The sequence below is a fragment of the Salvelinus fontinalis genome, chromosome 30 (assembly GCF_029448725.1).
Source record: "Salvelinus fontinalis isolate EN_2023a chromosome 30, ASM2944872v1, whole genome shotgun sequence".
NCBI lineage: Eukaryota > Metazoa > Chordata > Actinopteri > Salmoniformes > Salmonidae > Salvelinus > Salvelinus fontinalis.
In genome coordinates, this window is record NC_074694.1 from 41,344,551 (window position 1) to 41,416,054 (window position 71,504).

A 71,504-nucleotide genomic window follows, 5' to 3' on the forward strand; every position below is an offset into this window, starting at 1 on the left:
AGCCATGTGTGAATTCTTGAATCAGGACTTTCCAAAATTGATTGGAGGCCAATCCATAAAGTATGCTTGTAAATACTTGTTAAGTCATGCCATAAAGACAACCTTTATTTCAAATACTGTGCCAAGAATGCGTGGAAAGTGTCTCTTATTTAATGTCAACGAATTGTATGGATCGTCTGTCACAGTTGTCTGTTTGCAACTGCAGGGCCGGCATTGCCCAGCCATGGTTGGAGCTCGATTACTGAGGGAGAAACCAACCCGGCATTGATTACCATCTAATTATAAACTAAGGAAGTGGCAACTTGTTTGTTTCTAGGGTTGCAGTGAAATACATTTTCACTTCTCCAAGAGTTCATGTGATATTGGGTGTGAATGCCGCCGAGAACTAAGTGCTATCTTCTCCTCTCTCACTTTTTCTCGCTCTTTCTCCCTATCCTTCTACTCCCTTCACCACTTAATTTGGCCTCCCTCTGTTTTCACAGCCTCGGTAGGTGGTGCCTCCTGAAGCCTCCTTTCACACTCCGCATGGAGATTTAAATAAACATATGTTGCTTTAATTAGGGCACCGTTGCCACGGCGCACCCAGAATGGAAGGTGGTTCTCCAGGAGCCGGTTGAGAAGCATGTGTTGCCGCTAAGTCCTTCTAATCAGAACCATTTGCAGAGCGATTACGAGAAGCTTCCCGCTTCTGCTTTCACACCTGCACTGCACCGCCTCAGCAGAATCAACACACCCAAACACAAACTGAGACTTCATCACATTCTCACAGCTGCCATGAAACACGCACCAATGTATCGGTTTATAACACAGTCATACGACGATGTGACACCTGTCGTAACGTTATCGACAGATTACAACAACATTCGTAAGATTTATGTCAATTGACATAACCCTGGGATTATTATCCATTTAATGTTGAACAAAGATTCTAATTCGTCATCCTTCGTAGGGATGGTGTGCCAGGTGTAATAACTACAGGGTTTTTATTTGCTCCATTCAAGGCTTTTGCAGGAGCTTCGAAACCAACTGCAAGTGTGGTGCACCACAAGTCAACATTATGATTCACACAGGCTACAACTGATTCATTGATTTGAGATCCATGTGGGTCACACTTGGGAGGCCCACCCACATTGGTGAAATGCCAAGGCACTAGCATTTATGACTGGAGGTTATGCACTCCGTGGAAAAAAGTTGACACCGAACACATGGATAACAACTATATTATAGAGTTTGACAGAATTCTGGAAAGCAGCGGTCGAAGCAAGTTTCTGTTTAACGCACATAAACTAGATTGTAAGCAAGTGTTGTCAACTGAGAAGCATGAATTATGGAGTACAGTTTGACATAGTGTACCATGTTGTAGTCCTCCGTCTAGGCACCATACTGCCCATTCAGGTTCAGTGGGGGGTTGTGGGCACTTGTTCCCTTCCTCTCCGCACTGAGCCAATGGGGGCATGATACAGACGGAATCAATGTATCCGCCTGAAGGCATAAGGACCGTACTGTTGTCAACAGTTTTGTAAATGTAATTGCTGTGTCTTGTAACCTCGCTTTAATTCAGTCTTTAGTAACACGGTAGGCTTATACTACTATAAATGTAATGGGTAACAACCAAGCGTAGTGTTCATTGATCATTTGAGGTGTCGACTAATCTATCAGTAACTTTTACGATCATGTAACCCTTTGGGTAGATATCTTCAGAGGCCACTCGCTAATGTCCGATGTGAGATATGTAATACTTTTCACAAAAATGTGTCACTGTTATGTCAAGGCGCAAGATGACAATCTTGATAAAGATCTGGATTAACCAGCTGACTCCACACCGGAGAGTAAATCATTCAGAGGTCTAGCACTTCTAATGTTAAATCTGTCAGCCCACGGAAGTCTTTAAAAGGCTTAAGGTCCATTCTAGCTTCTTCGATTGCCAGGTCAAAGACAGCTTTTAACTGCATTTTGACCAATATATAGTAAGTACATTTCTGGGAAATAGGGCCAAACAAATATCTGAAATAATTTGTCCACACATAAAATGTGAGGTTAGTGCCTTATAATTCTGTTGGTCTGTTTGCTCAGATTCAAAACCGATGAATATGTTGAGAACTAGCACGTGGCCTGTTTGTAATTGTTAGAGGATCAAATGAAAGCTGATTGTGCACACCAAGGTAATGTCCTGGGGCAACCTGCAGTAGGATGACATGAGAGCAATGCAGGAGAAATGGTGGCTCTGCCCCGGAGGCTCATGGGTACGCCTGGCTGGCCTGGCCGCTGTGTTGCTCAGACTGTGGCCCTCTCGCCATTCGTGTCAACAACGATGACTTCAGTGGCGTGCCCTTGTGAGCTCACCTTGCTAGGAGAGACACATGAAGTTAAGATTAGAGCAATGACAGTGTGGAGTGGGAGAACTGTGTCATACCTGGACTTGGGGGATTTCGGTGTATTTGTGTGTGTGTGTGTGTGTGTGTGTGTGGAGGGGGGGGGGGGGGGTGTCAATACCCATGGAGTTATCTGTTTTATCTGTGTTTAACATAAAGATCTTCTCTTCGAGCAGATTTAACAGAAGTTGTGTCTGTGTTCTTGGAACGCACAGGGACAGTTGCTGGATTCAGTCATAGACAATATTTCAGTCATCTCAGTCTCTATTTCATCTTGTACACTATTCTCTAGTATTCTTCACTCTGCTACTGAGCTAATACATTTATTGTAGCGGTCAGATCCCATTATTTTCACTGAATTACTAGAAATAACTCCCTTCTTAGTGAAATCAATGCGTTTATGTGGTTCATTTGACAGCAAATGTCAGAGATTTGACCAATTTAAGTCCAAAAACAAAACTGTTAAACATTTTAAAAGTCAGAGTATGAAGAACCTCTGGAGTATTATGGAGTATTATGTATTCAAATTTTTATGCTTTTCAAGCAATCAATAACTGATCATGATCAGGCTAATTTAAATACATCACGGTGACAACGACTGGTATTAGATTACTGCAAATGTATTCCTCTACAAACAATATTTGTAAAATGTTCTAAAACATGATTGAGTCAATATATGAAATACATGTGATATGCATTCATTTACAAAACAAAAACATTTTAGAAATGTCTTTTTATTCAACATTACAAAACTCTGAAACTTTTGTTCAATTGAATCGTTCACACTCGTTCTGTTACCCGATTAGACTATTTTTCTAAATTAAATCCAAACCTTGTGGGTGTGCGGATGCTTTTATCAACCATCCCTCTGATGATGACTAAAACATTGAAGGAAAAAAATTGCGTTTAATTAAAATGTTGCATGTAGGCTAAGGTAAGAAAGTTGGTTTAAAGTCAGAGACGGAGTTGAGAATGTATTAATCAGTCTGGTGTCAGTGCGGTACAGAACGTGTTGCGCACGCCAGTGCACGCTGTCTCAGTTAACCAATGCGTTGTAAATGGTTGATATTTCAACATTTGAATTATGACAACATGAAGGCCAGAAATGTGCATTTGTTTATATCTAAAGGTTATTATTAAACGAAAGACTAACCATGAACTTGTTTTTGTTTGTTTATTTGTTTGTTCGTTTTTAAAACAAAAGGGCAAAAATATTGTGGGCCAAAATCAGAGAAGAGTAGGCTATCGAATAATAGGCTCACAACAGTTAGGGTATGACTATCTTATCAAGTTATAGGAATAATTTACATCTGATTAACAATATGCCTATATATGTTAATTATCTGTTTAATTTCTCTGTATGCTGTATTCAAAATGACTAATTTATCATTAGGCTATTAGACCTAGTACAGTAGCATTATAGTAGGTTACTACTAAGTAATCATAATAATATTGTTGATGTTGTTATTATTATAATAATTTTCATTATAGTATTATCATTGCCTACCTGCATCTGCCACTACAATAACATATTGAGTTTATTTTGATCACATGCAATTCCAGTAATCAATGGACTGATGCACCTTAATATTTATATTTCCTAAAATGTGTTTATGACCTTAAGTAGCCTAAAGTGAGAAAACGTTGCACTCACAACCATTTCAGATAGTTTGACAATTGTTTATCGTGTTGTCCGCTTAGTTAGAATATAAGAGCGCGCGAGCAAGTCCTTGGGAAATGGGGAGGGTCTTTGCGAAATTCAAGCCTATCACGTCCAGCTTCGGCATCAGACCCACCTCCAACCAATTACCAATCGCAAAATGTATATATCATAGGTTAGGAAGCAGGGCATGTGTTTGAGACACTGGTAGGGACTCTTGGAAAAAAAGACAAGACAATTATTTTCGAAGGATAAAGATAAAATTATTAACCCGTGACTTTTACTAAAGTATTACCTATTTCTTGATATATTGAAATTGAGGGTGCGTTTTCCAGAAGTCGATAGACCTATTGTTCTAGGAACTTTAGAACATGGTATTTAGTTATTAGGTGAACAAAAAACGGTAGGTGGACGAAATGTTGAATTTTGTGCCTTAATCTCAAAATCGTTAAACGCGCTTTCATTCCACTCGACTTGAAACAAAGGGGCACGGTGAACCTATGACATTGCGCATACACTGAGACTGGGGCTGCACATGGGCGGCATAGGTCCCGATCTTTATCTCAGTATGTTGAATGGGACTGATACGCAAACCTTCGGAAAAGACACCGATATCAACAATCACCTTCAACGCAGCAAGGATTTAGCGGAGTTCAAAATGGGAATTCAGGACACCAGGTTATATTACCAAGACGCAATTCAAAACGGACAAGACGGGTTGGTACTGCCATACCACACAGACCAAACTGTGGCAGGTTTCGGAGCACAACCCGGGAGGTTTTACTCACCAACTCCCCTCAATAGCTGCCACTTCAGCAGTGTCAGGTCGCCAACTAGAAACGGGATGGGACAGACTTATTTACCGACGGGAGGCGAAGGTTTCTCGACAACTAGCAAAGAAGTTTACCCTGCCTCTCCAGAGAGTTTTTCCGCACCCTTTCAACACGGGTACGCTCGCACTCCACTCTACCCATTACCTGGGCTACAGGTGTGCGGGAAGACGCAGGCTCTCCTCAACAACTATCCTCTGTGGGCAAAGTTCCACAAATACCAAACGGAAATGATCATAACGAAACAGGGACGGTGAGTAAAAATGCAAATTCCCTCAGAGGGAAACGTAATTGCCTGTTTATTATAAGCCTATAACATCTTATGTAGACACCAAATGACAATAAACTGGGCACAGACGTCAGTTCAAAATGTATTTTTTTTGGTTGAGTTTTCAACTAACGTGAATTCAACATGACACCATGACAATGGATATAAGCTAAACGTTTATAAAGTAAAAAAATCCCATTGATGAAAAAATCCACCCCCAAAAAAATCAATTTGATGATTTTTTGCAAATCCAATCAGTTTTCCATGTTGATACAACATCATCACACGTATTGTTTTCGGTTGAAATGAGGTGGTAACGATATTAATTCAACCAGCAAAATGTGTTAGTTCCATAGGTACTGTAGGCCTAGGTCAGTTCGGGGCTAAAAGTTTTTGACAGGTTTCAAGGCATGAGCACATGTGAGCTAATCATTGGTGAGAAGTTCAGGGAAAGTTGTTCCTTAGTGCATTGCTCATGTTTTTTTCAAACTCATTCCTAAACATTGTATGTGTAGGCTACATAATGTTGGCCATATCAGTGTGTGCCAAACTGCCAAAGCCGAGTATGTCACACGAAAATTCCTTGGGCCTATAAGAATGAATCCAGACACGGCATGAGGGTATTGACCCGCTACAGACTAACAAAGTGCTCAAAAATATTCAGGCTTGTTTATTAGATATTAATTAATATGATGCACAAAACATAATCATTTACATGTTAAACTCGCTGGCTATTTTAGTTGTTGCTGTTTGCCCATAATGAAATCTGCATGCTATTTAAGCTTAACTTTAAATAAACTCCAACATTGTGAGCTTCTCACATATTTTTCTAGTTTTCCTTTGCATATTTTTTTAATTGTATGTTCTAATTGATTTAACTTGTGCGACTTATCATGAACATTTTAGGCAAAGCAATCCAAGTTCTCATGCGCTGGTTTGAGTCCAATGTGCTATGATGAGGAGCTTAAATACTAGCCACAATATCATGGAAATATTGTTGCTGGAAAACATTATGATACTTCAGCCTGACTCCCTGAAGTGCATGCCGAGTGTATCACCACGCTGGCATAACCCCACCGTCTCTAATTTAACCATTTTCCTATTTGTTTCAAGTGCAATTTTGTACTGCTACAATGGTAAATATGAAAATAAAACCTTATTCCAAATTAAAAGAACACCACCACTTCTCTGTCATGGTTTAAATCAGTGACAGTTGGTTCAGGTTCTTTCAATCGCATTCATCTCCCTACTCGAAACATTACTATCATGATTGTGTAGGCCTACAGTATGTTGGTGCTTGCCTCTGTGTTTGTCTGTGTGTGTGTGTTTGTCAGTTTTTGATATAACCTCTCCTGGCAGATAACCCTGTGGAAAACGACAGTCTGGTCATGGTCATCTCGGGCTCATATAATTAAAGTAATTAATGCATATCTTAAAATACACATATTGTCGTGACCCCCCCCCCCCCCACACACACACACACACACAAACACAGAGGCACAGGCAACATACACGCCTACATAATCGTGATATTAATGATTACATGCGCATTGAATTGAAATACTGTATGTGTAAACAGACTTACCACCAAATATCTACTCTCATGATATAATTTTCCACTGATAGTGAAAAAAAAGTATTGGAGCCATTGGGTTCTGCAATGCTACTCACTTCCAATGGAACTTAAATGGAGCCAAGTGAAAGGGTGAGAGAGAGCGAGACATAGAGAGAAAGACATAGAGCCACAGAGAGAGAACTCATAGAGAGACCCAGAGAGACATAGAGACTCAGAGAGAGAGACTCATAAAGAGACAGAGAGACTCAGAGAGAGACTCATAGAGAGACTCATTATAGAGAGTGAGACATAGAGAGAGCGACATAGAGAGACTCAGAGAGACATACTGTGGAGAGAGAGACAGAGACTCAGAGAGACATAGAGAGACATACTGTAGAGAAAGAGACATATAGAGAGCACGCAAGTGCACCAAGAAAGAGAGAGAGAGAGGGGTGTGGGGTGAAGGGCAGAGCAGGCACCAGCGAGGCTTCAGATGGCCATACACAGAACAGTGGTGCTAGGCACCTTTTGAAGTCCAGGAAGGAAGGCAAGCTGGTTTTTTTTCTCTTTCTTCACTCACACCTCTTCTCTGGTACAGTTAAGAGTATAGCGAGTGAGGATCCCATTCCCTCAGAAGAACAAGTCTGGCCTTTTGAAATGTGCAGCAATCCCTAGGCATGCAGCAGGGGCAAGGGTTCTCCTGCTCTTTTCAAGTGTTCCTGTAAGACAAGACCAATTAATTTAACATTGGCTTGGCCCAGCCATCTCCACCACCACTGACTCTGTTTGACTCATGGCAGTGGCAATGGAACCGTATCTGTTGGTGAGATGTTTCTATTGATTGTGATAGTGGTCCACCATGCACTAAGATTGCTGATAGAAACATAACCGAGGAGATGATGTTAGGTGTTGGTTCTACATGATTGGAATTTAACCAAGACATGCATTTTTAGCAAAAACTGCATTCAGCCATTGTTAGGTTTCGGTAACGTCTCTTGTGAAAGAAGCCATGAGCATTATGTTGTTGTGTGCTTTTTGGACTGTTGTAGTGTTCAATTTTTGAATACTCTCTAATTTGATGACGTCTCTAGTTATTATTGATCTATAGCAAGTTGTGTTCTTGGACGGAGATATGATTGAGTAAGTTCTTACAGTGTAGGCAGCCCATTTCAGAGGAAGAGTTCTGCCCTAACCTGAGACTCACAGGAACCATGGAAACCTGCTCAGAGAGAAAATACATCTCTGTCTCTCTGGTTCAATGAATCTCGGTAATGTTGAGAGAAACACATCAAGTGTATATTTCTCACTTAATATGTTCCCAAAAAAACATTTAAACATACAAAATTGTAACTATGATCAATCAATCACAATGTAATTAAACCATTGTGTTTTGATTGTTTATAACCCATTTATAAATAAACAAGTAATGAACACGCCTCGAATAGAGTACGACGACGAAGGATAAAGTAGAGTTTTTGTTGATTGGTTTTAAGTGTCTTTGGTCCCATAAAAGTACTATATAAATCCAATGTTTAATATTTTTTTTTTTTTTTACAATTCAAGTTCATGGAGTAATACTATGTTGGCCGTTGACACTGTAGCAGAAAGGGTTGGATGTTTTAGGCTTTTCGGTTTATTTACTGTAGCTGTCGAGGTGTTTCTGAAAACTGGGGTTAAATAAAAATGCACATAAGCGTTTGTCGAGATATAGCAATCAGTGTCTGTCAACATCAAGTGCAACCTAGTCTGTGTCTGGGTAATGCATATATGCTCCACCTCTCTCTCTCTCTCTCCAGTGAAGCAGAAGTAGGACTGTTTCAAGGTTTTGGTGTCATAGGCTTTTTAAACAACTTGTCACATCCTGTACAGATGTTGGTGTGTGCATACATAAAATATGCAGTGTCTTGCAGAAACCTCTAATACCAACTTTTCAGAAGGAACTAACCCAAGTACTACCTATATGCTCTGATGTTTAGGTTCTCATCGCCTCTTGACAGATGTCGAGAATGGGGAGCATGTCAGGCCTCTACATTGTGACCATTTTACTCACACTGTAGTAAAATAGTTTAGGAGCACTAGTGCGCCAATACATTTTTTATATCCAAAATAATTTTCATTGTGCTCCTAAATTTCTTCCTAAATTTCTTTTCGGCGCACACATGCTACTTGTAAAAAAAATTATTTTAAAAAGTCAGCGTAGCCGTATAGCCCTGCATGTATGGTGGCATCCACTCATAGAAACCTTTGATTTGAAGATCAAAATAAAGTATGACATCATTTACTATTCGTATTCATTGGCATCACTGTCAATGACATACTTTTATTTTGAAGGCAAACCGCAAATTCCACTATAGTGCCTAATCCTTATTGTGGCTAGCTTCACAACACATAAGCTAGCTGGCTGCTTATAACGTTTGCTTTGGGCCACAGGGTTAAGTAGCTGGCTAGCTATTCATTTTAATGAACTGAAGTTCAGTGTTAATAGGCAAACAACAAGTGTCAACTTAGCTAATACTTACTCACAAGGATTCCGAAATCATTGCTAAGAATAATGAAAATGACTGCAGTTTCTACTGGTCGTTGTTTGCGGGCTGGTTGTATTGGTGCTAGCTTGGTACCAAACTAAAGCTAGCTACCCCGGAAGTTGCGGTCGAACAAATTATGCTTTATTACCAACGCGGTATTGTAAACACATCGTTCGTGGCCGGTGTTTGCTTGTTTGCTGACTTTTCTTTACAGCTTTGACAGTGCTACTGTATCTTTTTTGACACGCAAAGACCCAAACGGCGTTCCATAGTATGTATGTCGTGAAGCTGATAGCAGTGAGGCTATTACTGTGTAACTTTGGTAGGGCAACATCTGAAAAATAGAGCACTTGGTAGTGTTAACCGGTGCTCGACCAGTCGGCGAAAGCCAACATCAACCACGACAGAGAACGGTTGATTGTCAAGGGCAATGAATTCCATTATCTTGGCTTTAATGGATTTCGCCTTTGAGTTGTCTCGCTGAAATGTTGTTACTCTTTCAAATAACTGCTTGACTTGTTGATTGCTCGATCCCCACAGCAAACATTGTGGGCTAGGTTAGGAATGCTGTGTGTTGCAAGTATAGCGGCAAATTTTACGTGGCGTCTTTACGTCATGTACCTTCGTTATGTAGGTTTGCACGTCAGCTTTGACATCGGTTTTGCACATTGGGCGTTAAACTAGACATCGATTCCAACAACACATGTTGTTGGAATATATTCTGTGTATTTTAATTACTGTCCAGCCAGTATCTAAAGTCCAATGCAAACAGTATATTATCAATCATATCTTCATAGTGTATCAAATAACATCATCTGACTATATTCCTGAGCTGCTGTTCGGTTTTCTGTCTACACAAAGGTTCTCTATACTGTACCTTGATCCGTTGGATAGAAAATAGGTGCCTATAAATAGTGTGATACTCTCCTTGTGTCCAGCAGCAGCTGTAGACTGGCATGTTTTCATCACCGATGATCAAGTGTACATGTGTGGTGACATAAACTGGACCTGAACTCCTGTCCTGTTGAATCAGTGGGTGCACTCAAGCAGAAAAGTCTTCTCCCCTGTGAATATGCAGTCACTCACTGGCTTCTGCTTCACATCCCCAGGACAACCCCCTTTCTCTTTCTCTCTCACCCAGCCGATGTTTGTCATTGAGCTTTGTTTTTCCAAACTACACCCATATGTTGAATGATTGGCTGTCTGGCAAGTATTTGACTTAAATATGCTGATTTAGTTAGAGCAGGTACTACCTGTGCCACCACAGTCCCTATCCTACCAGACAGGTTTCGGCTAAAGACAGTAGTGTAGGAGTCAATAGACATGGAATCACGGCATGGCTAGACCAGTCTGTGGCTGTCCACTCTCAGGCTCTCTGCCTTTCAGACTCAGCCAGAGAAGTTTCCAGATCTCATCCTGCATAATCAATAATGAAAACCCCTGAACCTCCCCCACATCTCTGTGGCTCGCCCTTTGGTTTCCTCTCGACAAGTACTGATTTCCTATAAAAGGCCTCAGTTTAAATAAGTCTGACAATATCAGTGAAGGAAAATGTCAGCTATCAGTGTTCTTGTTTTCTGTTTTCTCTCATGGGTTTAGTGGGGTTCCACTCATGACTCAAACAGTGCCCGTGTCTGTTTTCACTTATATTAAACACAGACACGGAAGGAGAAACCGATCACCTGTTATGTCCTAGTGAGGCTAATTTGTAGCTGCCACAACACTTGGGTTTCACAGAGAATTGGGATTGATTGTTACTCTGGACTGCCCATGATTCAGGTAGACATACTGCGTGGAGATTTACTGTAAAAGTCCAAAAATATCATCACCCAATTTTATTTTGTCTTACCAAAGGGTATGATGTGTGTAAGGTCTCGTGTGGGTTTTGTCAATGGCACATTTCCTCGTGCAGATATGACAGCCTCTTCCATCTTGTCACATAAAAGCATGCAGAACAAACACAAACAAAACAGATTTTATAACAATGTCACAACCTAAGGTGGTTTGTTTTCTGAATACATTTTAATATATTATATAGTATTCTGGCACAGATCCTTTGGGTTCCCTAATGTCTGTCATTGAAGAGGAGAGGTTAACGCTGTCTCAGCAGAGTACAGTTTGCCTTGACTAATTGACTGTGGTATTGAAATCTGTGAGATACACACATATGCCATGCACACACACCCCACTGGAGTATGAGTTACCCTCCAGAGTGGATGCCCTCTGCACCCCCCCCCCCCCAACACACACATACACACACACCAACAAACAGTTGCCCCCAAAAGAAATGTCTCTTTATACACCTCACTTGTTTTACACTGCTAAATGCTGAAAGAGCTTGAGGGTCGAGCAGACTGAATTTAAATGAGCTGACTTTATAGGCTCACACCAAGTGGAAAAGGTAATGCCCCTTCTGTCATACCGAGGTAGACAGGGCTGTCAGTGTAAGAGGCAGAGAGTAGCTCTCTCTCGATCTCTGCTATAGTATTGTATAGCATACTTTACCATGGTTTCATTTAAAGCAACCTACATAAAACCCTATAAAAAGTAAATCGAAAAAAGTATCGATTCTGAATATTATAGCAGAAATTGCCTTGATATTCTCGCCATAGTAGTCAACCAACAAATAACCCTCTAAAACGTAAGCGCCTTCAGTATTAATGATGAATATTCTAGCAGAAATTGCATTCATGTTCTCACCATAATAGTAATTTCCTGAGTTGGCTAGTTGGCGGTGGAAGTGAGAGTATCTGGAAAGGAAGTGTGTTTTTAGCATACGCTTTTTGAACCATTAAAGAGTGGGCACAGCCTTATCTGATCAAGTATCTACCTTCACTAGAAGCACACTATCTCGGTCTATGTATTGCGTTGGAAGTGCTATACAGCTATAGCCTCAGGTACAATGAAGTATGAAAACAGTGGGCCAAAAGCATGCCGCAAATATTTAGCAACACCTATTACCCCGTGCTTATCTCAAACAGCAGCAACCTGCAGTATCATAATGAAGACATATACAGCCTAGTGTAAACTGATATGTATAGTGTATATGCCAGGGCGACAAAGGGTAAGGGGTTATAAAATGTACACAGGCTTAGAGACCGGGAATCCACTCCAACAGAAAGTAATCCTGTGGTTGTGTTGTGCCATGCTGCCCCGGTAGCCGTGTGTGTGTGTGTGTGTGTGTGTGTGTGTGTGTGTGTGTGTGTGTGTGTGTGTGTGTGTGTGTGTGTGTGTGTGTGTGTGTGTGTGTGTGTGTGTGTGTGTGTGTGTGTGTGTGTGTGTGTGTGTGTGTGTGTGTGTGTGTGTGTGTGTGTGTGTGTGTGTGTGTGTGTGTGTGTGTGTGTGTGTGTGCGTGCGTGTGTGCGTGCGTGTGTGTGTTTACAGTACATTATGTATATATGAGTGTGTTTTTCCTGTTTTTGGACAAACTTTACCCTCCATTCCCCCACTGTATTGCCTTGGGACAGGCTGACCTCCCCGTCACCTCCTCAGTGACTGCCCCGGTGATCCAATCAGTTCACCAAGTAAAGCTCCAGCAATCAGACGCTGCATTCTGGCCCATCTTTTATTAACAGCCATATTAAATATTCACCTCCACTAAAACACCCTGCCCCCCCCCCCCCCTCTCCTATCACCCCGCTCTGCCCCTCAGCCGTCTGACCAGAAGAAACACACAGAAGAAACACACACAGAGCTTCTTTCTTTTTTTTAAAATCCCCTCTCTCTCTCTATCTTGCTCGATGTTGTTTCTGACAAAGATGCCTTGGGATTGGTTCAGATTGTAGTACAATTTGAAGCTCGAAGTAGATTTCGTCATTCTGATGGTAGTGTTGTAAAGCTGTCAAGTCAAGATATGTTCATGTATTTTAATTCCAATTGTTTGTACTGTGTATATCCACATTGGCATAATAGGGGTAAAACGAGAACACCACACATTATAAGGTTATTAGAAAGAGCAATACAGTATCATGTTTGTGTTACTTCATGGAGTAATTTCACTCAAACTATATTTTGCTATTTGTTTCATTAGTCAACTGTCCCAAAGTCTTTTTGACTGTATCAACAGTGGACTAATCAAACAAATACCAAGAAATGCATTTTTGAGTGGTATTTTACTTTCAATTAAAACCTCGCCCTATAAGAATGTACTACAGTACATCTCTTTTATGGTATTTGAACCAAATAGATCTGCCTCCTCTCTCATCTGACCATAATGTATTTCTCCTCTCGTCTACTCTAGGAGGATGTTCCCCTTCCTGAGTTTCAACATCAGCGTTCTGGACCCGTCAGCCCACTACAATGTGTATGTGGACGTGGTCCTGGCTGACCAGCACCACTGGAGGTACCAGGGAGGCAAGTGGGTCCAGTGTGGCAAAGCAGAGGGCAACATGCCAGGTATGATTGTATTCTAATTAAGCAATAAGGCCAGAGGAAGTGTGGTATATGGACAATATACCACTGCTAAGGGCTGTTCTTAAGATAGACGCAACGCGGAGTGCCTGCATACAGCTCTTAGCTGTGGTATGTTGGCCATATACCACAAACCCCCGAGGTGCCTTATAGCTATTATAAACTGGTTACTAACATAATTAGAACAGTTCAAAGTAATGTTTTGTCACACCCGTGGTACACGGTCTGATATACCACGGCTTTCAGCCAATCACTGTTTCAGAGCTCGATCCACCCAGTTTATAATATTGCCACACCACACTCTCTGTCATCCATACTGCTCCAATCAATGGCATACAGTGGTACAATGAGTGAATCTCCAATACTCCTCCAGAGTAGCCTTGAGAGTTAGAGCATCAATTTGAACTAGCACACAGCACCGCAGTCATCAAAATAGGTCAACCTGTGTCATAGCAGGTATTGTGGCTGTGTGGCACCGGACTTATTACAGTGTAGTAGTGATGGATGTGGTGGCGGGTTGGAATGTTGTCGTGCCGACGTTAACTGGAACTGGGATCGTGTAGTATGGCATTTGCTTGTAAATGATTTGTGAGGCATTTATGTAGGCTTGTGTAGACTTGGCAAGGGCTCGCGATGGCTTCATTGACGTTGTGACTAACTCTTTCGCATAGGGAACAGGATGTATATGCACCCAGACTCTCCCAACACAGGGGCTCACTGGATGAGGCAGGAGGTGTCGTTTGGCAAGCTCAAGCTCACCAACAACAAGGGCAGCTCCAACAACGTTGCACAGGTAACCGATGCAGTATGCTCAGAAACTCATTTAAATATGTCCTAAAATCCTCATGTTTTACGTTGTTGCTTTTTTTGCTGTTTGTGTGTTGGTTCAGTAGTTTGAATATTTATTAGATTTTCTATTGATGGTGCTTTTGATCGTATTTCATGGTCGTCATAGTAGGGGTGCTATTTATATATATATTTGTAATAATGATAATTACAATAGTACTGAATGAACACTTTTATTTTAACTTAATATAATACATAAATAAAAATCTATTTAGTCTCAAATAAATAATGAAACATGTTCAATTTGGTTTAAATAATGCAAAAACACAGTGTTGGAGAAGAAAGTAAAAGTACAATATGTGCCATGTAAAAAAGCTAACGTTTAAGTTAGAACATGAGAACATATGAAAGCTGGTGGTTCCTTTTAACCAACAACAACCCTAAGCACACAGCCAAGACAATGCAGGAGTGGCTTCGGGACAAGTCTCTGAATTTCCTTGAGTGGCCCAGTCAGAGCTTGGACTTGAACACATTTGAACATCTCTGGAGAGACCTAAAAATATCTCTGCAGCAACGCTCCCCATCGAACCTGACAGAGCTTGAGAGGATCTGCACAGAAGAAAGGGATAAACTCCCCAAATACAGGTGTGCCAAGCTTGTAGCGTCATACCCAAGAAGATTTGAGGCTGTAATTGCTGCCAAAGGTGCTTCAACAAAAGTACTGAGTAAAGAGTCTGAATACTTATGTAAATGTGGGGGCTGGTGCCAGGTTTCCTTCAGGCATGACGCTTGGCATTCAGGCCAAAGAGTTCAATCTTCGTTTCATCAGACCAGAGAATCTTGTTTCTCATGGTCAGAGAGTCTTTAGGTGCCTTTTGGCAAACTCCAAGAGGGCTGTCATGTGCTTTTTACTGAGGAGTGACTTCCATCTGGTCACTCTACCATAAAGGCCTTATTGATGGAGTGCTGCAGAGATGGTTGTCCTTCTAAAAGTTTCTCCCATCTCAGAGGAACTCTGGAGCTCTGTCAGAGTGACCATCAGGTTCTTGGTCACCTCCCTGACCAAGGCCCGTCTCCCCCGATTGTTCAGTTTGACCGGGCGGCGAGTTCTAGGAAGAGTCTTGGTGGTTCCAAACTTCTTCCATTTAAGAATGATGGAGGCCACTGTGTTCTTGAGGACCTTCCATGCTGCAGAAATCTTTTGAAACCCTTCCCCAGATCTGTGCCTCGACACAATCCTGTCTCGGAGCTTTGTGGACAATTCCTTCTACCTCATGGCTGTTCTGATTTTCATTTTTATAAATTAGCAAACATTTATAAAAACCTGTTTTTCCTTTGTCATTATGGGGTATTGTGTGTAGATCAATGAGGGAAAATAATAATTTGAATAATTTTATTTAATAATAATTTTAGAATAAGGCTGAAAAAGTGAAGGGGTCTGAATACTTTCCGAATGCGCTGTGTTTGTGTATATATAAATATATATTTGTATTCTCACAAATGTAGTGCACTGGGCCTTTACTAGTCCTGTATTAGCAGACCAATATAGCCGTCTGTAGCACGGACGACACATTTGTTTCAGCGCCGCCCCCCTCCCTCCTTTGACCCAAAATTCTCAGCACCCCCCCTCCCCCCACAGCGAAAAATATCGCTGCACCCCCACCCCCAAACTACTTCCTAAGGCTATGATGGTCGTAATGCTCTTCTATAACTAACTCTCCAGTGCTGTTGCCTCCTAGATGATCGTTCTGCAGTCACTCCATAAGTACCAGCCGCGACTGCACATCATTGAAGTGAAAGACGATGGTTCTGAGGACCCCTTCCTCACCACCAAGGCCCAGACCTTCATCTTTCCGGAGAACCAATTCATCGCTGTCACAGCCTATCAAAATGCAGACGTGAGTCACCTCGCCTGACCTCAACAGCTCATTGGGCTTTCCCTTTTCCATAGCATATCATAGACAATTATAACTTAATTAGGAATAGAAGTATACACGCACAAAGATGCCAAAGCAGAAGACTTTCCCACGATAGGAAAATAAACTGTGTGTAACCCTCATGAATTATTTCATGCAGTCAGTGATCTCTCTCTCTCTCCCTCTCTCTCTCTCTTTTTCTAATGCGTCTACGCTCTCACACTCTCTCTCCAACGATCTGTCTGTCCTACCCTTGCCCCCTCTCCCATCCTGTCTCCTGCTATTTCTTACACAGATCACTCAGCTGAAAATAGACCATAACCCCTTTGCTAAAGGTTTCCGGGACAGTTATGACACGTGAGTATGCCAGAAAATAACTGAATTAATAAAGAGAAAACAAAACCCTGCTCTCCAGAGGGGCCTCTCGTCTTGAATGAGAATGTTTAAAGCCGCTCTATGTCTATACAAGCAGGCGCTGAGGCACAGTGCTCACACACCTACTCAGTCCTACTGTATCGATACTAGATATCTCCAACTGATATATAATGTAAAATTGCTAATGCTAGTAGGCCTATGTATTTCTATCTCACAAAGATGTGTTGATATGAGTAAGCGTTAGACGCCTTATAGTTGATTGAGAGATATTTTTGGCTTAGGTTTTGCCAGGAAGTAACACCTCCCCTGCCTAGGCTGTATGCACCGCCTGACACGGACCGCCTCACCCCATCCCCCAGCGAGGGCCAGCAGTTTTTGGCGGGGACCTGCTACACACAGGGGTACCTGACGGACCAGTACATGAACCCGCTGCCCCAGAACCGATTCTACAGCCGGGAGCACATGGCTGCCATGGGCCAGCAGTCCAAAGACCCCTCAGCCAGCCCCCACAGCCGCTGGTACCTTTCCCCCCAGCCGAGTGTCGCCTCCAACCGGCTGGACTTCAACACCTACGAGAGCGACTTCGCTAGCAACAGCTTCTACAAGCCCTTTCCCCTGCAGACGTCTGCCCACCATGCGCTGGGCTACTACGGGGACAGCCCCTTCGCCTCTGCCAGCGTATCCGTCTCGGGAGCCTCCTCAGCGGCCTGGAGCACCAGCCGGCCCTCCCCTCAGTACCTCAACCACCCCCACCCCAGTAAAGCCGGCCCCAGTCTAGGCTGGTTCAGACCCGTGTCCTCTACCAACTCCTCCTCTTCAGGTCATGCCAGGCTCCACCCCCCATCCCTGCTAGATCCGCTCCGCCCCCCACTACAGGACAAGCCCAAGGAGGCGGGGGGAGAGGACCCCTGGCTGGAACCCCCCTCGGTCAAATCAGTGGACTCGGCCGACTCCGGCCTGTTCGAGAGCGGGGTGGAGAGCAAGAAACCGCGAGTGTCGCCCTACGCCTCTAGCACGGAGAACTCGCCACCCACCCGCAGTGCGGAGGTCTGTGAAAAGGACAGCAGTAGTGATGCTGGCTACTACGGCTTTTATACCCACTGAGTCTCCCACCCACCACGTAAATACCCTCTCCTAGTGTCCTACCCGATCCTCTTTGTGCTTTAGTATCTCCCACATGGCCGTGTGTCTCTGCCTGTCCAATGAAGTCATGTAATGGCGCTGGACTGAAGCTCGATTGGCTACGGAAGTCCAACAACAAAAGGATGAAGACAAGTCAGATATCTTGTACCTCAGCTATTTTCACACACATATATATATAAACTTTACAAATAGAGTAGACCTCTCTATAGCCCAAAGGTGTGGCTACTCTACTCATAAGGCCCTCTCTTTGTGTGTTGGCTACGTGTTTCAGAACAAGGACACTAACACTTTGAAGGTGACTGTCAAAGTGTGTAAGGGCCAAAGAGCCAAGGCGATTTGACTGGGTCCACTGACACTGCCCTAGAGACACGTAGACACAACGACACGCAGACCTGTGACTTAAGTCTTTCTAACATTTGGGGATTAGAAAATAAGACGCCTGCACACCTGCTGACAGACCCCTGCAGGGACTGTCCGGTCTTCCCACGTCACACACACACACACACTTACACAATCGCCCACACACTTTCTCTCTGACACACACACATGCTCACGCACAGACATTTCTCTATCCCCCCTACTCTTTTAGTATATGATCACAATCACATGCCCCAATGTACTAAGATGCAGACAAGACTGGTTGCATGTTAATAACATCATTTAATGATTTCTGGCTTGTCCTCTACTGTCTGAGGAGATTGCAACTCCACTTGTGACAGCAGTGACAAACTACACGCTGAGGGTCGAGCACACAGGCGAGAGACCAGAGGTCAGGTGTCAGAGGTGTGGGGGACCTTAGCCATCTTGATCTGAAGTGGCAACGCTAATCAGCCTCAAGCCCGACGGGCCAGTCTTCCTCTGGTCTTCTGAAGCCTACAGCAGGTCTGTCATTTAGAAATATTGGCCATAGCAGCCAATAGGAGTCGCCACTCTGAAAGACTCACAACACAATGGAATTCAACATATCTCACAGACACTCTGGAGGCAACTACAATAGCGATTCATTTGAATTTGTAAACGCACAAAGGGAACCTAAATCGTTGGATGAATTTACTCTCAGGCTTCCACCCCAGACCATTTCAGGGAGCTGCGTTCGGTATTACAGGGTCAACGTTTTTGACGGTTTCACTGTAACAGAGGTCGCCCTCTGTGTGATTTAAATCAATCTGAAAGTGTCCCCGTCACCACACAAATAAAGACCACAATCAATAACTGCATTAAAACGGGGGCCACTCGGACAACACACACTGGAAATCCTTACTAACAGAGAGCTGATAATGACACACTCAAACACACAGACACAATCATAATGCCAAAAGCCCATTATATGACCTACACAGGGTAATGGTAATATAGGGTAATATTTGTATTTATTTATTGGATTTGATGACCTCTGTTGCTTCTCCATTTCCACCCACCCCGATACCAGGCAAATATGTATCCTAAGGCTAAGAGAGAGCCAAACAGACAGGGTACATGTAGCCTATGTATTGTCACTCCCAGGCTTGGTTAGGGTGACCTGACAGACCTTGTCCACCCCCAGACGTTAGGTTCATCATGTCGTGACAAAGGCGCAGCTTCCTGGCAAGGTGACAAGAGATCTATAGAGAGAGAGAGAGAGAGAGAGAGAGAGAGAGAGAGAGCCTCCAGTCTGAGCTGATCAGAGCCCTGGCCTTCACAAGGTGCTAATGACCACAGACAACTATTAGGTGACAGGCAGCCACTCACTCAGAGGACCCTGGGATCGTGGTGGTCTTGAACCACGTATTGCTGGGTTTGTGTGCTCCAATTGCAAGGCCATCAGAAAAGAGACAGGAATGTAATCAAGGCAAGACCTCGTTATTGATCAAACTTCTGTAGCTAAAGTATATGATTACAGTATATGATGCACAGAGGACAGACATGGTATAATTAGCACTTGGTGAGTGACAGGCCAACCATGAAAATATGACTCATAAACACAGTCAACCACACACACTGGAAGGTGACAAACACATCCACTTAAAAAAAAGAAAAAGAAGAAAGGTCTGTGTGTCTAGTCAACACTGCTGGCTGAGATTGAATATACTTAATGTAAGATATAATTGTATAAAAAAAACATACATATACAGTATACTAGATGTTAATTTTGTTGACCTCATCAAAGTGTTTTTATATTATTCATTCATGACTTGTATACAGTAGGTGCCAACTTTCAAAAGGAAATTCTGCCATTTGTGTCAGGCTAATCAGTGATTCTCTGACAGATATTGGAGCAATAGGATGGAAAAGACAATCAGGTCTGTGGTATGGCAGAACTCTATGTTAAATATGTTCGTAAACAGAAAGACATCCTTCAACGGAACTAATCTTGACTGCTGTGACACCATCACAATGCAATAATACTGCAGCACAGTAAAGGTCTCGCACATGACATTGGACTGACTTTGTGTTCTTAAACAGGGAAAGGGAATAAACTGGAACTTGAAAAGTCAAGCTAGATGTTTTCTTACATGGAATCTTATGCTGGACACTGTACAAAAATATTATATTGCTTCCTGAACATTTTTGGTTTTACCCTTAAGCAGTTTAAATTTAAAAAAATTAAAAGTACGAGGTTTCTTAATATATCTTAACTTAAAAATTAAGAGTTATTTTATAAGAGGTGGAGAGTTATTTACATTATTTAAGTGCAATTATTTATAAGGTGTTCAATATGGCAAGAGCAATTAAAAACGTTGGTTTGATCAAATGCTATGAAAATGTGCTGACATTTGACTCTGTATCTTTTTGTATGTTACACTGGCACTGAACCTGCACTAACATGACAGCTCGTGTGTCTCTGTTGGGGGAAATAGAGAATTCTATATGTGTGGTGTGGACTCCTCAGGACTGCCACCTAGTGGTCATCTCACTCCTTACAATGAGCAAAACAAACCCAACTCGTGACAATAGAAATCTTCCATAAACACTCCATAACCGATGATTATTTTCCATCCTTTAACGTTCATGTCCTCTATATCAGAATAAACCTGTGAATGGGAAATGTAGTCCCCTGGGATTGCTATTGTGTACAGAAGTAATGATGACTTTAAAAGGCTTAGAGAATAAGGGGTAGACTTGAAAGGTCAAATTCTCCATCCAACATTGGATAGTGAATCATGTTCATTTGTGTTTAATGTGCACTGTTTGTCTTGGAGTAGGGCACCTTCCATTCTGTGAGATGAAATATCCTCACGTTTTATAGAGGTGTATAAATCATCATTAACTCAATCGGTCCGAGGAGGCTGGAAAGGGATACGGACTCAGATGATTCAGGAATGCAGTAGAGAAATGCAAAATATTGTGTTTGATTTATTCTAATGTAAAAAAAAGACTTGAATGGCAGAAAACAGAGGGGGAAAAATGTTATTTATTAAAGGTGGCTTACGTGTGTATTGTACTGTTGTTTTTTTATTCATGAATTAAAGTTTAACTATCTTAAATCACAACTGTTTGGTTTGATATCTCATTGAATGTAAATACAAACTATTGAATAATAGCCATATATCCATTGTACTGTATATTACACATGTTGATATTAAGTCTAGTTTGATTATAATTTGATTATACTGATAATTCACCATTATAAAAAGTACCTTAAAGCAGATTAATTATGATGAATACAGTACATTCAGTTCCCACTCAACCAGTTTCGACTTGGTAACCCCTTTCATGAGAAATATCTTTAATCATCACAATAGCATTATTAGTGTTAACTAAAATCACAAATCAAAAGCACAACACTTACATTATAAAAAGTAATTTATGTGCAAGCTAGATGACATAGAGAGAGAGGTTACATTCCCATGTCAAATTGTTTGACTTACTAAAATTAACTCTTGTAAAAGAGAGGTATTTAATACACTAGTGCCACTGAAATAAATATGATTCAACAATAATTCATAAAGGGTCGTATCTTAACTTAAGATCCACTCACGTAACTAAGAATCATGCCTAGATTTCTTTGGGAGATTTATGTGAAAATCTTGAGTGATGAAACACAAAAATCGAGTTAGGATTCAAGATACACATTTCAAAATATACAATCTCTGAAGATTAGTCCACAGTAAATGTTCTCTTGACCTGAGCAAATGAACCGCACACTTCCACCCCTCGAGGCCGCTCAAACTCAAACTCTGGACCACGAAGTCTGCTTGTTTTCATTGATCCCCACTAATCAGGGACTGATTTAGACCTGGCACACAAAGTGGTTGCAATTAATTATCAGGTAGAACAGAAAACCAGCAAGCTCCGGACCTCGTAGGGCAAGAGTTGAATACCCCTGCTCTAGACAGAGTTTCTCAACTCGAGTCCTCCAGTACCCCCAAACAGCATACGTTTTTGTTGTTGCCCCGGACTAACTCACCTGATTCAACTCATTCAGGGCTTTGCCTGATTCAACTCATTCAGGGCTTTGATGATTAGTTGACAAGTTGAGTCAGGTGTGCTTGTCCAGGGCTACAACATAAATTTGTATTTTTGGGGCATTCGAGTACTGGAGTTGGGAAACACTGCCCTGGAGAGCAAATGCATCTTGATAGAAGAACATAAATGTACACAAACAATAGGGAATGATCGTAACTAGAATGCAGTGGACAATACAAGTACCAGTAGAAATGCATTAGGAAAATGAACAAAGTCTCTCTTTATCCTTCTCAGGTGATGGAACAGGTGATGCTATACTTTCAGGGAATTCTGGGAACTATTTTCAACTTGACTGTTCACTGTTGACTGTTCAGTGGATCCAAGTAGTTTCCAGACTTTCCTGGAAGTTTCCTTTGTCTTGGGAGTGCATATACGATGGTGATGATAGGTGGGCTTCTCAGGACAGTTCATCCATGCCTTCATCAATTCCCACCACGTATCCTTTGGGTTTCAATACAGACTTGGGTCATTTTTGTCATTTGATTCTCTCAGGCCACCAAATGGCCCTCGTGCGTTTCCTCACCATAGTTCCAGGTTGTTTGTGTTAGCAAACCCTGGGTTCTCTCTGAATTTCCAATAGGTTCCGTTGGTCAGCCACACATCCCTCCCAGAGGAATCCACCGCTTTCCTGAATATGGAAAATGAACAGAAAATGTAAATCACTGAAAGCATACCTTGAAGTTAGGGCTACAAAACTGTATTTTTTTGGTGAAGTATTATCCTCGACATAAGACGACACACTGATTGTTATTGCTTCAGTATCACTGAAGGCTAAAAGAGCAGGGACTTACTTGAAGAAGCGTGGCTTGTGCTCTTGTCCTTTCTTAGCCAGTTGTTTCCTCCGCTCCCTCTGCACGTCCTCCACTTCTTCTTTAAACTTATCACAATCATCCACCCTCCCATTCTCCAGCATCCTGAGGAATAGTAAAACCTCATAAAACAACGCTCCAGTTCATCGAACCTATCACATCGTATCTACAAGTCAGGCCCTGAATATTTCCTGGTTCAAAAATGTAAGGCCCTATCAATATAAAAAAATGATTCGTAAAATTGTTTAATAATGAATCAAGCCCTCCACGGACCATTGAGGCACCACTCACCTCTGGTCAGGGCGAAGGCGCGAGTCTGTGGGGGGCAGAAGAGGCTTCAAGCCTGGGGTGAGCTCGTTCAGCTCCAGTGCGAAGTTGGAAAAGCCGTAATACAGGTAGTAGTCCTTGGGCTGGGGATCTGCACAGTGAAAGAAGCCAATGAGGTGAGCTACAATAATGAGCTGATGTAACCACAGTCTCAAACCACAATGGCTTTAGTTAGCATACCACTAACCACCTTATCATGCTGAAACATGAGGTGATGTCGGTGGATGGATGGCACGACAATGGGCCTCAGGATCACGTCACGGTATCTCTGTGCATTCAAATTTCCATCGATAAAATGCATTGTCTGTAACTTATGCCTGCCCATACCATAACCCCACCGCCACCATGGGGCACTCAGTTCACAGCGTGAACCAGCAAACCGCTCGCCCACATGATGCCATACACGCTGTCTGCCTTCTTCCCGGTACAGTTGAAACCGGGATTCATCCCTGAAAAGCACACTTTTCCAGCGTGCCAGTGGCCATCGAAGGTGAGCGTTTGCCCACTGAGGTCGGTTACGACGCCGAACTGCAGTCAGGTCAAGACCCTGATGAGGATGGCGAGCACACAGATGAGCTTCCCTGAGACGGTTTATGACAGTTTGTGCAGAAATTCTTCGGTCGTGCAAAGTCCCAGTTTCATCAGCTGTCGTGGTTACACGTGGTAACAGCTCTGGTGGACATTCCTGCAGTCAGCATTTTAATTGCATGCTCCCTCAAAACTTGAGACATCTGTGGCATTGGGTTGTGTGACAAAACTGCACCTTTAGAATGACCTTTTACAACTTGGTCTTTCTAAATAGGCTTCCTACATACTAAATATTTTTAATCAATGGGCATCGAACATAATGAGTCCAATTTTATTTTACAGAAGAAATAAAGCCCTTATAGAAGATTTATGTTTTAAACTCTCTTTGAGTTTTTTCCTTGTGTGGGTGGGATACTCACTTGGCTTCCAGATACACTGCGGAGTGGGAAAAGTGTCACAGAAGATGCCCTCATGCCACAACCCCCCAAACCGGTGGATAACACTCCCAGTCTGGTCCAGCACAGTGCCCTGCACCTCGTTGTTGTTGGTGTCCGACCCCCAATAGCGGGACTTGACAAAGGTGATCTTACAGGTGCATGCGTTGCTGTTGAGGTTACGGATGATAACCTCCCCATAGTGCTCCAGGTAGCGCTGCTGGCTCAGGACATTATGGACACAGGTCACTACTTTGTTCCACTCATAGTGGTCCCCGAACCTGAAAGAGTGATTGAAGGTAGAGCATTTCACATTTTCATTTCTAACAGCTTGAGAGAGCAGATAGTAAAGAAATGGCCACCAGGACCAAACAATTACCTTGGGAGAGTGACGTTCACCATCCCTGTTGGCATGATCTCCAGTGACTTTCCCCAGAACTTATTCTTCCACCGCTGGTCTGTTCAGGTGACATAAATATGGTGTGTTCCATGAGGAACATTATTGATAAAAATGTACGATAGTATAGTTACAAAAAAATCTTAAAATGGTTCAGAACAAATGTTAAGACGCTTATCGCTAGCTGACTAGAATAAAGGTTTTGTTCATTTATAATCAAGAAATATAAATTATAATCAAGAAATCTCACCCTGCCACAAGGAGAAGTTATCTGAGTCTGCGTGACATGCAGAGATGGGGGGATGGTGGCAAACCTGATGAAAGACACGAATGGTTTAGTCTGAATCTGACAGAACTAGTCGGACCTGGTCACTCGTCATTTCTGCTGAGGGATGTCAGAGAAGGTTCAGTCCTCCTACCTGCTCACTGATGTAGCGGAAGCCCTTGTCCTCTCTCAGACATTCATAGGTCTCCCCCAGGAGTGGATTAAAGGGCTTGTAGCGGTTGCGGTAGTGAGCCGTAGCATAACCAGAGATGGCAAAGGCACCAATGTAGACCTGCACAAGAACAGAGAAACACCTTCAGTCTTCTAATCTAACATACTGCAGCTGTTGTTACGTGGTTTCGTTTCAATCCTGAGGCTCAATGTATACTGTATTCTAGCATATACTTTTGACAGAATGGAAAATCTTTATCATAGTTTATTGATGTGAAAAAATGCTTCTACTTTGAGCACTTTCCCATTCAGTGTCTTTAAGATGTATCTAAAAGCCGTACATCCTTTGCGTCACCAAATATTGAAGAAACATACATTAATGTATATTTTTATTTTTATTTACCATCCTCTGGTAGGGGTCCTGTGTGTTGTTGGCAGTGTCCAGCAGCTCGGAGTACTCCAGCTCCTCACACAGTCTTTGTATCAGGTTGATGGGCTCGTTGAGAGCTGCAGGCATGGAGACACGGGACAGGTCCTTGCCTATATTGTTGTAGAGGATCTGCATCAGGCCCACATGGGCATTCTCTGGGCAGTGGGCAGGCAGAGTGGTACGGCGGCCGGTGTTCTTGGGCACGACGCTGTTGGGAGCCTTAGAGATGCTGGCACGGTACCCTCGAGTGGCCGAAGCTGTGGGGAAAATGTATAAATGTTTCAGTACATTGAAAAACAACATATTTATTTATTTATTTATTTTACCCCCTTTTTCCCCCCAACTTCGTGATTTACGATCCTGTCTCATCTCTGCAACTCCCCAACGGGATCGGGTGAGGCGAAGGTCTAGTCATGCGTCCCCCGAAACATGACTCACCAAGCCACGCTTCTTTACACCCGCTCGCTTAACCCGGAAGCCAGCTGCACCAATGTGTCGGAGGAAACACCGTTCAACTGACAACCGAGGTCAGCCTGCAGGCATCCGGCCCGCCACAAGGAGTCGCTAGATCGCGATGAGCCAAGTAAAGCCCCCCCGGCCAAACCCTCCCCTAACCCGGATGACACTGGGCCAATTGTATGCCGCCCTATGGGACTCCCGGTCATGGATCGAACCCCAGGCTGTAGTGACGCCGCAACACTGAAAAACTACTTCTAATTGATAACTGGTTACAGTGTGTGTGTGTGTGTGTGTGTGTGTGTGTGTGTGTGTGTGTGTGTGTGTGTGTGTGTGTGTGTGTGTGTGTGTGTGTGTGTGTGTGTGTGTGTGTGTGTGTGTGTGTGTTCACGCTCACCATGGCCCTCCTCAGGTTCAGAGTTGCTGGTGGTCCTGTCGCTCAAACCAGACTCGTCAGACTCAGAGGAGCTCCCATTCAGGACATCGTCACTCGCATCAAAATACTCTGCTGCAGAGTCTGTCACTGAGGGCGTGCGGCGGGACTGGTTCCCAGATGCAGTCTAAAGAGAGGGGAAGAGTGACGAACAATAGACACCATGAGAAAGACCGCAAAACAGACAGAATCGGGAGGAAAAGCACTCATAGGTCTATTGTAAACCAAACCTGTCTCCATGAAGGTGTACCCTCACCTCAGCCAGTGTGGTTGATTGGTGGTAAGTGTCCTGCAGTCTCTGACGCTCCTGGGCCAAGGCCTCATGCACAGACTTGAGGGACGTGTGCACTGATGGGGACAGGAAAATCAAGATATACACATTTAGCATCAGTAGTAACAATAACACCTGAAGGCAAAGTGTGTGTGTGTGTGTGTGTATTTGGCTCTGACCTCTTTGGGACAAAGTACAGATGTCCTGCTGGATCTTCTTGCCTTCAGCGGAGGTGTTGGTGGGAGGGGACAGCTGGGAGCAGACGTAGTCTGGGATGGAGGGTACATAGTCTGGGAGGGAGGGGACAGACGCACCCAGTTGGGAAGAGCTGTTCAGGTGACTGGAGGACAGCTACAAAATTGAGGAATGGTGAAGAATGAAAAAGTAGAACAAACAGAATAACCATTTTCTACAGTAGTTGTCAGTCACTGATTCCCCACATTACAGAGATGTTAAATATGTTTAAATGTAGATGGAAAATGAAGGAGAGCTGTGTACAAGCCATGCAATATAACTACTATGGAAGACTAAAAGCTAGCGTCAAGTTCTAGGAGCATGTATGTCCTACAAGGTTTTAGCCAAAACAAATGTCTTATTTCTCAAACTTTTATCACAACTACAACTTGCAAACTTCCATCTGATAGCAGTGTTTACTGTAAATCGTTGCTTTACTCTGTCCCTAAAGTTACATCTGATTTGATGTTACTTTCCATTGTAAAATATAAATAGAAATATACCCCTTTGTCTATATTTGACTGTCTGGACAACATGGAAGAGCTAAATTAGGACTAGTTGTTCCATGCTTTGGCAGTCTGCCTAGTGTCATAGTCGGGACTCACCGATTTTGTAATCCCACGAAAAGGCTTTGGATTAAAAAGAAGCCTAAAAGTTATCAGGGGATTGGGTTGGCTAATACACAAAAGCAACATATTATATTCATAACAGATTGGTTAGTGGTACACAATCACCTTTAGGAATTTCAGGATTTTGGGGATTTAAAAATATCTGCACATTAGTACCAAATCCATTGGAAAATTCATTGGAACAATATCCATAAATCAAAACTAAAATGTGAGTCGAAAATGTTCCTAAATCCCCTTCACATTTAATCTAAGAACCACAGCTAAAACCAAATGCTTGAAATGTTACAAACCTGTCTTACCATTCCGAGGGCCTCCACTCTTGACATTGTGCGTGAGTGACCCCATATCTTGCCAGACCTGGACTTCTTGGGTTTCTCAAGGGAAAGATTCTTGGTGGAATTAAAAAACAGACTCAGCTTAAATCACTGAGCAGGCATCCCATTGTGCACAGACATGAATTCAACGTGAAATCAACCCAAAATTTCACTCTGTCATCTGTCATTGGATTTAGTAGTTGGGTGAAAAAAATATGAAATTCCCTTTTCAACGTCATCACGTTGAATGTTTTGGTTGAAATGGCGTGGAAACATTATTGATTCAACCAGTTTTTGCCCAGTGGTATAAGCCAGTTGTCTCATTACATCACTAAATTCAAGCATGTCTCACACCCTTGTCCTGCAACTCACTGGTATGCCCATGTTCCAAAGTCACCCCTAGCCCCTGGAAAAATGTGTAGACATAAAACATCTGGATAAGTGTTGATATTTGATCCTAGCCTATGAGACGTCTGGGGTGGAACCATTACCACATTGCTAAACCTATCCTAGGAAGTTGTGGTTTGGCACCGGGCCGTAGTGGTGTTGCTTCATCTCACCTGCATGCTGATGATGCGCTGCAGCTCTCCATTGGTGAAGGCTTGCTGCCCCCCCTCCAGTGACTGCAGCCTCTGGACCAGCCGGTTCAGCTCAGACAGGTCCAACTGACAACGGTTCAGCTCTGCAAAAACAATACAGATGCTGTTAGGGCAGGTCCGAGAAACAATTCCACTGGGGAGTTAAGACCTGGACAAAAACACTTGTATCTCCAAACTGTGGTCGTCTGTGAAGTACCATTCAGGAGAATTAGGAGCTAGAGATATTGTTTGCATGAGTACAAAAAAATCCTATATTTATACATTTGGCAGAATGGTGCCGAAGGAGATGGCTGCCGTTTTACGATCCCATAACCAATCGTGCTATTGTGGATGTTTTTTCGCGTTATTTGTAACTTATTTTGTACATAATGTTTCCGCCACAATGTCTTATGAGCGAAAGAAGCTTCTAGACATCAGGACAGCGATTACTCACCCCGTACTGGAGGAATACTTTTTACTTCAATAAGTCGGACGGGAAGGGTTTACTTCAGACGCCCGACAAGGCCCTCTTCCCCGTCATTCGCAGGAGAAAGAGACGGAGGTATCGGGGACGAAGGTCCGGGTGCCTTGTAAAGGATCCGTTGCAGAGAGGGTAATCTACTTTTATCATCAGTCCTAATAGCCAACGTACAATCAATTGATAATAAAATAGATGAACTACGATCACGTATATCCTACCAACGGGACATCAAAAACTGTAATATCTTAAGTTTCACCGAGTCATGGCTGAACAACGACATGAATAACATACAGCTGGCGGGTTTTAAGCTTTTTCGGCCGGATAATACAGTGGCCTCTGGTAAGACAAGGGGTGGTGGTCTATGTACATTTGTAAACAACAGCTGGTGTACGAAATCTAAGGAAGTCTCAAGGTTTTGCTTGCCTGAGGTAGAGTATCTCATGATAAGCTGTAGACCACACTATTTACCAAGAGAGTTCACATCTGTATTTATTGTAGCTGTCTATGTACCACTACAAACCGATGCTGGCACTAAGACCGCACTCAATGAGCTGTATTTGGCCATAAGCAAACAGGAAAATGCTAATCCAAAGGCTGCGCTCCTAGTGGCCGTGGATTTTAATGCAGGGAAACTCAAATCCGTTTTACCTATTTTCTACCAGCATGTTAAATGTGCAACCAGAGGGAAAAAACTCTAGACCACCTTTACTCCACACACAGAGATGCATACAAAGCTCTCCCTCGCCCTCCATCTGGTAAATCTGACCATAAATCTATCCTCCTGATTCCTGCTTACAAGCAAAAACTAAAGCAGGAAGCACCAGTGACTCGGTCAATAAGAAAGTGGTCAGAAGAAGCAGATGCTAAGCTACAGGACTGTTTTGCTAGTACAGACTGGAATATGTTCCGGGATTCTTCCGATGGCATTGAGGAGTACACCACATCAGTCACTGGCTTCATCAATAAGTGCATCGATGATGTCGTCCCCACAGTGACCGTATGGACATACCCCAACCAGAAGCCATGGATTACAGTCAACATCCACACTGAGCTAAAGGGTAGAGCTGCCGCTTTCAAGGAGCAGGACTCTAACCCGGAAGCTTATAAGAAATCCCACTATGCCCTCCGACAAACCATCAAACAGGCAAAGCGTCAATACAGGGCTAAGATTGAATCGTACTACACCGGCTCCAACGCTTGTGGGATGTGGAAGGGCTTGCAAACTATTACAGACTACAAATGGAAGGACAGCCGCGAGCTGCCCAGTGACACAAGCCTACCAGACGTGCTAAATCACTTCTATGTTCGCCTCGAGGCAAGTAACACTAAAGCATGCATGAGAGCATCAGCTGTTCTGGACGACTGTGTGATCACGTTCTCCATAGTCGATGCGAGTCAGACCTTTAAACAGGTCAACATTCACAAGGCCACAGGGCCAGACGGATTACCAGGATGTGTACTTTATGCATTTGCTGACCAACTGGCAAGTGTCTTCACTGACATTTTCAATATGTCCCTGATTGAGTCTGTAATACCAACATGTTTCAAGCAGATCACCACAGTTCCTGTGCCCAAGAACACAAAGGTAACCTGCCTTAATGACTACCGACCCGTAGCACTCACCTCTGTAGCCATGACGTGCTTTTAAAGGCTGTCATGGCTCACATCAACACTATTAGCCCAGAAACCCTAGACCCACTCCAATTTGCATACCACCCCAACAGATCCACAGATTATGCAATTTCTTTCCCACCTGGACAAAAGGAACACCTATGTGAGAATGCTATTCATTGACTACAGCTTAGCGTTCAACACCGTAGTGCACTCAAAGCTCATCATTAAGCTAAGGACCTTGGGACTAAACACCTCCCTCTGCAACTGGATCCTGTACTTCCTGACGGGCCGCCCCAGGTGGAAAGGGTAGGCAACAACACATGTGCAACACTGATCCTCAATACTGGGCCTCTTAGTGGTGCGTGCTCAGTCCCCTTCTGTACTCCCTGTTCACTCATGACTGCATGGCCAGGCACAACTCCAACACCATTATCAAGTTTGCCGATGGTAGGCCTGATCACCAACATCAATAAGACAACCTATAGGGAGGATGTCAGAGACCTGTCCGTGTGGTGCCAGGACAACATCCTCTCCCTCAACGTGATCAAGACAGAGGAGATGATTGTGTACTATAGGAAAAGGAGGACCGAGCACACCTCATTCTCATCGACGTGCTGCAGTGGTTGAGAGCTTAAAGCAGATTGAGAGCTTAAAGTTCCTTGGTGTCCACATCACCAACAAACTATCATGGTCCAAACACACTAAGACAGTTGTGAAGAGGGCACGACAAAGCCTATTTCCCCTCAGGAGCCTGAAAAGATTTGGCATGGGTCCTCAGATCCTCAAAAGGTTCTACAGCTGCGCCATCGAGAGCGTCCTGACTGGTTGCATCACTGCCTGGTATGGCAACTTCTCGGCCTCCGACCGCAAGGCACTACAAAGGGTAGTGCGTATGGCCCAGTACATCACTGGGGCCAAGTTTCCTGCCATCCAGGACCTCTATACCAGGCAGTGTCAGAGGAAGGCCCAAGCGGTACCGGAGTGCCAAGTCTATGTCCAAAAGACTTCTTAACAGCTTCTACCCCCAAGCCATAAGACTCGTGAACAGCTAATCAAAGGACTACTCAGACCCCTCTTTTACGCTGCTGCTACTCTCTGTTTATTATCTATCATGTAGATATTACCTCAATTACCTCGACTAACCGGTGCTCCCACACATTGACTCTGTACCGGTACCCTCTGTATATAGCCTCACTATTGTTATTTTACTCCTTCTGTTTAATGATTTGTTACATTTATTTTCTATTTTTCTATTTTCTTAAAACTTCTTAAAGCATTGTTGGTTAAGGGCTTGTAAATAAGCATTTCACTGTAAGGTCTACACTTGTTGTATTTGGCGCATGTGACAAATACCATTTTTTAAAATATATTTGAAAGCCCTAACAAACAATTTTAAAAATATATATTTTACCATTATTTAACTAGGCAAGTCAGTTAAAAACTCTACAGGATCGGTGTCCCCCCTGCGGGACGGTTGAGCTAACGTGCGCTAATGTGATTAGCATGAGGTTGTAAGTAACAAGAACATTTCCCAGGACAAAGACATATCTGATATGGGTAGAAAGCTTAAATTCTTGTCAAAAAAACAAATTCTTATTTACAATGACGGCCTACACCGGCAAAACCTGGACGACACTGGGCCAATTGTGCGCCGCCCTATGGGACTCCCAATCACGGCCGGTTGTGATACAGTCTAGATTTGAACCAGGGTGTCTGTAGTGACACCTCAAGCACTGAGATGCAGTGGCTTAGACCGCTGCGCTACTCGGGAGCCCTGAGTGTATATAACTATAACGTATGGGGTGTACTTTGTATACAAGATAAGTGCAGTACCTTCAGCACAGCTGTCTGGGTCATGAGTCTGTTGTAACCAGGCTGACACCTTCCCATTCACCCCAGGGTTGACCGAGGGAAACTCTGACAGTGTTGGTGCAGCTATCTCACCCATGTAAGAGCCTGTAGTGCTTTGGTAGTGTTGGTAGGAAGACTGGTATACGGACGAGAGAGAGAGACAGAGACAGAGACAGAGACAGACAGACAGACAGACAGACAGACAGACAGACAGACAGACAGACAGACAGAGAAGCAAGAGAAGCAAGAGAAGCAAGAGAAGCAAGAGAAGCAAGAGAATCAATACAAAACTATGAACCACCATCACTGCCAACAGAGACTGGATCTCTACAAAGAGAATTTACCACGTCCTGCATGCCGTTCCGCTGTGCTAGTCCAGCCACACCGGTGCCCTGGGACAAGGCCTGGAGGAAGCCATTGTGCACTTGAGCAGCCTCGTTCTTCTTGAACATGCGATGGGCACTCAGCTTGGTCACCCAGATGTAGAACAGGTCATGACTCTTGGCCTAGGAGACGAAAGAACAGGAAGAGTGGCGTCAAGTTCATTTGAATTACTACAGGCATCTAAAAGTTATACCAAAAAGATAATCCAACTCAACTGTTCTTCAAATTAACCTTGGACAATACTCAACTTAGTTTATTAAGTTATTTAATCATAATGTACACTGCCGTTCAAAAGTTGGGGGTCACTGAGAAATGTCCTTGTTTTTGAAAGAAAAGCACACTTTTTGTCCGTTAAAATAACATAGAATTGATCAGAAACACAGTGTAGACATTGTTAATGTTGTAAATGACTATTGTAGCTGAAGAAGTCAGATTTCTTTATGGAATATCTGCATAGGCGTACAGAGGCCCATTATCAACAACCATCACTCCTGTGTTCCAGACACGTCACAAGTCCTCAACTGGCAGCTTCATTAAATAGTACCAGCAAAACACCAGTCTCAACGTCAACAGTGAAGAGGCGAATCTGGGATGTTGGCCTTCTAGGCAGAGTTGCAAAGAAAAAGCCATATGTCAGACTGGCCAACAAAAAATTAAGATGGGCAAAAGAACACAGACACTGGACAGAGGAACTCTGCCTAGGCCAGCATCCCGGAGTCGCCTCTTCACTGTTGACGTTGAGACTGGTGTTTTTCTGGTACTATTTAATGAAGCTGCTAATTGAGGACTTGTGAGGCGTCTGTTTCTCAAACTTAACACTATAATGTACTTATCCTCTTGCTCAGGGCCTCCCACTCCTCTTTCTATTCTGGTTAGCGCCAGTGTGCGCTGTTCTGTGAAGGGAGTAGTGTACAGCGTTGTACGAGATCTTCAGTTTCTTGGCAATTTCTCGCATCGAATAGCCTTCATTTCTCAGAACTAGAATAAACTGATGAGTTTCAGAAGAAAGTTATTTGTTTCTGGCCATTTTGAGCCTGTAATCGAACCAACAAATGCTGATGCTCCAGATACTCAACTAGTCTAAAGAAGGACAGTTTTATTGCTTCTTTAATCAGAACAACAGTTTCAGCTGTGCTAACATAATTGCAAAAGGGTTTTCTAATGATCAATTAGCCTTTTAAAATGATAAACTTGGATTAGCAAACACAACGTGTTTGGTTGCTGATAATGGGCCTATGTACACCTATGTAGATATTCCATAAAAAAATCTCCCGTTTCCAGCTACAATAGTCATTTACAACATTAACAATGTCTACACTGTATTTCTGATCAATTTGATGTTATTTTAATGGACAACAAAAAAAAAGTGATTTTCTTTAAAAAACAAGGACATCACTAAGTGACCCCAAACTTTTGAATGGTAGTGTTTGTAGCATAGTCAACAAGCTAAAATAAGGTAAAAGGAACAGGGCATACCTTCATGTGATATAGAATGTCTCCTGCATCCAAATTGATACGACTGGATTTCTTGTTGATTGACATGACTGCAAGGCTGACATCTAATGAACCATGGAGCTTTCCCCTTGTGATCTTTAAAGTAAAAAATAAGTGCTTTCCATTATTAATGGGGAGATTTTCATAATTGAACTAAAATATATAATTAAGGGAATGTGCACTTACATCTTGTTGGGTTTTGGAATATCGCAAGATCCCTGTTTCCAACACAAAGTACCTCTGAAAGTAGGATAAACACATGAAATAAGGCCAAAATGACCTAATTTCCAAAATAGTGATGAATGGACAGTTTGCTGACCTTGTGCCAGCCTTTCAGGGGCCATTTTCTCCTCTTGAGGAGGTATCCTTCACAGATGCCTGGGATGGTAAGGTCCGGGGGGTTGTCACCTGACGTCACGTCCACCTGAAGGTCATCCATCACCTCCCAATCTTTAATGTTCTGAGGGTGAGACAAAACCATACCAGACACATCAACAACTATCTAGAGACAGTCCTGTTGTTTGTGAAATGTTAACATCCAGTTCGAAGTTTTGTTTGCATATTTGATATTTAAACAAGTGCAGGATGGGCCTAAAACTCCTAGAATTTAATTAATTCTGTCAGTGACTGTAAATGTGTTGATTGTTTATTGAATTTGTGGATGTTGTGTCATTGTGACTCTCTCTTGGTGGAAGAGACATACTCACCCGGGAGTGACGGGAGGAGGCATTGCTACTGCTCCGAGAGTGGGTGGGCTTGTTGCAGGTGGGAGGGGTCTTCTCCAGGCCACTCATCAGCGACTGGCTGCGGTTGAGCGTGGCCCCGTAAGGATTTTGAAATGATTCCATTTTTGAAATTATGTCAGGCTTCCCTCCCTTGTGTTATTGGTAGATTTTTCCAGTGAGACTGTCCTGCTACAAACTCCCTGTCATCTCAGGAGGGTATGGGTCTGAGAAAGAAAGTAAACATATGAAACGTGAGCAATAATCAAACAACCTTTACAGGGGGGGAAAAGATGACTTATGAGGACAACACAGACACTGTACGTGGAAGGTTTTGAAATAGTTGTCATTCAAGATGATCTCAATAGCATCTCAACAGAGCTGCATTCTTGGCCAGAAAAGAAAAAGAACACTAAAATCCTATGCACCCTTACCCCAGAGGTGTCCAACACTCCCGAACACTGACACGAATCTGTCAAACAAACTAGACTTCGGAGAACTTGAGGGGACTCACTCTAATCTGGTTCCCAGAGAGATGCTTCACGTGAACGCATAGCCTAGGCTTACCTGGATCGTACTGGATCTAGCTTGTTCGCCTCAGGAACGACTGAATTCTGTCAGGAAACAAATACTCTTTCACTAAAGACAAATCTAGGCAGTGCTATAATTCTGCAATAGTAGCCAGCCTCACCTCAACTTCTGGGGTAGACCAAATGGGTGTGGAAATGGACTTGCGTGTAGCTTTTGTTGAGTAAGTTGCACATTATGAATTGTTAACTGGACAATTGTTTGCTGCAATGATGTGAATAAGAGGCGGAAGAGACTCTTCGCCATGTTTGATTCACAAATTTCTTATCTGAGGTCGTTGCATGAAGATATGAGGCCTGTATTCATAACTTGTCAGCAGGTGTTATTTCTAAAATACTAAAACCACATCAAGGTCTTGGCAAATGGTTTCAATGGGGGCTTGTGACAGAACCTGAGATCCCTCTCAGCCTTGAACTACAGGTATTTGTGCCACTGAGCTATTTAAGATCAATGTCAGATTTCCCATCTAGTGTAATAACCATTTCCATTTCAAAATACAGTAAAGGAAGAGCCATGATATCAGAGGCCATTGCCTGTAAGCTGGTAAGAATTGTGCTCACTTCCTCCCAACAGGCTGGGAATCTGAGAACAGGATTAGTAACCTTCCTTCTAATTGGCTTAGCCAAGTCTTTTTTTAAGCAACACCCCACCTGCACATGCAATAATGACATCACAAGGCAGAGAACACTGAAGCTGGTGGTGACAACAAAACAAAGTTTGAGGCCTATGTATGGGAGTGCTAGGACTATGCTAAAGTTACACATCTACAGCCATCAAAAACACAACAGATGATGTGTATTAGGCTGTGAGGCTGTGTGTCCATGTGCACCCATGCAGGCTTGGCTTGGATTGGTGTTACATGTGATGGTTGAGGACAGAGGTAGGGATGGGTGCCTCTCTGATCTCAGTCAGGAAAGCATGTGGCAGGAACAGGATAATGAGATTTTCTGCTAGCCAAGCTTCAAGCTTGCTTACTCAACACAGAAAAATACACAATTACAGTGCATGCTCATGCTCTGTGTATTGCCTTGCAAGGCATTTTTAAGCGGGCAATTTATCCATTGGCTTATGAATACTATGTGGAGATGTTGAATGCTAGGTGATGTTGAATGCTAGGTGTTTATGGTTTACATTTGATCACACCAGCTATCTATACGTTCAAGGGACCACTTCCAACTAACTGAATCAATTTCTTTTATTTTGACAGGGAGTCAATGAAGGATGAAGGATATGTCAGTCAAAACAGCCAAATAGGCCTACACGATCTAAACGTGAATCGATTCACAATTGCAAATATACACATGTCCTGAAGTATGTCGCACCCATAGTAACCTTACTATAAGGTTATTATAGTAAACAAAAAAAATTACGAAAACGAATCATGAAAAAACTATTTAGCAAACTGAAATAAAATAATTAGCAAACCCGTTTTAAAAACTAAAACTATACTGAAACTATTATCTTTGACTCCAAAACTAACTAAAATAAAGTTAAAATCATGAATTATGTTCGTATACTACATGGACACACCTGGCCTGCACAGCTGTGTAAGGGAAAACTGGAATATAACATTGAGGATAAAGTTTGGAATGACAATTTCATGTGTACCACATCTAAAGAGCTGCATCACTATACTGAGAGCTTTGCCGTCTCTAAAAGGACGATTCACTGTTGGGGTAAGCTTCTCAAAAACAAGTAAAATCTCAAAAATGGTGGCTGGACCCTTCTATAACATGCCATTTACATTAAAAAAATTGAGATTTGGTTGTAAAAAAATACAACTTCTCCTTTAGGCCTCGCCTTTTAATGCTTGTTGTTGTTACGGAAATGTACCCACTAATACGATTTACTTTGTGCATCTACGTCACCTCGCTGAGTCTACCTTTATAACTAACCAAACCTATGACCTGACCCATCACCTTATGCATTACTGCCCCACAGTGGCAAGAAGTTAAATTCCTAAAAACACAAAAACGATAGGCCCATAACGGAGTGGCTGCGGTTCCGGATTTTCAGGAACCCGAATTGCTGTTGCTAAAAATACGGAGATTTCTACGCAAGCGGGAACCACTAGTCTACCTCCTTTCAGCTGCTGCTCAGTGCTGTCACTCTGAGTTCACAGATAGAACAAGGAGCCAGCTGTTTCACCGTATGTATACATCTGTATGGAGTGAGGTGGCACTGGGCCGACATGCTGATGATTTTCTCACCAAAGAAAAGTCAGATCTCAATAAAGTTTTCTATGCCCAAAACTATTATATGTTGCAAACAGAGCACGCTAAGTTTTTTAGACGTAACCCTTTGCCAAAATGTTGTTTTACAAGGAGTGCAAGGGTGAATTTAGTTATTGTATATGTGCACTTCACAGAGAAGGCGTTCCCTAACAGAAATATGCAAATACATGCTAGAACACGCCAATAGGATCTCGCTAGCTCATGCTTGGCTCTGCCCACCTCCTCGCTTATTCAGCTCACTTTGCTTAATTTACTCCCATTGAAAACGACACAGATGAACTATCTTGGGTTGGTTATAAATATCTTTGGTGACTCCGCTGCCGCTTGAACACAAATCAGTTCGAACAAACTTCCCACTGGGCACAAACTGGTGGAATCAACGTTGTTTCAACGTCATTTGCCAACGTATTGTGGCGTGGAATCTACATGGAAACACATTGTACCTTCAAAGGGGAATTAAGAACTATTCTACCGCGCTGATATACGGTGTGCATTATTTAAGCAATAAGGCCCGAGGGTTGTGGTATATGGCCAATATACCCCCTTATTGCTTAATTCTAAACTGCTTCAGCCCTGAATGCTGATTTGCTGACCGTGGTATACAGTACATTCAGAAAGTACTCAGACCCCTTCACTTTTTCCACATTTTGTTACATTACAGCCTTATTCTAAAATCAATTAAATAAAAAAATAAGCCTCAATCTATACACGATACCCCATAATGACAATGTGAAAACAGTTTTTTTTAACATTTTTGCAAATGTATAAAAATAAAAAACAGAATTACATTATTTACATAAGTATTCAGACTGTTTGCTATGAGACTCTTCCTAGAGCTGGCCGCCCGGCCGAACTGAGCAATCGGGAGAGAATGGTCTTGGTCAGAGAGGTGACAAAGAACCCGATGGTCACTCTGACAGAGCTCCAGAGTTCCTAAGTGGAGATATGAGAACCTTACAGGATAACCATATCTGCATTTTTATATATAGAAATCTGCAACATTTTGAAAAACCTGTTTTTGCTTTGTCATTATGGAGTATTTTGTGTAGATTGATGACAAGTTTTTTTTATACATTTTAGAACAAGTCTGTAACATAACAAAATGTGGAAAAAGTCAATGGGTCTGAATATTTTCCGAATGCACTGTATATATTTTTTATTTATATATTTTTTTATTACGATTTTTCAGGGGGTGCTGCAGCTACTTCCTGCGGCTGTTCCCAGACAGGCAGTTAATAGCGATTTAATGTTCTTTTTTCATTATCATTGCAAACATTGGCTAAACAGGAGGCAAACTGCTGGCTATATGGCGGCATAACTATAAAGATGACATAATCACACAAAACGCTTATTGTTTTGCCCCATTGCAATGTATAGACTGCGTCTTGCTTGTGCCAGCTATGGCAATATCCCTTACAACAGCCTTCATATATTTTTGGGGAACATTGTTAAAAAATATGAGGCGAATATAGGCTACATCATCATATCAATCAAATTGGTTGAGTGTTCAGAAGAGGGTGAGTAGAGAAATGTGAATTTGTGTGTAAAATAATAAATGCCCAGAACGTGACTCAGATCCTTAGATTTAAGAAATAAGTTTCCAGAAGGGGGGGACGGGGGACGAAAACTCTGTGTTCAGAGCCCCAGCCAACACATGAATGGCTCCTAGCCTCCATCGCATAGGCTACTTTCTGTCCCTACTAAAACTAAAACTGACATTTAATAATATAAAAAAAAGAAAATGAAATGTTTATAAAACTTTAAGTAAATAAAAACTAGTAAAGTGAATCGAAAAACTAACTGAAACTTAACTGAATTTAAAATAAAAATCTTAAAACGAATAGAAATAAAAACAAATCTAAAAACACCAAACGAGGCCTCCCGAGTGGCGCAGTGGTCTAAGGCACTGCATCGCAGTGCCAGCTGTGCCACTAAAGATTATGGGTTAGAGTCCAGGCTCTGTCGCAGCCGGCCGCGACCGGGAGACCCATGGGTCAGCGCACAATTGTCCCAGCGTCGTCTGGGTTAGGGGAGGGTTTGGCCGGCAGGGATGACCTTCTCCCATCGCTCACTAGCGACTCCTGTGGCGGGCAGGGCGCAGTGCACGCTGACACGGTTGCCAGGTATACAGTGTTTCCTCCGACACATTGGTGCCGGCTTGCTTCCGGGTTAAGTGGGCATTGTGTCAAGTGCGGCTTGGTTGGGTTGTGTTTCGGAGGACGCGCGGCTCTCGACCTTCGCCTCTCCCAAGTCCGTACGGGAGTTGCAAAGATGAGACAAGACTGTAACTACCAATTGGATACGACAAAATTTGGGGAGAAAAAGGGGTCAAATAAAAAAATATAACACAAAATTATAATAACCTTGATACACACTATGAAAGTCGAACATTCCGACTGAAGCACGTTTGCTCACAATCAGTTGGAAGTGCTTGTGTCTAAATGCAAATTAAAAGTCCTGCATATCACCTGTTCTGTGAGGTGTGACCTCTTATAGCTCTATGGGTGTTGTGAGGGACAGCTCTGGTGGGCTAGTCGTTGGAGAAGATGGAGAAGATGGCGGAAACTTTTTTTTTTTTTTTACTCCTAGTGAGTCGAGTGAAGATAATAGCACAGAGAGTGAGAATGAGTGGGTTACAGTGGCAAAGAAGAAGGGAAACAAGAGAAGTCAAGTTGTGATGGAAACTAGGAAACCCCTAGACTCATGTTTTATCCAAGTGAGTGTGTTGGATCAATGCTACCTGGGAAATCCATTTAATGTCTCGAGGAAAATCGGGTATGTGTTGGAGGAAAGTGTGGAGTTGGTGAGAGTCACAAGTGTGTCTGCGGAGCACCCTCAAAAAGATATCGGAGTGGAAATGTTTCCTGTATGGATTTTCGAAGCAGGGCGCATATCAAGGAGGCAGAAGCTGTAACTGAAGACATAGATGGAGTGGTTGGTGCATGTCGACTGACCCGTATGGTGGATGGAGAAAATAAATGAACTTCATCCATACTACTGTTCTTTGATGAAGAGTCTCCCCCTATTCATATAAAGTTAGGATTCATGAAATACCATGTAAGAGCTTTTGTGCACAAGCCCCTTCAGTGTCATTAGCGTAAAATATTTGGCCATGTGTCAAGTGTGTGCAGAAGGGAAGAATATCATATGCCAGATGAAGTGAAATGCTGCAACTGTGGAGGTGAACAAGGACCCAAATTCCTGGAGGGTGAAGGAGACCGAGGTGGCAAGAGCAAGGTGTGTTCATTGTGTCTCCTATCTGGAGGAGGTGAGAAGAATGGAAGGAACGAGTGGTGGGAAAGAAACAATGATAGTAGAGCCACCACGAAGAGTGAAGGTTTCTCATCAATCGAGGGATAGTGAAATGCTACATGTTAAAAAGGTGGACTTTGTATTATTTTATTTCAATGGTCATAAACTGTACAGCACAAGCGGAGAAGAGTCAGAGAAAATTGGAATCATTGTGAATGCAGCTGAACGTTTCTTGGGTCTTTGTGATTTCACAGCTGAGGCCTTGCAAGAAATCCAGTCGGTGAATGTTTTGCCCTCACAGGCCCCTTATTTTTAAAATGGGGGGGATGGAATGTGATTGAATAAGTGAGATGGGTTTTGTTTGTTGACGTGTCTATTTTATATTTTGGATGATGCCGTTTTTCTCCCTTTCCCCCAATGGATTTTTAATTATACCCTGTCCAGCTGGTGGCAGTAATGCACCATTAATATTGGATGCCAACAGCACTGACAACCGGTAAAGAAAGAGAAATATTCTGGCTTGTAAGAAACATTTACACGATTTTGCACTCCAGTGTTTCAGGCTGTATGTAACCAATTAATTGTGTTTTACAGCCCGATTAATCAGACAGGTTGGTGATTTGTCTCGTCCATGGAAATACGGTTGTGTGGGAATCGTGTCAAAAAGGTGTATAGTAATTTGACCTTTTATATTATAATTTCTCAGTGTAACGTTCCAAAGGTTTACTAAACCGTATCGCAAACCCTTGGGACTTTTGTACACATTGGCAGAAACTGTATTTGCTCTGGCGTTGCTCCCAATTGTACTGGGTTGCAAAAGAACAGTCTGCGGGAAGCCAGAAGTTAAATAAAATTCCATTTCAACTTACTGTGCCTGGTGGGCAGAACGATTACTCCTTAAAACAGAGTGAATTTGAGACAAAATATCTCAAGGAAATTATTATTAAACAGATTTTCCAAACGCGAGTCTGTTGTAGACCCACTTTCTCTGCTTACCTCATGTCAACAAAAAAAGTCCCCCACAAGGCCGTCAAATGAAAGGCACTCATTCAATATAATTTTTGGGGGACTAAAATAAAACTGGTCAGTTTGTCATTTTCAACAGGGCCAAGTACAGAGAGGTCCTTGATGAAAACCTGCTCCAGAGAGCTCAGGACCTCAGACTGGTGTGACGGTTCACCTTCCAACAGGACAATGACCCTAAGCACACATCCAGACACCGCAGGGGTGGCATCGGTACAAGTCTCTGAATGTCATTGAGTGGCCCAGCCAGAGCCCGGACTTGAACCCGATCCAACATCTCTGGAGTTGTTGGATCGGCCCCGTCGATGAGAATGGGGGAGTGCTCAGTCCACCTTTTCCTGTAGTCCACAATCATCTCTGTAACCAAGACTAAGGAGATGATTGTGTACTACAGGAAAAGGAGGATCGAGCACGCCCCCCATTCTCGTCGACGGTGCTGTAGTGGAACAGGTTGAGAGCTTCAAGTTCCTTGGTGTCCACATCAACAACAAACTAGAATGGTCCAAACACACCAAGACAGTCGTAAAGAGGGCACGACAAAGCCTATTCCCCCTCAGGAAACTAAAAAGACTTGGCATGGGTCCTGAGATCCTGAAAAGGTTCTACAGCTGCAACATCGAGAGCATCCTGACTGGTTGCATCACTGCCTGGTACGGCAATTGCTCGGCCTCTGACCGCAAGGCACTACAGAGGGTAGTGCGTACGGCCCAGTACATCACTGGGGCTAAGCTGCCTGACATCCAGGACCTCTACACCAGGCGATGTCAGAGGAAGACCCTAAAAATTGTCAAAGACCCCAGCCACCCCAGTCATAGACTGTTCTCTCTACTACCGCATGGCAAGCGGTACCGGAGTGCCAGGTCTAGGACAAAAAGGTTTCTGAACAGTTTTTACCCCCAAGCCATAAGACTCCTGAACAGGTAATCAAATGGCTACCCGGACTATTTACATTGTGTGCCCCTCCCACCCCCCCAACCCCTCTTTTTACGCTACTGCTACTCTCTGTTTATCATATATGCATAGTCACTTTAACTATACCTTCATGTACATACTACCTCAATTGAGCCGACCAACCAGTGCTCCCGCTCATTCGCTAACCGGGCTATCTGCATTGTGTCCCGCCACCCGCCAACCCCTCTTTTACGCTACTGCTACTCTCTGTTCCTTAATGCATAGTCACTTTAACCATATCTACATGTACATACTACCTCAATCAGCCTGACTAACCACTTGTTTACCTACCTATTGTTCACCTAACACCTTTTTTGCACTATTGGTTACAGCCTGTAAGTAAGCATTTCCCTGTAAGGTCTACACCTGTTGTATTTGACGCACGTGACAAATAAACTTTGATTTGAAATAGCTGTGCAGCGACACTTCCCATCCAACCTGACAGAGTTTGAGAGGACCTGCAGAGAAGAATGGGAGAAACTCCCCAAATACTGGTGTCCCAAGCTTGTAGCATCATACCCAAGGAGACTTGATGCTGTAATCGCTGCCAAATGTGTTTCAACAAAGTACTGAGTAAAGGGTCTGAATACTTATGTAAATGTGATATTTCCTCGGGGAGGGTTTAAATTTGCTAAAATAAAAAAAAAAAAAAAAATGTTTTTGCTCGGATTATGGGTTATTGTGTGTAGATTGATGAGGGGAAAAAACAATTTAGTCCATTTTAGAATAAGGCTGTAACGTAACAAAATGTGGAAAATGTAAAGGGGTCTGAATACCTAACGCACTATATAGGTTCGAAACTAGGTTTTGCCTTCTGAATTAGAAAAATTGTATTTAAACAAATGTTTTACTTCTTCCAATGACTTGCCAAACCTCGGTCTGTTCTGTCGAGTCTGCTTTGCGACGAGTTCCTGGAAGTATCGCGATGTTGTGCCTCTGGGATTGAAAACTCTGATGCCACTGTCTGACAATTGTGTGAGTGTACCACAGGATGAAGGGGGTGATCAAACAAGTGAGTAAATGTGCTATGTGGTTAAATAATACAAACTACTTGTTATTCTCAAGAAAGAATTATGCAAAAAGGCATAACCTTGGGCCTCATCACAAGGGTTAAATAGGGGCAAGGAGGCCCTTATCTAAAGCCCATTATGAATTATTGTCCCACACAACTTGACTCATGGTCTGAACTAAACAAAGCCATTTTAAGCATGGCACAAGTTTAAAATGTGTGATTCTTTTTTGTTCAACCATCATCTATTGATTAAACATCTCATTCATAGCCATAAGATCCTAGTCTGATTAATGATGTGCTTAATGAAGTGTTAAAACAAATGTATTCTATAATAGCCAAATCTATAATTATCTGATATTATTGCAATATTTATGTCCAATCGCAACATTTTGAAATGGGTCAACCCATTAAATACTGTAGCATGTTTTGGTTATGTGGTTGTTTGTTTAGTTGGCTAAAGTGGACACGTTGAAATTGGAATTCATATACAATTCTTGGAATTTCCCTTTCCTGAAAAGTCCTCTCGTCAAACTACACATTCCATAAATGCAAATATCAGTCTATGTGCTTACCTGAAGTTCATGTGTGACCACTCTCATCACGGTAATCATTTTTTCTTCAAATGTCCAACAAACTTCGTGATTTCCCATTTGTTTGTCAAATCACAGAGCCTCACCATATCGTTGAACAATGGCTTTCTCAACAAATATGCGGGAAAAACAAGAAATGCCTTCAAAAAGTGTTGTAGAAACGGCCAATGACGGCTTCCCTGTCCTCACGCAATGAGCAAAATGCGCATCCCCCAAATCCATGGAGAGCTGTGCCACTGCGCATTGTGGCCAGGGCATTATCCGCATTAGCCTAAGGAATTAGATGTGCTTATGGGGTGTTGCTAGACATGTAGACCTGACAATTTACGGCGCACCTAGGCTTGTCTGACCCTATATCTCCATTGGATAACTACATGTTTCCAAGAAATTTAAATCAAGTCTCTTCAATGTTGTTCTGCAGCACAGAATACACATGACAGACTGACATGATGTAAAAAGCCTTTTTCTATAGTTAAATAAGAAATTCAAGAGGGCTATTTGAACAGGATACTTCATGTGATATAGCACACACACATTCAATTAATACGCAACCCTGCGGGTTAGTAGGGCTTGCCCTGTGACAGACTGCTATTGAATTGAGATGAATATGTTAGGTTCTCTCCCACAAACCCAGAATAGCAGCGGTAATCGGTAATAGACTGACCCAGATGAACATTCTGTAATCCCCAGATTAGCATTTGTCAGGATCTCCGAGACCACTTGTGTTTATTTTGGCTAGCCTGATTCTCATTACTATTGCAACATGCATGACTCTTGGTAATGACTTTTGCAAATATCTACTCAGATTTTGATATATTAAAAAAGGATCACCCCAGACGATGACCTCTTAACCTCTTTAACCAAGTAGGTTGGTGCGTTTACTTTTTTGCTGGAGCAGCAATGAGAGGTGGGCGGGGTGGCGCTGCAGCATGGAGGCTGTCTGAGGGGTCATCGTGGTAAGCCTCTCACCAGCTCTCCCTGAACCAGGGTCACTGACAAAAGCTTAGCATAGTTCAACACCCCCGGCTGACTCAGCAATGTCTTCCATATACGAACCCCTAAAACAGTGGGAGGAAAAGTAAGACATTACACAATTGCTTGTATTATAGTATCTTCACTGAAGTCATGTAATACAGTTTTGCTATACTGGTAGTAGGGCCATCAGATTGTACTTACCCAATAATACCACCTGGGGGCTGGTCCTCAAACTCAGAAACATCTGCTTCACCTTTGGCTCTTTACTAACAAATATAACAGTCTGGCCATTGAATAGAGGCCCCATGTTAATGTAAGGGCTGTCTGGCAGGTAGGACCTCATCACCTGTGGTTAAACAATGTCAAAAACGTCATATTAAACTCTTTCCAAATGCAAACGGCTATACAATTTGCCTCAAAGGCACAATATAAACAAGCTTGATTTTGATGCCATGCTAGTAGAGCCTGTGCTTGAGAAGCAGAATATCTTCTGAATTGGTGGCGTTGTTTTGGATCACAGCGATCATCTTACAGTCCTGGAACACCGTCTGCAATTCCTTCTTCAAGAGCAACACCAGGCCACTTTCTTGTGAATAAACCAGGACTCATAAATCAGTCCACATCTCGATACCAGCTCACATCACTACTATTCCTAACTGACCGGATGCTATTCCTAACTGACCGGATGGAGGAGCTCTCCTTTCAGCACTACACAACTATAGATGTGTGTTTGTGTGGCGCTGAAAAGACAGCTCCAGTATGCACACGAACATTGACAGGTTTCTTGTGCTTGTTTTTGAGTTATAAACACATGCGCTGGACTTCACTGACCTCCTGAACTGGTTTGACGTGGGGGGTCAGAATCCCTGGGGGAGCCGCAGGTTTGGGTGAAATGTATTCAGTGACAGTCATCAGCTTCTGTTTGAGGATGTGCATGGACTTCTTGTGACGTGTGACTGCCTTAGAGCCATGCTGGACACTCTGCATCAGGGGCAACCATCCTGTAGACACACATGTTACATTAATAAGGTGTTTATTGTGTGCTTATAAAGGAGGATTTATTAAAAAATAGAGGTTAGACAGACTGAATCTTATATTTAACAAGGCAAATCAGTTAAGAACAAATTCTTATTTTACAATGAGGGGCCTACCCCAGTCAAACCCTCCCCTAACCCAGACCAATTGTGTGCTGCCCTATGGGACTCCAGATCACCGCTGGTTGTGATACAGCCCGGGATTGAACCAAGGTCTGTAGGGCTCCTGAGTGGCGCAGCTCAGGAGCCCTACCATTCTATGCAGGCAATAAAAACTGATAACTGTGTTGCATTGGATAAAAGTGTTCACTTGTGTGTGCATGTGCATACATTCCAATAATACAGTATATGGTGTGAGTGATACAATACAATCCATCTTTATATCAATGTGATTATCTTTGTACAGTGATGGTCTTGGCTCAGGTTTGACATCAAAGAAAGGATGTATATGGTGGTAGTGTACAGAGCATTTTGCACATCAAGCTTTCTGTAATAACCTTCCACCCAAGAGTAAAGCATGAAGTTGCAATTCGTTTTTTCTCCAGGTGTATTTTTAAAGGCTGTTGTTGCAATGCTCTGCTTGTTACAATGCAGCCATGCACTTGCTAGACAGGTACTTGCTACAATGTAACTAGCTTTTTATGTAACTAGCCGGTGTAACTAACTAATGACGGCTAGTTAGGAAGTCATAAGGTGTAAACTGTGTACAACCGAGGACATAGACGCGTGTTCCAACAACATGGTTTGACTAGACATGTAGCTGTATTCATTTAATAATGTAATTTTCTCGAAATCTAAAGGAACAACCAAGATTCGAGCAAATGTCTTAACTAGTTGAACATGTTATTTCTCCAACCTCGTGCAAATTACAAACTGACACGTTTTCATTTTCGTTCCAAAAAATATTTGGTTTGACGGCCTGTATATGCGTAGTTTGGATATGCGTAGTTCAGCGCATAAGCTTAGCTTGCCACCTATTTCTCCTAGAGAAGCAGTTTCTGCCTCTCTTCATACAGTACTGTTTTTGGTTACAAAAGTCAGCGAATGTTTGCGTAATATTTTACGTGAGACAGTGAACGTGATTACGTCAGTCAGGCTTTGCGTGGTTGTTGTACAAGCATGAGGCGCATACCCAGTTGCAGTACATTAAAGAATATCAGTGAAATAGGTCAATACTTTCATCCCCATGCCTCGTTGACAGCTTGCTGTCGAGCCTTATTTTCTCAGTCCTTTTGCACGACATCTACGAGTGATTCTACAACCATGGATCTCAGTGGCATGCGGAAAAAATACAAAGGAGACGAAGAGGTGAGAATAAACAAGATTTTTTTTTTCTTACATTCTTGTTATGGCACAAGCTACCTCACTTACCCTTCTAATTTCGGTTGAACGACCGTAAAGATGGCAATGGCAAATGCAGGCACTTGCATATACCAGCGGCACAACAATGCCTACCCAGTTTGCCCACATTGTTTCAGTGGTGTATTATTTAGCACTGTTTTGGAGTGTAAATGACGTTTGATGACCCCAACATTTCCATCACATTGCACGTATGATATGTCAATTGAATGTACTTTAGTCAAATGTAAAATCTGCTTACAAAGCTGACTTTGCTTAAGTGCAACGTCTTGTGATGTAATGAAGGGGCATCTCCCAATAGCTCCACCACTGGCGAAGGGAGCATAACGGCCCTATAATATACACTATATATGCAAAAGTATGTGGACAACCCTTAAAATGAGTAGATTCCGGTATGTCATCCACACCCGTTGCTGACAGATGTATACAATCGAACACACAGCCATGCAATCTCCATAGACAAACAGTGGCAGTAGAATTGCCTTTCTGAAGAGCTCAGTGACTTTCAACGTGGCACCATCTTAGGATGTCACCTGTTATTTGTGAAGTGGAAACGTCTTTGGAGCAACAACAGCATATCTGCGAAGTGGTAGACCACACAAGCTCACAGAACGGGACCGTTGAGTGCTGAAGCGCGTAACGTGTAAAAAATCTTCTGTCCTCGGTTGCAACACTCACTACCGACTTCCAACTGCTTCTAGAAGCAACGTCAGCACAAGAACTGTTCCTCGGGAGCTTCATGAAATGTGTTTCCATGGCCGAAAAGGCACACAGAAGTCTAAGATCACTATGTGCAATGCCAAGCATTGGCTGGAGTGGTGTAAAGCTCACTGCCATTGAACTCTGGAGCAGTGGAAACGCGTTCTCTGGAATGATGAATCACGCTTCACCATCTGGCAGTCCGACGGACAAATCTGGGTTTGGCGGATGCCAGGAGAACGCTACCTGCCCCAATGCATAGTGCCAACTGTAAAGTTTAGTGGAGGAGGAATAATGGTCTGGAGCTGTTTTTCATGGTTCAGGCCCTTTTAGATCCAGTGAAGAAGGTTTTAACAATACAGCAAACAATGATATTCTAGATCAGGGTTCCCCAACTGGCAGCCCGCGGTCCGAATTTAGCCCATTGGTGGTTTTATTTGTCCACCCAAGTTTTCTGAGAAAATAAATAAATACATGTTTTGTTGTTAAACATATTAGACTAAAAACACCAGGAAATCAGCTAAAAAATGATTTTACATCTGTTTCCAAGTAGTCCCACGCATAATAGAGAGAAACGTGACCATATACAAATGTAAGCATGGTTTGAAATCATTCTGTTTTAGTCAAACATGATACTGTATATGTTTGGGCTTCTTGAGGTCAATTTGCCATCTACAAATGATTGTAAATATGTTCCCGGCCCCCCGACCATCACCTCAAGAAAAAATTGGCCCGTGGCGGAATCTAGTTGATGATCCATGTTCTAGACGATTCTGTGCTTCCTACTTTGTGGCAACAATTTGGGGAAGGCCCTTTCAAGTTTCAGCATGACAATGCCCCCATGCACAAAGCGAGGTCCATACAGAAATGGTTTGTCGTGATCGGTATGGAAGAACTTGACTGGCCTGGACAGAGCCCTGACCTCAACCCCATCTAACTCCTTTGGGATGAATTGGAACACTGACTGCAAGCCAGACCTAATTGCCAAACATCAATGCCCAACCTCACTAATGCTCTTGTGGTTGAATGGGAGCAAGTCCACGCAGCAATGTTCCAACATCTAGTGGAAAGCCTTCCCAGAAGAGTGGAGGCTGTTATAGCAGCAAAGGGGGGACCAACTCCATATTAATTCCCATGATTTTGGAATGAGATGTTCAACAAGCAGCTGTCCACATACTAGAAAAGAGAATTGTGTCACCTCTAGTCCTAACATCTTTATCATCTACAAAGTTACGAAGGTTCACCTCACTGCATACACCCCAGTAATTGGAGTGATATCAGAAATGTATTGAAGATGGCATAATAGACATTTCTCAAAATGTATTTCCTTAAATGTCCAAGTCTGCTTATGTCTTCAATGTAATGTGCATTTTGATGTAAAAGTGTCATTATATTAACATGTCGTAGTGCTTTGAGGAGAATCAGCTCGTGTCTCTGGATCCCATCAAGCAGTTTGGAGATTGGTTTGATCAAGCCACAAAATGTCCTGAAATTGGAGAGCCCAATGCAATGTGCATCGCCACATCCACTAAGTGAGTACCCCCGTAAGTACTCCATTAAACACAATGCTTGCTTCTTAAGCTCAAATTGTAACACATTTTCTATCAATCTGCTTATTTCTACGTGAAGAGAAGGACGTCCATCTGCTCGTATGGTCTTGTTAAAAGGCTACAGCGATGAAGGCTTCCGCTTCTTTACCAACTACGAGAGCCGGAAAGGTGGAGAGCTGGTTAGTGTCTGCTACTGTCACAAGGCAGGCATCTTCCTGTCCTCTCAAATGTATGTACTACTAGATTATGTCATACTATTCTTAGGGCTGGGCAGTATACTGTATTTTACAATATACCGATATTGATGCACGGACCGGTTTGGGATTTTACTTTACCTTCTATAACGCTTTTTGAATGTAAGGTCTGTTAAATGTGATGTAACGTCAATTTTAATAGTTTACACCTTCTACTTGAGTCATCCTTCTGTCACTCAAGGGGCGTATTTGTTGTTGCTTGACCACGAGACACTTACATCTAACATCTAAGTCATTTAGCAGACGCTCTTATCCAGAGCGACTTACAAATTGGTGCATTCACCTTATATCCAGTGGAACAGCCACTTTACAATAGTGCATCTAAATCTTTTAAGGGGGGGGGGGGGGGGGGTTTAGAAGGATTACTTCATCCTATCCTAGGTATTCCTTAAAGAGGTGGGGTTTCAGGTGTCTCCGGAAGGTGGTGATTGACTCCGCTGACCTGGCGTCGTGAGGGAGTTTGTTCCACCATTGGGGTGCCAGAGCAGCGAACAGTTTTGACTGGGCTGAGCGGGAACTGTACTTCCTCAGAGGTAGGGAGGCGAGCAGGCCAGAGGTGGATGAACGCAGTGCCCTTGTTTGGGTGTAGGGCCTGATCAGAGCCTGAAGGTACGGAGGTGCCGTTCCCCTCACAGCTCCGTAGGCAAGCACCATGGTCTTGTAGCGGATGCGAGCTTCAACTGGAAGCCAGTGGAGAGAGCGGAGGAGCGGGGTGACGTGAGAGAACTTGGGAAAGTTGAACACCAGACGGGCTGCGGCGTTCTGGATGAGTTGTAGGGGTTTAATGGCACAGGCAGGGAGCCCAGCCAACAGCGAGTTGCAGTAATCCAGACGGGAGATGACAAGTGCCTGGATTAGGACCTGCGCCGCTTCCTGCGTGAGGCAGGGTCGTACTCTGCGAATGTTGTAGAGCATGAACCTACAGGAACGGGCCACCGCCTTGATGTTAGTTGAGAACGACAGGGTGTTGTCCAGGATCACGCCAAGGTTCTTAGCGCTCTGGGAGGAGGACACAATGGAGTTGTCAACCGTGATGGCGAGATCATGGAACGGGCAGTCCTTCCCCGGGAGGAAGAGCAGCTCCGTCTTGCCGAGGTTCAGCTTGAGGTGGTGATCCGTCATCCACACTGATATGTCTGCCAGACATGCAGAGATGCGATTCACCACCTGGTCATCAGAAGGGGGAAAGGAGAAGATTAATTGTGTGTCGTCTGCATAGCAATGATAGGAGAGACCATGTGAGGATATGACAGAGCCAAGTGACTTGGTGTATAGCGAGAATAGGAGAGGGCCTAGAACAGAGCCCTGGGGGACACCAGTGGTGAGAGCACGTGGTGCGGAGACAGATTCTCGCCACGCCACCTGGTAGGAGCGACCTGTCAGGTAGGACGCAATCCAAGCGTGGGCCGCGCCGGAGATGCCCAGCTCGGAGAGGGTGGAGAGGAGGATCTGATGGTTCACAGTATCAAAGGCAGCCGATAGGTCTTGGCGTTCAGTCTGCATGGTCAATCCAGCACATGCAACAATGTTGATGACAATGATGTTATTTATTTTTAATTTAAATCCACAAGCGTTCTGTAATTACACAATTAGTTTGTGTTACATCTGCAAACAGCTACTTTGTCTTTTCTTAGCACGTTTTAGCTAAATCCTGTTAGCCGCGAATCGCTAGTTAGCTGGCAGTGTGGGAATGATCTAAAATGAGTGCAGGAAATGCAGAAATTGATGGAAATGCAGGAAATTATTTTAGGTTGAAGTTAAATTGAACAGTATAAAACAATCAGAATGAAGAAAGACCCATTAAAATCATGTAGAATGTATGTGTTGCCACCGTAGCATCACGCACTACTCGTAAAGCAAATGTAGAACTTTTATTATTAAAAAAAAAATCTAATAGTCAAATACCATCAAAACTTTAAAAACTACTGTGATATGATATTTTGGCCATATCGCCCAGCCCTACTACTTCTGTTTGCAGACTTTACATCAGAATTTTTTGATTTCCCTTCCGGTAGGAGAGCAACCCTTACGCATGTCTGTGCTTTTACTGGGAGCCCATCAACAGGCAGGTATGTGCTTCATTTTACCTCTTAAAATGTAGCCTACTGGTCAACCCATTGTTTTAATATCTTCAAATATCTTCGATTTTTTTTTTAACACATTGTGATGTGGTTTTTGAATTAATTAACTAATGCAGGATGACACTGAATTTGCTGTACAGTAGTTGGCACTACTCTTGAGAATGTGTGTGTGCAGATCCGTATCGAGGGCAATGTGGAGAGAATCCCCTACCAGCGTTCCTGTGACTACTTCCACTCCCGGCCCAAGAGTAGCCAGATCGGGGCCATTGTGAGCAGACAAAGCACTGCCGTCCCTGACAGAAATGTGAGAACCAGTCCATGCTACTCCACTGTATTATTGCCATCCACCATTGAGGGACTTATTCCCTCAAAATGAGGGAAATTAATGAAATATGTTAAATCTGGGCAATTCCAAGCCAGGATACCCCAAAATATTTTGGGGCCATCGCAGATTGTTCTGCCAATTTTCACATAGAAACTTCATTGGGAGGAAGGGTGTATGACAAACAATTTTTTTGAAAATGATGATGAAATTGGCTATTTTAGGTCCTTTTTAAACCTATACATGCCTCCTGTAAGACCCTATGATCTGTGAACCGTCGATGATACAGACAACATTTTGGTCTCTATACTCCTTATAGTGTGCTCTAACATAATGGAGTATCTCTAGATTGAGATTTTATTGTCTCACATGAATCTATTCAACATGAAAAATAATATTTCTAAAGTACCCTTTTTGATTTTGTTCATTTTATGACATACTCTACAAGTACATACAATTTTTAAGTTATTATTTTATAAGCATCACCCACACTGCAATGCAATGTTGTCGTCGTAGGTCTCTCTTTATGTAGTGTTGCGTTGACTCTCTTGTCGTGATGTGTGTGTGTGTGTTTTGTCCTATATTTTTATTTATTTATATTTTTAGTCCCAGCCCCCATCCCCGCAGGAGGCCTTTTGCCTTTTGGTAGGCCATCATTGTAAATAAGAATTTGTTCTTAACTGACTTGTCTAGTTAAATTAAGAAAAGAAAAAGGTGATTTTTGTGAATGTGCAATCCTAAAGGAGGGCTGTGATTGGTAATGACCTATAATATACATGTCTATACATTTGTCATATCTTCAATGGTACCAGAGAGCCCACTCTGGAAATTGTATGTGTTTGAAGAGGATATTATTCCAAACGATGTATCAAAAAGGGTACTTTTGAGATATTCATGTTGTTTATGTTGAATAACTGAATGTTAAACATTTTATTTCAGAATCTAGAAATACTCCATACTTGAAAGCACACTATAAAGAAGTATAATGACACCAAGATGTTTTCGTATCATGTATGGTTCACGGATCACAGGGTCTTACAGGAGGCATGTACAGTATGCAGTTGAAGTCGGAAGTTTACATACACCTTAGCCAAATATGTTTAAACTCAGTTTTGCACAATTTTTGACATTTAATCCTAGTAAAAATTCCCTGTCTTAGGTCCGTTAGGCTCACCACTTTATTTTAAGAATGGGAAATGTCAGAATAATAGCAGAGAGAATTATTTATTTTAGCTTTTATTTGGTTTACCACATTCCCAGTGGGTCAGATGTTTACGTACACTCGATTAGTATTTGGTCCTGGCGTGGAGTTGCCCATTTTGACGGTTTTGTTTCACTCTGCAGTACCTGAGACAGAAAAATGCTGAGCTGGAGGAAAAGTACAAGGACACAGATGTCCCAATGCCTGACTATTGGTTAGTATTACTATCAAATCACCAGGAATTCTACATGACTTGGCCATGCCAAACCTGTGCAGTAAGTGGTCTTATCATGCAAGCCTGTTCTTGTTTTTGCCTGTCTTCCAACAGGGGAGGCTATATCGTTAAGCCTTACATGATAGAGTTCTGGCAGGGTCAGACCAACAGGCTACATGACCGTATTGTTTTCACACGGTCGAAAAATGTTCTAGAAGAGCATCAACATCATGCTGAGGCGGGCTGGGTGTACCAGAGGCTATCCCCTTGACAAGGACGGTTAGCGGAAATGGACTAAAGAGCAGGCTGGAGATTGGGGCTAGCGTACAACTCACTCATGTCAACATCATCAATCAAACCAACATCATTTCTATACATTAGTAAAATTTTGATGTTGAATAACTAAGTGCTATATGATGTGTATCTTATTAAGCCATAATTTGCTGTTCTGTTCAATTGGTCTTGTTTTATACCAAATAAAGGAGACATTTTCTGGTTGGTTAGGAGGCCTGATTGTCTATTGTCTCCAAGGCAACAATGGAACATGATTAATGTGATGCAACTATGAACTATACAGTCTAGCACATAACCTGTGACACAAGGTTTTGCTAATCTGAATATGCTATATGGAATGCTTTGCATTTTCTGACTCATGAAGTGCAAAGTCTGTCTAGTAGAGTAGTCACTGTTTGGTAATGATTGACAGAAAATCCGCAATGTGTTTCTGCAGGCCTCAACAACCTCTAGAAACTGTACTTGTAAAGAGCACAATCTCCAGTACTGTGTCTGTTATTTAACGTTCGTACATGAGTTTCATTTTATTGGAGCAGGGATAGCCTACATGTTCTGGCTAGCTGCTAATATGTATTTTAATGGCCCACATCCACAGCAGTTTCTCTGTAATAATTTAATAACGATAGCCTATTAGAATGAAGTCCCTGTGTTGAATTTGTTATGGACTGATTCTACAGGCAATCCATGTCTTGATCAATCTGCCTTTGAAATATAGGTATATTAAGGTGTATATATATATAGGTACAGTTGAAGTTGGAAAATTACATACACTTAGGTTGGAGTCATTAATACTAGTTTTTCAACCACTCCACAAATTTCTTGTTAACATACTATAGTTTTGGCAAGTCTGTTAGGACATCTGGATGACATCTAAATGACACAAGTCATTTTTCCAACACTTGTTTACAGGCAGATTATTTCACTTATAATTCGGTGTATCACAAATCCAGTGGGTCAGAAGTTGACATATACTAAGTTTACTGTGCCTTTAAACATCTTGGACAATTCCAGAAAATGGTGTCATGGCTTTAGAAGCTTCTGATAGGCTAATTGACATCATTTGAGTCAATTGGAGGTGTACCTGTGGATGTATTTCAAGGCCTACCTTCAAACTCAGTGCCTCTTTGCTTGACATCATGGGAACATCAAAAGAAATCAACCAAGACCTCAGAAAAAAGTTGTAGACCTCCACAAGTCTGGTTCATTCCAAACGCCTGAAGGTACCACGTTCATCTGTACAAACAATTGTACGCAAGTATAAACACCATGGGACCACACAGCCGTCATACCGCTTAGGAAGGAGATGCGTTCTGTCTCCTAGAGATGAACATACTTTGGTGCGAAAAGTGCAAATCAATCTCAGAACAACAGCAAAGGACCTTGTGAAGATGCTGGAAGAAACAGGTACAAAAGTATCTATATTCACAGTAAAATGAGTCCTATATCGACATAACCTAAAAGGCCGCTCAGCAAGGAAGAAGCCACTGCTCCAAAACCGCCATAAAAATGCCAGACTACGGTTTGCAACTGCACATGGGGACAAAGATTGTACTTTTTGGAGAAATGTCCTATGGTCTGATGACCATTGTTATGTTTGGAGGAAAAAGGGGGAAGTTTGCATGCCGAAGAACACCGTCCCAACTGTGAAGCACGGGGGTGGCAGCATCATGTTGTGGGGGTGTATTGCTGCAGGAGGAACTGGTGCACTTCACAAAATAGATGGCATCACGAGGGAGGGAAATTATGTGGATATATTGAAACAACATCTCAAGACATCAGGAAGTTAAGCTTGGTTGCAAATGGGTCTTCCAAATGGACAATGACCCCAAGCATACTTCCAAAGTTGTGGCAAAATGGCTTAAGGACAACAAAGTCGAGGTGTTGGAGTGGCCATCACAAAGCCCTGAACTCAATCCCATAGAAAATGTGTGGGCAGAACTGAAAAAGCGTGTGCAAGCAAGGAGGCCTACAAACCTGACTCAGTTACACCAGCTCTGTCAGGAGGAATGGGCCAAAATTCACCCAACTTATTGTGGGAAGCCTGTGGAAGGCTTCCTGAAACGTTTGACCCAAGTTACACTCAATTAGTATTTAAATTGTTTATGTAAACATCTGACCCACTGGGAATGTGATGAAAGAAATAAAAGCTGAAATAAATCATTCTCTCTACTATTATTCTGACATTTCACATTCTAAAAAATAAAGTGGTGATCCCAACTGACCTAAAACAGGGATTTTTTTGACTAGGATTAAATGTCATTAATTTTGAAACTGAGTTTAAATGTATTTGGCTCAGGTGTATGTAAACTTCCGACTTCAACTGTATATTAAGATTAAGAGATCTGATGTGAGAGCAATTGTGCCAAGGTAATTCTGTGTAACATGTATATGTATAACAAACATCTATAACGAACAAACCTTTAAAGCTAAACATATTTTTCATATACTTTAACATATATTCACTCCAGATTACTGGTCATGAGCCCTTGTTCAGACACAGGCAACATATTTGTTGCCTTATTCTTGAAAATCTTGAAAAGTGCAATGCTCACAGGAATGAACTGTTGAAGGTACTTTGCTAGCTATCCACACAAGGATACCACACATTCTAATATGTCTGTGCATCAATAACCTTGAACTGTATTGTTTATATGGGTGTGAGTGAGAATGTAGATGGTAACAGTATGTACTTGAGTGTGGTGTCCACCTTGGGAGTGTATATATATATATATGTTTTGTGCGAATAAGATTGCTGCGTTTTTGTGAGTGGTGTGGCTGTTTGTTGTTCATTGGTATTGATATGCACTTGTGTGTGTGTGTGCACATGCGTTATGTATGTTATTTCTCTGCTCTGTGGTTCTCATCACTAAGACCATGTTCAGGGGGCAACGTAGGGTTCTCAGCCAGTGTGGCATGGATCTTCTTGAAGCGACCAGAGTGGGACACCTTAACATGGCACCCTTTAGTGGCCGACTTATCAGCTATCTTCTCCAGTCTGGCACTGAACTGGTTGTCTGTGGGGATCTGAGAGCTGTTGGAATGCTTCTTATTCCCAGTGCTATTGCCATACTCTGGGGGGATCTTGTACACAACCTTGACCTCAGACTTCTTGCGTGAGAAGGTCAGCTTCCACCAGCCAGGGTCAGCCATGGCACAGACAGAGACTGGAGGGGGTGCAGACCTAGGGAGGGAAAGGGCACCTGGTTTTGTGACAGTTGCACAGCAAGAGGACTCAAGTTCAAGAGACAAAGGCAGGGGGGATTCTTGAGACAATGCTGACATGTTTCTTGTAGTTGATTGGCAGACTAAAGTGAAAATTATCCAGACCTTAAAGCTGCAAAACGTAACTTTTTGGGTGACAAATTCACATAGGAATATTAGTTATAGATCTGTCATTCTCATTGAAAGCAAGTTTAAGAAGCGGTAGATCTGTTCTATGTGCGCTATTTGTATGATTCCTATTCTGAAGTTTCGTTTTTGCGACCTTTACTTTAGTTTTTGTACAGAAGCTTCAAACATCTGAAAATGCTGTATTTTGGGTTATTGAAATCTATTTCACAGCGGTTTTGATGGTACAATGATTCTCTACACTGCTTGTTTCGTCACAAACTGAAATTTGACAAAATATTAGAATTTTAGCAACCAGGAAATGGCAAAGCCATTTCTGCATATTGCACCTTTAAATATAGCATTAGCTGATGATGATCAACTTTTATCCTAATTGTCTAATGCAGCTGTTTTACCTCAATATCAAATCATTTCTGGGTTACAATTATGTACCTTACTGGGATTGTGGGAGGGGACAACTGAAAACTGGCTGTTATTGGCAGAGGTTTGGAACCGGAACAGAACCGAAAACCAGAAAAGGTTCAGGGGACAGAACCAAAAACTGGGAACAAAAGTAATCTATACTGTTCCGGAACAGAACCATTATTTTAAAAGCATGGGAACCGTTTAATTGCTTTTAGCTAGCTAGCTCTGGTCCAACATGAAGCCAACTCTCTGAAGTTCAAAGATGTTCAAAGTTACTTCATAGAAGCCGCTCCTCCATAGGTATAATTCTGTGGGCCTATTTCAGATAATGCATGTCAAACAACAAGATGCCTAGTGCTTCAAGCCAAACCACCTGCTCCACCCTCTCTCGCGCTCTCCAACACCCGCAAAATGTGTTGCATCTCGCATCCTACACTTGTCTGTACAATGCATGTAAATAGCTTGCCCGCTCCATAGCACACTACACTGCTCTATCCTCACTGGTTGGTGAAGTAATTTAATGTCGAGCTAAATGTAAAAATAAAAAATCTGAAGTTTAAAAAGGAACAGAAAGGAACAATAAAAAAAAAAATGTTTTTTTGGTTCGAACCCGTTCAGTGTTTTATTTTGCTGGTCAGAACAGTGGAACGCAACAAAAAATATATATGGTTCTGTTCAGAACGAAACGATTGGAAAATAATTTACCACCTTTACCTTTACCTGGTGATGTCACCAGGCAGGCCAAAACTCCATCCAACCAAAACAGGCAGAAATTTCAGGCAGTCTTTTACACTACCCCATAGTGTGGAAATATATACAAAACATCAGGGAAATTGCATTTTTGACTGCACGGACCTTTGAGTTAAGTCAACCTGGAGAAAGTGCTTGAAAAAAAATATGCTTGTTAGAGGCTTTCATCCATGCTAGATCGAACAAGGATTTGGTGATACAAAGTTGGATGTCACATTATACACTGCTCAAAAAAATATAGGGAACACTTAAACAACACAATGTAACTCCAAGTCAATCACACTTCTGTGAAATCAAACTGTCCACTTAGGAAGCAACACTGATTGACAATAAATTTCACATGCTGTTGTGCAAATGGGATAGACAACAGGTGGAAATTATAGGCAATTAGCAAGACACCCCCAATAAAGGAGGGGTTCTGCAGGTGGTGACCACAGACCACTTCTCAGTTCCTATGCTTCCTGGCTGATGTTTTGGTCACTTTTGAATGCTGGCGGTGCTTTCACTCTAGTGGTAGCATGAGACGGAGTCTACAACCCACACAAGTGGCTCAGGCAGTGCAGCTCATCCAGGATGGCACATCAATGCGAGCTGTGGCAAGAAGGTGTGCTGTGTCTGTCAGCGTAGTGTCCAGAGCATGGAGGCGCTACCAGGAGACAGGCCAGTACATCAGGAGACGTGGAGGAGGCCGTAGGAGGGCAACAACCCAGCAGCAGGACCGCTACCTCCGCCTTTGTGCAAGGAGGAGCAGAAGGAGCACTGTCAGAGCCCTGCAAAATGACCTCCAGCAGGCCACAAATGTGCATGTGTCTGCTCAAACGGTCAGAAACAGACTCCCATGAGGGCCCGACGTCCACAGGTGGGGGTTGTGCTTACAGCCCAACACCGTGCAGGACGTTTGGCATTTGCCAGAGAACACCAAGATTGGCAAATTCGCCACTGGCGCCCTGTGCTCTTCACAGATGAAAGCAGGTTCACACTGAGCACATGTGACAGACGTGACAGAGTCTGGAGACGCCGTGGAGAACGTTCTGCTGCCTGCAACATCCTCCAGCATGACCGGTTTGGCGGTGGGTCAGTCATGGTGTGGGGTGGAATTTCTTTGGGGGGCCGCACAGCCCTCCATGTGCTCGCCAGAGGTAGCCTGACTGCCATTAGGTACCGAGATGAGATCCTCAGACCCCTTGTGAGACCATATGCTGGTGCGGTTGGCCCTGGGTTCCTCCTAATGCAAGACAATGCTAGACCTCATGTGGCTGGAGTGTGTCAGCGGTTCCTGCAAGAGGAAGGCATTGATGCTATGGACTGGCCCGCCCATTCCCCAGACCTGAATCCAATTGAGCACGTCTGGGACATCGTGTCTCGCTCCATCCACCAACGCCACGTTGCACCACAGACTGTCCAGGAGTTGGCGGATGCTTTAATCCAGATCTGGGAGGAGATCCCTCAGGAGACCATCCGCCACCTCATCAGGAGCATGCCCAGGCGTTGTAGGGAGGTCATACAGGCACGTAGAGGCCACACACACTACTGAGCCTCATTTTGACTTGTTTTAAGGACATTACATCAAAGTTGGATCAGCCTGTAGTGTGGTTTTCCACTTTAATTTCGAGTGTGACTCCAAATCCAGACCTCCATGGGTTGATAAATTTGATTTCCATGGATAATTTTTGTGTGATTTTGTTGTCAGCACATTCAACTATGTAAAGTAAAAAGTATTTAATAAGAATATTTCATTCATTCAGATCTAGGATGTATTATTTTAGTGTTCCCTTTATTTTTTTGAGCAGTGTATATCGATTTTTAAGGCCATTTTCAAGGGGTCAAAGGTCAAATCTGGTGAAAATGTTCATATACATTTTAGTAATTTAGCAGGTGCTCTTATCCAGAGTGACTTACAGGAGAAATTAGGGTAATGTGCCTCGCTCAAGGGCACATCGACAGACATTTTTCCTAATAATATAAATATAAATACATTTTGCTCAAATGTCCTGGAACTCTCAACAAAAACGGAGTAGATTATCACATATAAACACTTCGACTATGGAATGGACGCATTAATAGTGACTTTTCATACAGCAATTGAGTCATTCCATAAAATAATGCCTTTTGCGTCCCTTTGATATTTTAAGTAGAAATCTTTAACCAATATTGAATTTTTAAAGCATGTTATATTAAATAAAGTGCCCTTTAATATAAGCCACATTGTCGTAAGGATTGGACCAAGGTGCAGCGTGGGAGGCGTACATTTAATTTAATTTAAAACCGAACAAAATCCTGACCGAAACGTGACGCTCCTGGTGTGCACACAGGCAACTATCTGTAGACAAGATCCCACGAAACACAAAGGGAAATGGCTGCCTAAATATGATCCCCAATCAGAGACAACGATAAACAGCTGTCTCTGATTGGGAAACATACCAGGCCAACATAAACCATTAATCACCTAGATGACCCACCCTAGTCACTATCACGCCCCAACCAACATAGAGAATAAACAGCTCTCTATGGATAATTCAATAAATCAAAGTTTTTATAGCAATAAAGACTTGCTTAAGGGCCAAAATTCTGCATTTTGATAAATGTCCCTAAGTGCACCCCTGTGACTTCTAGAAAGATTTTAACCCACTTAACCCCTACATTTCTCCAAGTTCTCACCATCATTGTAAAGCCCTAGTTATTTTGTTGCTTTGACAAAGTCATTTCTGAAGATTATAATTTATTTAATGTGATTAGTGATTCATTTACATCCCTCAATTTAAGGTCAGTTACATGAACTTAACTCTTATTTTAATTAATATGGTGAAACTATTCCTTTCTAACTATATTTTTTCAAAGGTAACATTGAACATCTAATAGTCAAATCATACTGTAAAAGCAGGTGCGCTGCTCTTTTCGGACATTTTCTGGTGTTTTGTGAAGAAAAACTGACAGGGTTGAGCATAAAACATCAACTCTGTTGCCCATACAGTGCCTTCGGAAAGTATTCAGACACCTTGACTTTTTCAACATTTTGTTGCCTTATTCTAAAATGTATTAAATCTTTTTTCCCCCTCATCAATCTACACACAGTACCGCATAATGTCAAAGGAAAAACAGGTTTTTATAAATGTTTGCTAATTTATCAAAAATTTTAAACAGAAATACCTTACACTAGTAAAACCAAATGCATGCTTTTCAACGGTTCACTGCCGGGCACCCGTCCGCCCGACTAGCATCACTACCCTGGATGGTTCTGACCTAGAATATGTGGACAACTACAAATACCTAGGTGTCTGGCTAGACTTTTAAACTCTCCTTCCAGACTCATATTAAACATCTCCAATACAAAATCAAATCTAGAATCGGCTTTCTATTTCGCAACAAAGCCTCCTTCACTCACGCCGCCAAACTTACCCTAGCAAAACTGACTATCCTACCGATCCTCGACTTTGGCGATGTCATTTACAAAATAGCTTCCAATACTCTACTCAGCAAACTGGATGCAGTCTATCACAGTGCCATCCGCTTTGATACAAAAAAACCTTATACCACCCACCACTGCGACCTGTATGCTCTAGTCGGCTGGCCCTCGCTACAAATTTGTCGCCAGACCCACTGGCTCCAGGTCATCTATAAATCTATGCTAGGTGAAGCTCCGCCTTATCTCAGCTCACTGGTCACGATAACAACACCCACCCGTAGTACGCGCTCCAGCAGGTATATCTCACTGGTCATCCCCAAAGCCAACACCTCCTTTGGCCGCCTTTCCTTCCAGTTCTCTGCTGCCAGTGACTGGAACGAATTGCAAAAATCGCTGAAGCTTGAGACTTATATTTCCCTCACCAACTTTAAACATCAGCTATCTGAGCAGCTAACCGATCGCTGCAGCTGTACATAGTCCATCTGTAAATAGCTCACCCAATCTACCTACCTCATCCCCATATTGTTTTTATTTTATTTTCTGCTCTTTTGCACACCAGTATCTCTACTTGCACATCATCATCTGCTCATTTATCACTCCAGTGTTAATCTGCTAAATTGTAATTATCTCGCTACTATGGCCTATTTATTGCCTACCCCCTCACGCCATTTGAACACACTGTATATAGACTTTCTTTCTATTGTGTTACTGACTGTACGCTTGTTTATTCCATGTGTAACTCTGTGTTGTTGTTTGTGTTGCACTGCTTTGCTTTATCTTGGCCAGGTCGCAGTTATAAATGAGAACTTGTTCTAAACTAGCCTACCTGGTTAAATAAAGAATCTATAACTATTCAGACCCTTTGCTCTGAGACTCGAAATTGAGCTCAGGTGCATCCTTTTTCTATCGATCACCCTTGAGATATTTCTACAACTTGATTGGAGTCCACCTGTGGTAAATTCAATTGATGGGAGAACCTTCCAGAAGGACAACCATCTCTGCAGCACTCCACCAATCAGGCCAGACGGAAGCCACTCCTCCGTAAAAGGCACATGACAGCCCGCTTGGTGTTTGCCAAAAGTACAGAGAGATTCTTGAAGAAAACATGCTTCAGAGCGCTCAGGACCTCAGACCGAGGCGAAGGTTCACCTTCCAACAAGACAACAACCCTAAGCACACAAGACAACGCAGGAGTGGCTTCGGGACAAGTTTCTGAATGTCCTTGAGTGGCCCAGCCAGAACCTGGACTTGAACCCGATCGAACATCTCTGGAGGGACCTAAAAATCGCGCTGACGGATAGGGCAGCATTAATTCTATTTATTTTTATGTGTTATTTCTTATATTATTAGCCCAGGATTTCTTTTGTGTTATTACATATAGAACTTTTGGATATCAGAGTGGTGGTACATTACACTCTCTGCCATCTTTGATTTTACTGTTACAAATAGACCTCAGATGACTACAGTGTCTTGCAAAAGTATTCATCCGCCTTGGTGGTTTTCCTATTTTGTTGCGTTACAACCTGCAATTTAAATAGATTTTTATTTTAGATTTCATGTAATGGACACACACAAACTAGTCCATATTGGTGAAGTGAAATTTAAAAAATGACTTGTTTAAAAAAATTCAAAACAATAAAAAACGTGAAAGTGGTGGGTGAATATGTATTCACCCCCTTTGTTATAAAGCCCCTAAATAAGATCTGGTGCGACCGATTACCTTCAGAAGTCACATAATTAGTTAAATAAAGTCCACCTGTGTGCAATCTAAATGTCACATCATCTGTCACATGATCTCAGTATATATACACCTGTTCTGAAAGGCCCCAGAGTCTGCAACACCACTAAGCGAGCGGCACCACCAAGCAAGCGGCACCATGAAGACCAAGGAGCTCTCCAAACAGGTCAGGGACAAAGTTGTGGAGAAGTACAGATCAGGGTTGGGTTATAATTTTTTTTATCAGAAACGTTGAACAACCCACGGAGCACCATTAAATCCATTATTAAAAATGGAAAGAATATGGCACCACAACAAACCTGCCAAGAGAGGGCCGCCCACCAAAACTCACAGACCAGGCAAGGAGGGAATTAATCAGAGAGGCAACAAAGAGACCAAAGATAACCCTGAAGGAGCTGCAAGCTCTACAGCGGAGATTGGAGTATCTGTCCATAGGACCACTTTAAGCCGTACACTCCACAGAGCTGGGCTTTACGGAAGAGTGTCCAGAAAAAAGCCATTGCTTAAAGAAAAAATAAGCAAACACATTTAGTGTGAGCCAAAAGGCATGTGGGAGACTCCCCAAACATATGGAAGAAGGTACTCTGGTCAGATGAGACAAAAATGTAGCTTTTTGGCCATCAAAGAAAACGCTATGTCTGGCGCAAACCCAACACCTCTCATCACCCCGAGAACACCATCCACACAGTGAAGCATGGTGGTGGCAGAATCATGCTGTGGGAATGTTGTTCATCTGCAGGGACTAGGAAACTGGTCAGAATTGAAGGAATGATGGATGGCACTAAATACAGTGAAATTCTTGAGGGAAAGCTGTTTCAGTCTTCCAGAGATTTGAGACTGGGACAGAGGTTCACCTTCCAGCAGGACAATGACCCTAAGCATACTGCTAAAGCAACACCCGAGTGGTTTAAGGGGAAATATTTAAATGTCTTGGAATGGCCTCGTCAAAGCCCAGACCTCAATCCAATTGAGAATCTGTGGTATGACTTAAAGATTGCTGTATACCAGCGGAACCCATCCAACTTTAAGAAGCTGGAGCAGTTTTGCCTTGAAGAATGGGCAAAAATCCCAGTGCCTAGATGTGCTAAGCTTATAGAGACATACCCCAATAAACTTGCAGCTGTAATTGCTGCAAAAGGTGGCTCTACAAAGTATTGACTTGGGGGGGTTGAATAGTCATGCACACTCAAGTTTTCTGTTTTTTTGTCTTATTTCTTGTTTGTTTCACAAGAAAAAATATTTTTATCTTCAAATTGGTTGGCATCCATTAGAAGTTAAAATCCATTATAATTCCAGGTTGTAAGGCAACAAAATAGGAAAAATGCGAAGGTGGTGAGTACTTTCGCAAGCCAGGGTTCAACGAACACTCAAATTGGACAGTTTTATCTCAATCTCTTCATTCAACGACTCAATCATGGACACTTACTGACAGTTGCTGCCATGTTGTGTTGCTACCATGTTGTTGTCATGTTGTGTTGCTACCATGGTGTGTTGTCATGTGTTGCTGCCTTGCTATGTTGTTGTCTTAGGTCTTTCTTTTTGTAGTGTTGTGTTGTGCCTCTTGTCGTGATGTGTGTTTTCTTCTGTATTTATATTTTATTTTTTATTTTTAATCCCAGCCCCCATCCCCGCAGGTCTTTTGCCTTTTGGTAGGCCGTCGTTGTAAATAAGAATTTGTACTTAATTAACTGACTTGCCTAGTTAAATAAAGGTTCAATAAAATAAGATTTAAAGTATGTGGGGAAGCTGTGTGAGCTGTCCATCCCAGGACCCCTGTCTGCCCAGTGTGAGAGGTCTGACAAGGAGGAGGCCATAGCTGGATTTGTCTCCTGAATCAATGTTGGGGGTGACTGAAGCCAAGTGGGTGACTGAAGCCTGCTTGATTGAAGCAAGGTACATGGGTCCCCCTCCTCTCCTGCTCCCCTCCCCATCAATCTCTTTAGTTGGTTGCGTTTCCTAAAGCCTAAGTAGTTCGCTTTTACGTATTATAATATCAAAGGGTGTTACTTTGTATTGTTTTTTTAAAGCATTCAGACTGGAGATGAGTGTTACAAATTGTACGAATCAATGGGTCCTGCACACTGTAGGGCGGCTGGGTGCCTATATTAGGCTTATTGCTCTAATAATTATTTCTAATTATTTCTCATGAGTGTTCATGTTGATCGATATTTTGGCTATGCTGGCCTATTGTAAATTCTTGAATAAATGTCTGATCAATACATACAATTCATATTAATGCAGAGGCACCAATAAATTGTACAGTACACTTATTGTATGTGTGTTTTCATGTACATGTCTAAGATTCTAAGGTGACTCAGGCTTTGAATGAATTGTATTCTGTAATCACACTGAACAAAAATATAAATACAACATGTAAAGTGTTGGTCCCATGTTTCATGAGCTGAAAAAAAAGATCCCAGACATTTTCCATATGCACAAAAAGATAATTTCTCTTAAATTTTGTGCAAAAAATATTTTACATCCCTGTTAGTGAGTGGTTCTCCTTTGCCAAGATAATCCATCCACCTGACAGGTGTGGCATATCAAGAAGCTGATTAAACAGCATGATCATTACACAGGTGCACCTTGTCCTGGGGACAATAAAAGGCCACTCTAAAATGTGCAGTTTTGTCACAGATGTCTCATGTTTTAAGGGAGTGTGCAATTGGAATGCTGACTGCAGGAATGTTCACTAGAGCTGTAGCCAGATAATTGAATGTTAATTTCTCTAACATAAGCCACCTCCAACGTTGTTTTAGAGAATTTGTCAGTACGTCCAACCGGCCTCAAAACCACATGCCATGTGTATTACGTAGTGTGGGCAAGCGGTTTGCTGATGTCAATGTTGTGAACAGAGTGCCCCATGGTGGCGGTGGGGTTATGGTATGGGCAGGCATAAACTATGGACAACAAACACAGTTGCATTTTATCTATGGCAATTAGAATACACAGAGATACCATGACGAGATGCTGAGTCCCATTGTTGTGCCATTTATCCACCATCATCCCCTCATATTTCAGCATGATAATACACGGCCCCAATTCCCAACGATTTGTACACAATTCCTGGAAGCTGAAAATGTCCCAGTTCCTCCATGGCCTGCATACTCATCAGACATGTCATCCATTGAGCATGTTTGGGATACTCTGGATAGATGTGAACGACAGCGTGTTCCAGTTTTCTCCAATATCCAGCAACTTCACACAGTCATTGAAGAGGAGTGGGACAACATTCCACAGACTACAATCAATAGCCTGATCAACTGTAGGTGAAGGAGATATGTCGCGCTGCATGAGTCAAATGGTGATCACACCAGATACTGACTGGCACCTAGAAGAGCAGGTATTCCAGGACAGAGTGGGATGCAGGTTGGGTGTGATGTAGGGAGCAGAATGGGGCAAAACCCAATAATGTTAGTAGACATGAGGAAGGTTGTTCCATTTGTGACAGCAGCAATCAATTGCACAGACAAATTACAATCAAAGACTAAGAAGATACAAATCATCAACAGAGCAGGCAGTGAGGTATCTCGGGATCACAGGACTGAAGTGGGGAAATGTACAGGATGACCTCTGTAAGATTTAGAATCAGTCCAGTCAGTAATCAGGTATTGGATCATTTTCATAATGGTGTTAATCCTTCAACAGAATGCCAGAAGTTTGATGGCTGATGGGCAAGAGTTCAAACAGTTTATTGAGGAGTTACCAGCCAAACCTGATGTGATATGCCTCCAGGAGACATGACTTAAGCCTACTCCAGAATTTGTATTACATGGTCATGTTGCAGTCCATAGAGATAGGGTGGCAGGGGGAGGAGGGGGGTGTGCTACCTTTATAAAGCGGGGGATCCCATATAGGCACGTGGGAGAGGGAGTTGAACAGGAGTATGTAGTAATATTGGTGTGGTTGGGAGAGGGGAATATGGTAAAAGTGAACGTTTACAACTCGTGTAAGAGACTAGTTTTGATGGCCCTTGGGAATGTAGAAGGTCAAGATAGGAGATGGGTAATGTGGTGTGGGGGATTTGAATGCTCATAGTATGCTCTGAGGAGGGTTAATGACTGATGTAAATGGACAAGTGGACCTTACTTTGATCTCAAGTTCAATGGCAGGCAGATGTAGTTGGAAGGTTTTGGAGGAATCTAGACGGGGTATTGACGGTCCTGTCACGCATACTGTAGGATTGAGGGTGGAAGAATCAGTAGGAAATGGATCGAGGAGATGGATATTTGGGAAAGCGGAGTGGGATCAGTTTCAGGAGTTGAGTGAACAGACTCTGTCTCAGGTTGATCTCAATTCAGACATAGAAACAGTGAGTGATGGAGTTAGAGGAGCAATAATAGAGGCCACAAGGCAGGTGATTCCTATGGGTACAGGGGGAGAAAGAGCAAGGCAGGTGATTCTTATGGGTTCAGGGGGAGAAAGAGCAAGGCAGGTGATTCTTATGGGTACAGGGGGAGAAAGAGCAAGGCAGGTGATTATTATGGGTACAGGGGGAGAAAGAGCAAGGCAGGTGATTCTTATGGGTTCAGGGGGAGAAAGAGCAAGGCAGGTGATTCCTATGGGTACAGGGGGGAGAAAGAGCAAGGCAGGTGATTCCTATGGGTACAGGGGGAGAAAGAGCAAGGCAGGTGATTCCTATGGGTACAGGGGGGAGAAAGAGCAAGGCAGGTGATTCTTATGGGTACAGGGGGAGAAAGAGCAAGGCAGGTGATTATTATGGGTACAGGGGGAGAAAGAGCAAGGAAGGTGATTCCTATGGGTACAGGGGGAGAAAGAGCAAGGCAGGTGATTCTTATGGGTACAGGGGGAGAAAGAGCAAGGCAGGTGATTATTATGGGTACAGGGGGAGAAAGAGCAAGGCAGGTGATTCTTATGGGTACAGGGGGAGAAAGAGCAAGGCAGGTGATTCTTATGGGTACAGGGGGAGAAAGAGCAAGGCAGGTGATTCTTATGGGTACAGGGGGAGAAAGAGCAAGGCAGGTGATTCTTATGGGTACAGGGGGAGAAAGAGCAAGGCAGGTGATTCTTATGGGTACAGGGGGAGAAAGAGCAAGGCAGGTGATTCTTATGGGTACAGGGGGGATAAAGAGCAAGGCAGGTGATTCCCATGGGTTCAGGGGGAGAAAGAGCAAGGCAGGTGATTCCTATGGGTACAGGGGGAGAAAGAGCAAGGCAGGTGATTCTTATGGGTACAGGGGGAGAAAGAGCAAGGCAGGTGATTCCCATGGGTTCAGGGGGAGAAAGAGCAAGGCAGGTGATTCCTATGGGTACAGGGGGAGAAAGAGCAAGGCAGGTGATTCTTATGGGTACAGGGGGAGAAAGAGCAAAGCAGGTGATTCCTATGGGTACAGGGGGGATAAAGAGCAAGGCAGGTGATTCCTATGGGTACAGGGGGAGAAAGAGCAAGGCAGGTGATTCCTATGGGTACAGGGGGGAGAAAGAGCAAGGCAGGTGATTCCTATGGGTACAGGGGGAGAAAGAGCAAGGCAGGTGATTCCTATGGGTACAGGGGGGAGAAAGAGCAAGGCAGGTGATTCCTATGGGTACAGGGGGAGAAAGAGCAAGGCAGGTGATTCCTATGGGTACAGGGGGAGAAAGAGCAAGGAAGGTGATTCCTATGGGTACAGGGGGAGAAAGAGCAAGGCAGGTGATTCTTATGGGTACAGGGGGAGAAAGAGCAAGGCAGGTGATTCTTATGGGTACAGGGGGAGAAAGAGCAAGGCAGGTGATTCCTATGGGTACAAGGGGAGAAAGAGCAAGGCAGGTGATTCCTATGGGTACAGGGGGAGAAAGAGCAAGGCAGGTGATTCTTATGGGTACAGGGGGAGAAAGAGCAAGGCAGGTGATTCCTATGGGTACAGGGGGGAGAAAGAGCAAGGCAGGTGATTCCTATGGGTACAGGGAGGAGAAAGAGCAAGGCAGGTGATTCCTATGGGTACATGGGGATAAAGAGCAAGGCAGGTGAATCCTATGAGTACAGGGGGAGAAAGAGCAAGGCCGGTGATTCCTATGGGTACAGGGGGGATAAAGAGTAATGCAGTTCCCTGGTGGACTGAAGAGTGGAGAGAAGCAGGGAAGTGTAGGAACAGGGCATTCAGAATGTAGAAAAGGTCCCATAATTACCAGCACCTGATTCAGTATAAACAAGCACAAGATGCAGTAAGGAGGATCACTAGGACAGCTAAGAGGTAGTATTGGCGCCAGTTCTGTGGAAACATAGGCAGGACCACTCCTGTGGGAGAGGTATGGGGGATGATTAAGAGGATGAGTGGGGTCAGACAAGATTGGGATCTCACTGTGCTGAAAAATGGGGAGATTGTTGCAGTGAGAGATATGGAGAAGGCAGGGATGTTAGCCCAGCTCTAGGAAGAGTCTTGGTGGTTCCAAACTTCTTCCATTTAAGAATGATGGAGGTCACTGTGTTCTTGGGGACCTTCAGTGCTGCAGACATTTTTTGGCACCCTTCCCTAGATCTGTGCCTCGACACAATCCTGTCTCGGAGTTCTAAGGACAATTCCTCTGACTTCATGGCTTGGTTTTTGCTCTGACATGCACTGTCAATTGTGGGACCTTATAGAGACAGGTGTGTGCCTTTCCAAATCATGTCCAATCAATTGAATTTACCACTAGTGAACTCCAATCAAGTTGTAGAAACATCTCAAGGATGATCAATGGAAACAGGATGCACTGAAACTCAATTTGGAGTCTGATGGCAAAAGTTCTGAATACCAATGTAAATAAGATACAGTGGCAAGAAAAGGTATGTGAACCCTTTGGAATTACCTGGATTTCTGCATGAATTAGTATTTAAATTTGATCTGACCTTCATCTAAGTCAGTGTGCTTAAACTAATAACACACAAAATATTGTATTTTTCTTCTCTATATTGAATACATAATTTAAACATTCTAAGTAAAGGTTGGAAAAAGTATGTGAAAAGTATGTGAACCCCTAGGCTAATGACTTCTAATGACTTTGGTTGGAGTTGCCCTGCCCTATACAAAACACAAAATCTGAGTTTGCTATTCACAAGAAGCATTGCTTGATGTGAACCATGCCTCGAACAAAATAGATTTAAGAAGACCTAAGATTAGGAATTGTTGACTTCCATGAAGC

The 71,504-nt window shown here is 42.8% G+C and overlaps 4 protein-coding genes and 1 pseudogene across 5 annotated transcripts; 2 read left to right on the plus strand and 3 right to left on the minus strand.

The window, feature by feature from the left end:
* The first annotated feature begins 4,213 nt into the window (after positions 1-4,213).
* On the plus strand, positions 4,214-21,310 carry LOC129829234 (eomesodermin-like). 2 transcript variants are annotated; one of them, XM_055890900.1, is made up of 6 exons: positions 4,214-5,115; positions 13,451-13,605; positions 14,292-14,413; positions 16,146-16,304; positions 16,618-16,679; positions 16,979-21,310. In XM_055890900.1, exons 1-6 carry the CDS (start codon positions 4,568-4,570, stop codon positions 17,799-17,801), a joined length of 1,869 nt encoding a protein of 622 aa, XP_055746875.1. In that variant the 5' UTR covers positions 4,214-4,567; the 3' UTR covers positions 17,802-21,310. The 2 variants fall into 2 exon arrangements, with proteins under 2 accessions (XP_055746875.1, XP_055746876.1); XM_055890901.1 differs by having other exon boundaries at positions 17,012-21,310.
* A 2-nt stretch (positions 21,311-21,312) lies between these two features.
* On the minus strand, positions 21,313-35,322 carry LOC129829233 (oxysterol-binding protein-related protein 7-like). The gene is made up of 20 exons (XM_055890899.1): positions 35,094-35,322; positions 34,706-34,846; positions 34,573-34,626; positions 34,369-34,482; positions 32,853-33,014; positions 32,491-32,644; positions 28,545-28,666; positions 27,970-28,059; positions 27,647-27,670; positions 26,987-27,158; positions 26,793-26,884; positions 26,501-26,663; positions 25,621-25,904; positions 25,201-25,338; positions 25,032-25,095; positions 24,764-24,842; positions 24,370-24,665; positions 23,387-23,513; positions 23,078-23,200; positions 21,313-22,914 (listed from the first exon to the last, which is right to left on the minus strand). The coding sequence occupies exons 1-20, from the start codon at positions 35,232-35,234 to the stop codon at positions 22,806-22,808; spliced, it is 2,649 nt and encodes an 882-aa protein (XP_055746874.1). The 5' UTR covers positions 35,235-35,322; the 3' UTR covers positions 21,313-22,805.
* A 10,292-nt stretch (positions 35,323-45,614) lies between these two features.
* Positions 45,615-47,099, minus strand: LOC129828528 (39S ribosomal protein L10, mitochondrial-like; annotated as a pseudogene).
* Positions 47,100-47,848: 749 nt separating this feature from the next.
* On the plus strand, positions 47,849-54,950 carry LOC129829235 (pyridoxine-5'-phosphate oxidase-like). The gene is made up of 7 exons (XM_055890903.1): positions 47,849-48,075; positions 50,233-50,357; positions 50,455-50,554; positions 52,645-52,698; positions 52,886-53,014; positions 54,377-54,447; positions 54,562-54,950. The coding sequence occupies exons 1-7, from the start codon at positions 47,887-47,889 to the stop codon at positions 54,716-54,718; spliced, it is 825 nt and encodes a 274-aa protein (XP_055746878.1). The 5' UTR covers positions 47,849-47,886; the 3' UTR covers positions 54,719-54,950.
* Positions 54,951-57,575: 2,625 nt separating this feature from the next.
* LOC129829236 (proline-rich protein 15-like protein B) lies at positions 57,576-57,913 on the minus strand. Its single transcript, XM_055890904.1, has one exon. It carries the CDS (start codon positions 57,889-57,891, stop codon positions 57,580-57,582), a length of 312 nt encoding a protein of 103 aa, XP_055746879.1. The 5' UTR covers positions 57,892-57,913; the 3' UTR covers positions 57,576-57,579.
* Between the last annotated feature and the right edge of the window lie 13,591 nt (positions 57,914-71,504).

Excerpts from the sequence above, each read along its gene's own strand:
- LOC129829236 (XM_055890904.1), bottom strand. The coding sequence starts at position 57,891 with ATGGCTGACCCTGGCTGGTGGAAGCTGACCTTCTCACGCAAGAAGTCT.
- LOC129829233 (XM_055890899.1), bottom strand. The coding sequence starts at position 35,234 with ATGGAATCATTTCAAAATCCTTACGGGGCCACGCTCAACCGCAGCCAG. Across the intron at positions 25,096-25,200 it reads TCCGCTACATCAGTGAGCAG|GTTTGCCACCATCCCCCCAT; the intron begins GTAGGAGGACTG and ends GTCTTTCATCAG. Across the intron at positions 23,514-24,369 it reads GCAGTGTATCTGGAAGCCAA|ATCCCCAGCCCAAGGACTAC; the intron begins GTGAGTATCCCA and ends TTCACTGTGCAG.
- LOC129829235 (XM_055890903.1), top strand. The coding sequence starts at position 47,887 with ATGAGGCGCATACCCAGTTGCAGTACATTAAAGAATATCAGTGAAATA. Across the intron at positions 52,699-52,885 it reads GGGAGCCCATCAACAGGCAG|ATCCGTATCGAGGGCAATGT; the intron begins GTATGTGCTTCA and ends GTGTGTGTGCAG. Across the intron at positions 53,015-54,376 it reads CTGCCGTCCCTGACAGAAAT|TACCTGAGACAGAAAAATGC; the intron begins GTGAGAACCAGT and ends TTCACTCTGCAG.
- LOC129829234 (XM_055890900.1), top strand. The coding sequence starts at position 4,568 with ATGGGCGGCATAGGTCCCGATCTTTATCTCAGTATGTTGAATGGGACT. Across the intron at positions 14,414-16,145 it reads GCTCCAACAACGTTGCACAG|ATGATCGTTCTGCAGTCACT; the intron begins GTAACCGATGCA and ends GTTGCCTCCTAG. Across the intron at positions 16,680-16,978 it reads TTCCGGGACAGTTATGACAC|GTTTTGCCAGGAAGTAACAC; the intron begins GTGAGTATGCCA and ends TTTTTGGCTTAG.